Source organism: Motacilla alba, chromosome 6, assembly GCF_015832195.1.
Source record: "Motacilla alba alba isolate MOTALB_02 chromosome 6, Motacilla_alba_V1.0_pri, whole genome shotgun sequence".
Lineage (NCBI taxonomy): Eukaryota > Metazoa > Chordata > Aves > Passeriformes > Motacillidae > Motacilla > Motacilla alba.
The window spans coordinates 35,184,916-35,253,985 of record NC_052021.1 but is presented as its reverse complement, the minus strand read 5'-3'; the positions used below and the strand labels follow the sequence as shown (position 1 = coordinate 35,253,985).

Genomic DNA, 69,070 nt, shown 5'->3' with positions numbered 1-69,070 from the left:
ACAGGAACTGCCCCTCGGGGTGACACCTGAGAGACCTGGGGGCAATTACAGGAACTGCCCCTCCTGGTGACACCTGAGAGAGCTGGGGGCAATTACAGGAACTGCCCCTCGGGGTGACACCTGAGGGACCTGAGTGACAGGAACTGCCCTTCCTGGTGACACCTGAGAGAGCTGGGGGCAATTACAGGAACTGCCCCTCAGGGTGACACCTGAGGGACCTGAGTGACAGGAACTGCCCCTCCTGGTGACACCTGAGAGACCTGGGGACAATTACAGGAACTGCCCCTCCTGGTGACACCTGAGGGACCTGGGGGCAATTACAGGAACTGCCCCTCCTGTTGACACCTGAGGGACCTGAGTGACAGGAACTGCCCCTCATGGTGACACCTGAGAGAGCTGGGGAGTGACAGGAACTGCCCCTCCTGGTGACACCTGAGAGACCTGGGGGCAATTACAGGAACTGCCCCTCAGGGTGACACCTGAGGGACCTGGGGGCAATTACAGGAACTGCCCCTCCTGTTGACACCTGAGAGACCTGAGTGACAGGAACTGCCCCTCATGGTGACACCTGAGGGATCTGAGTGACAGGAACTGCCCCTCGGGGTGACACCTGAGGGACCTGAGTGACAGGAACTGCCCCTCGGGGTGACACCTGAGGGATCTGAGTGACAGGAACTGCCCCTCGGGGTGACACCTGAGGGATCTGAGTGACAGGAACTGCCCCTCAGGGTGACACCTGAGAGACCTGGGGACAATTACAGGAACTGCCCCTCCTGTTGACACCTGAAAGACCTGAGTGACAGGAACTGCCCCTCCTGGTGACACCTGAGGGACCTGAGTGACAGGAACTGCCCCTCATGGTGACACCTGAGGGATCTGAGTGACAGGAACTGCCCCTCCTGGTGACACCTGAGGGACCTGAGTGACAGGAACTGCCCCTCATGGTGACACCTGAGGGATCTGAGTGACAGGAACTGCCCCTCCTGGTGACACCTGAGGGACCTGAGTGACAGGAACTGCCCCTCTGGGTGACACCTGAGAGACCTGGGGGCAATTACAGGAACTGCCCCTCCTGGTGCCAATCCAGGGATTTGGGGAGCCAAACCCCGCTGTGGGTAAATGTTTGGGTATGTTTCACATGGAGTTTTCTCTGGAGAAGCCCATGAGAAACCTTCCAGAAACCAAGAAACCGCCCAAGGCAAAGCCCAAAAGAGCCCTCAAAGGCTGAGGTGCCTGAGGGACCTTCCCCCACTTTCCTGAGGGTCACGAGAAGAGCCCCAGAGCTTCATCACCAAGAATTCCCGTGGCAGATGGAATTGGCATCTGCCAGCAGGACCCTCTGGAGCTGATTCCCTTTTCCCTCCAGGACTTTGCTTGTCGATTGAGCTTTGCCTGCGTTGAAACACTTCTTTCTTCTTTCGATTTTCATCTGCTCAAAAATATCCTAAAAAGAAACCGAGCTGGTTTTTTTCCTCTCCAGTAGAACGGCACTGCCAGCAGCTGCTCAGGGTATTTTTAAATGAAACAGAGCAGAGGAATTTTCTAATAGGAAGGGAGGATTTCAGTCATTATTGGTCCTCCTTAAAGCCCGGAGCAGGCAGGTTCCCCATCCCCAGCTGCTCCATTTGCAGCGGGAAGGAACAAGTCAGGCAGCCAGGCGTGGAGCTGGTCTGGGCTTTGGTGTTTTGTTGTAAAGCTTCTGTCTCAAATTTGCAGTGTTCAGGTCCAGGGAATGCAATGCTTGAGGTCAATCACGAGTCCTTGCTGAGCAGTGATTGTCACTCTTTCAGGGGCTTTAAGGGCATTTCCAAAAAAAAAAAAAAAAAAAAAAAAAAAGCAGAACAAAGATTTTTGAATCACAGAATCAAGAGAATGGTTTGGGTTGGAATGGACCCTAAACATCATCACATTCCAGCCCCTCAAATGCCCCCCAGTGCCACCCCTGCCATGGCAGGGACACCTCCCACTGTCCCAGGTGCTCCAACCCCAGTGTCCAGCCTGGCCTGGGGCACTGCCAGGGATCCAGGGGCAGCCCCAGCTGCTCTGGGCACCCTGTGCCAGGGCTGCCCATCCTGCCAGGGAACAATTCCCAATTCCCAATCTCCCATCCAGCCCTGCCCTCTGGCACTGGCAGCCATTCCCTGTGTGCTGTCCCTCCATCCTTGTCCCCAGCCCCTCTGCAGCTCTCCAGGACAGTCCTCCCTGCAGAGGGTGATGGGCAGGGACGGGCAGCTCATCCTGGGCTGCTCCTGGGGGAACAGAGCAGAGCCCGTCTCAGCTGAGCGCTGGGCAGCCACTCTGCCTTTAGCTGGGAATGAGATGGGAAGGGCTCCAGATGGGATCATCGCTGCCTGGTGCCTCCTTCTGCATCCTGCCACTGCCACGCTGGCTCCTGCAGTGCCTCTGCTGGGTGACATGAGGCCCTGTGACGTCCTTGGTGTGTGACATGGGGCCCTGCGATGTCCTTGGTGTGTGACATGGGGCCCTGTGATGTCCTTGGGGCCCTGTGATGTCCTTGGTGTGTGACGTGGGGCCCTGTGATGTCCTTGGGGCCCTGTGATGTCCCTACTCTCCAGCCCTGAACCTGGAGCAATGGTGATCTTACTTAAGAGCAATAATCTGGGAAGGGAAATGATTAGGAAACAAAAGTGTATTAAAGTTACTGCAAAGAGGATAAAGCCCATAAAACTGTAATTGCTGGGCTGATAAAGTGAAGTTTAAAACTTGCAATCAGCTTTGACATAATTGCATTAATATGGGGAGGTAAAACCACCTAATTAAGGAGCCAAAGCCTTGTGTTTTGCCTTGGGATAACGAATGAAATGCAGGGCTGGGGATGATTTCCCCCGTGTGAGACAGCAGTGCCCAGAATCCTGCCCTGTGCTCATGGATTGCACTCCCGAGGCTGGGTTTGGGATCTGGAGGAGCTCTGGAGAGCCCTGGAGGGGCTGGAGCATGGCCAGGGCAGGGAATGGAGATGGGAAGGGGCTGGAGAGTTCCTGAGGGAGCTGGGAAGGGGCTGCAGAGTTCCTGAGGGAGCTGGGAAGGGGCTCAGCCTGGAGCAAAGGGGGCTCAGGGGGCCCTTGTGGCTCTGCACAGCTCCTGCCAGGAGGGGACAGCCGGGGGGTCGGGCTCTGCTCCAGGGAACAGGGACAGGAGCAGAGGGAACGGCCCCAGGCTGGGCCAGGGCAGCTCAGGGTGGGCACAGCAGGAATTCCCCCATGGAAAGGGGGCTCAGGCCTTGGCGCTGCCCAGGGAGGGTTGGAGTGCCCAGCCCTGCAGGTGTCCCCTGGAGGTGCCACTCAGGGCTCTGGGCTGGGGACAGCAGCCCCAGTGGTTCCAGAGCTGGGATAACATGACCATCCCTGAAGGACCTGCAGCCCTGTCCATGCTGGGAAGAGCAGGATGTCTGGAGCTCCTCACAGAAATGTTCTGCTGAAACTCATGAAAGAGTTAATTTCCAGACGAGTTATTTGGAGTGAACTCATTGATCTGGCTCCACTGAGAAGCTGCAATGCTCAGAATTTCTTCCTTAGCTCCCTGAGGTTCCTGGAATGCTTATGAGATGGGTGCTGGTGCAGAGGGCCAGTTCTCCAGGCTGGCGGGGACGGCTGAGGAATGGAAACGAGGGAAGCACCCCTGCAACCAGCCGGGGCCGAGGCAGCTGCAAACCCTCTCCTCCAAGCCTTGGTGCCACTCCCGTGCCTTGGAGGGCCAGAAGGAGCAAGTCTGGGAATGCTGTGGCTCTGCAGTGTCTCCTTGGAGATCCAGAGTCCTCCAGACAGCGTGCTGCCTCTGGGAAGGTGGGGGGAAGAGGAAATCTGTCTCCTTCTGCTGGGGTCAGCAGTGCCTGCCAGCAGAGACTCCCATGGACAGGAGGAGTGTTGGCCTGGGGCCCTTCTGGAGCAGCCCCAGGGCAGCAGATCCACGGGATGAGGGAGCCCCAGCCTGGCTTGGGCTGGGAGGGAGCTCAGAGCCCACCCAGAGCCACCCCTGCCATGGCAGGGACACCTCCCACTGTCCCAGGTGCTCCAGCCCCAGGGTCCAGCCTGGCCTTGGGCACTGCCAGGGATCCAGGGGCAGCCCCAGCTGCTCTGGGCAGCCTGTGCCAGGGCTGGCATCGGCAATGCCAGTGTCTGGGGCAGCCCCTGCCTCCCTGGCATCTCCCGTCTCCAGGTGTATTTTGTGAATTTGGAATTCCACGGAGGGTGGCCTGAGCCATGCTCCCCCTTCTCCCGGATGCAGAGGGGAGCCGAGTTGCTGCTGATTGCTCAGCCCACAGTTGAGCACAGAAACTTTTCTGGAGGCTTTTAAATGGATGCCTGGACCCAAGAGAGCTGTGCGTGCTCTCAGGAGAGCTCTGGCACAAAGGGGGGCAGAGGCAGATATCTTTATCCTGCTTTTCTTTTATCTCCCTGCTGCGGTGGAGTGGCACAGGGCTGGCTCCCCAGAAGGGTTAAATCCCTGCACTGGAGGTGGATTCCAAGGAGCTGGTACAAAGCAAACCCTCCCCGACTGACTGTGCTCTTTATTCTCCAATTCACAAAGAGAATGTTTCCAGCCTCTCCTCTCATGCACACACAAAAGATGCCTTTTTTTTTCCCCTTTTTTTGTATTTCTCTTGGTTTGAATGTTTTCTGTTTCTTCTGGAAGCTACCCAAAGTGATCTTTCTGTGTGCAAACCCTGCCGAGCCTCACCCTGCACCTGGGCTGGTGTCAAGGAAGAAAAGTGTCCTCAACTTCTGCATCCAGCGGGATTAGAGGAAACTGAGGATCTGAGTGAGGATTCAGATTTACCCAGAGCAGCTGGGGCTGCCCCTGGATCCCTGGAGTGCCCAAGGCCAGGCTGGACACTGGGGCTGGAGCACCTGGGACAGGGGAAGGTGTCCCTGGTGGGATTTAGGGTCTCTCCACCCCAAAGCCATCTGGGGTTCTCTTTTTGCCTGTGCCCTCTTGCCCTGCTTTCAGCTGCCCAGGAAGTGAAGGGCAGTGAGCCCTCGTTTGTTCTTCCTTCCTAAATTACCAGAGTTTGAAGTTTTGGTATCAATAACTCCGACGTTGGATAAAACCAGCTTGTGAATATTGTATAAATACCAGAAAACAAATTGATTGAGTCCAGTGGAAAGGAGACTGGTATTCTACAGAGGGAATTTTCCAGGAGGAATGCTGCTGTCTCCTTCTCCACCCAGCCTGCGGAGGTCACCTCCTGCCAGAGAGCTGGGAGAGCCTCCCGAGGAGCCCAAGGCGATTCCCAGCGTCCCGGAGAGCGAGGCAGGGCTCCTGGGGAGGCTGAGGTGCTGCACCACACAGGTACTCATTCCTGCCGTGGTTTTCATTGCACTGCAGCCGCGCTCCACTCGCCTCCTCTTCCTCTGGTATCTCTCAATGGGGCTGTGACAAGGCTCGTGGAAATCAACGGGATTGAGCAAAAATCACACCACAGACCGGGCACTGCACACGGCAGCGGCCCAAACAAGGGGCCATTTCTGTCAGTCTGTGATTTGATGCGTTTGCCTGGGGCTCTGCTCAGCGCACGCTGGACGTGTGCTCGGAGGAGCAGGGGGAGCTGCTGCAGCGCCCACCACGGACACTGCCCCGGCGTCCCACCACGGACACCCCCACGGATGTCCCACCACGGACACCGCCCCGGCGTCCCACCACGGACACTGCCCCGGCGTCCCACCACGGACACTGCCCCGGCGTCCCACCACGGACACCCCCACGGATGTCCCACCACGGACACCCTCCCGGCGTCCCACCACGGACACCCCTCCCGGCGTCCCACCACGGACACTGCCCCGGCGTCCCACCACGGACACTGCCCCGGCGTCCCACCACGGACACTGCCCCGGCGTCCCACCACGGACACCCCCGCGGCGTCCCAGCACGGACACCGCCACGGCATCCCACCACGGACACTGCCCCGGCGTCCCACCACGGACAGCCCCACGGCGTCCCACCACGGACACTGCCCCGGCGTCCCACCACGGACACCCCCACGGCGTCCCACCACGGACACCCTCATGGCGTCCCACCACGGACAGCCCCACGGCGTCCCACCACGGACACCCTCCCGGCGTCCCACCACGGACACCCTCCCGGCGTCCCACCACGGACACCCTCCCGGCGTCCCACCACAGACACCCCCACGGCGTCCCACCACGGACACCGCCCCGGCGTCCCACCACGGACACCCTTCACGGCGTCCCACCACGGACACCCTCAGCAGCCATGGAACCTCACTGGAGCCCCGCAATCCCCTGGGACCCCCGCAATCCCACGGGGACCCCTGCAATCCCACGGGGACCCCTGCAATCCCATGGGAACCCTGAAATCCCACGGGAGCCCCGAAATCCCCAGGGAGCCTCGAAATTCCATGGGAACCCTGAAATCCCATGAGAATCCCGAAATCCAGCCGGGTGCTGTGCCAGCTCTGCCCGGCAGGACCAGAGCTCCTCACACGGGTGGGAGGGATGGGATGGGATGGAATGGAATGGGATGGGATCGGGGGTGCCTCCGGGGGGAATCTGGATGTGCTCACCTTCCTCTCTCCCGCAGAATCGGCGGAGGAGATTCCCGATCCCTGCTGCTGCCCTGGGACTCTGAGCACGCAAAGAGGCCAGGATTTGTTCACTGGGAATCGGCAGGGATTTATTCACTGGGAATTGACCAGGATTTATTCACTGGGAGTCGGCTGGGATTTGCTCACTGGGAGTCGGCTGGGATTTGCTCACTGGTAATTGACCAGGATTTCCTCACTGGGAATCGGCAGGGATTTATTCACTGGGAATTGACCAGGATTTATTCACTGGGAGTCGGCCGGGATTTGCTCACTGGGAATCGGCAGGGATTTGTTCACTGGGAATCGGCAGGGATTTCTTCACTGGGAATCGGCTGAGCAGGGGTTGTGCCAGGATTCTGGGTGGCGTTGGCACCTCCAGGGGCTCGGGCAGGTGCCGCAGGTGCAGCTGCACCCAGGGTTCCCGGGATGCCTCCGAGTGTGCTGTGGGACCCGGCTGTCTGTGGCCAGCACTCCCAATGAAAGGGATCCCGGGATGCTGCTGATCCACAGCGCCCCTTCCTTGAGTCATCCGTGCCTCAGCGCCAGAGGGTTGGGTCATTACCCGATATCATCTCACCAGACAGCCCCGGCAGGAGGAAAAGTGGTGAAGAATGTCCTCAGGGAGAGAAATCCATAATGTAGATATTAACAAAAGGCATGTCTCTTTGGAGTGCTCAGACTCATTTTTCAGACTTAAAAATGAAGATGATGGGTCTAAACCTTTTATTTCAGTGCTGAATTGGCTTTCTGGCTGCCTGAAGTGCTCTTTGCAGTATTGAAGGGCCAAGGTGTGCAGCAGAGGTGACACTGATCAGCTGTCTCAGGTGCCTTTTCCCCCACGGCACCCAAGCCCAGCTCCTCGAGCACCGCTGCGTCTCACAGCAAACAGCCCTTCTTCTGTTTTTGCTGTTTTGCTGTTGATTTTGTCACTGTGTTTCCGTTCCTCTGCTCAGCCCCAATTACCAGGATGTGGTTTTGAGTTTTACAAACAGCCACACACTGGAACATTTAGCAGGGATCCTCTGTTCATCCGATTCCTGCCATTGTGTGCATTACTCCAATCTCCACCTCCCAGTGTCTCTCGGGGTAATTAGAAGCAATGCATTTCCCTGATCTCGTGTTTAGCCACAGACCATCATCATCTGATTCCAAAACTTCCAGGGTATTACCTTTATTGAGGTTATTTGCTGCCATGAGGATCACACTCCTCTGCAACAATTTTAAACCGTGAAGCTGAAACATTTGTGTGTTGTGTGAATTCAGGCTTGGCCCATTTTGCTGTTATTCATTCCTTTAATTTTTTGCTGGAGCTGCTGGAAGCTGTGATGCCGTCAGCAGAGGCTTGCTCAGCTCCTTCATTTCACAGCAGGGAGGAGACGGCAGGAGAAACAAACCCTCGGGTTGTGAGGGACAAACACAGAGGTTTGGGAGGGACAAACCCAGGGGCTGGAAGGGACAAAACAGAAAGGTTTGGAAGGGACAAACCCACAGGTTTGTGAGGGACAAATCCAGGTTTGTAAGGGACAAACCCACAGGTTTAAAAGGGAAAACCCGACAGGTTTGTACAGGACAAACCCACAGGTTGTAAGGGACAAACCCACAGGTTTGTCAGGGAACACTGATGGCCCTGGGGGGCTCAGCCTGGAATCACCTGGGCTGGGCTGGATAAGGGAGCTGCTCTCGGGCAGCAGCAGCGGCACCAGGCTCCTCTCTGCTTGTCTGCCAGGAAATTCATAGGATCCCAGACTGGTGTGGGTTGGGAGGGACCCCAAATCCCCCCCAGAGCCACCCCTGCCATGGCAGGGACACCTCCCACTGTCCCAGGTGCTCCAGCCCCAGTGTCCAGCCTGGCCTTGGGCACTGCCAGGGATCCAGGGGCAGCCACAGCTGCTCTGGGCACGCTGTCCCCCCGCTCCCAGGGAAGAATTTCCTCCCTGTATCCCACCTAACCCTGTCCTCCGGCAGTTTCAGTCCAGGCTATTCTCCCTGCCGACGGAAGGGTCTCGGCTGAGGGGCAGCCCTGGGACACCTGCGATGCCTGAGCTCGCTGATGCCGCGGCACTCGCACGGCCTGGGGGAGATCGGGGGTCTCGGGAAGGTTTGGGGGCTGAGGCTTCTGCGGACGGCGAGGAGCTTGAGAACCTCGGGGGGTCGGAGGTGTTGGGGGGTCTGTGGGGTTTTAATGGTGGGGGGGCTCCGGGAACTCGGGGGTGCCGGCGCAGCCCATCCTCCTCTGCCACCCCCGCGGGCAGCGGCCGCCTCCGCACCTGCGGCCGCCGGGGATGACCCGAAAATCCCGCTCGCTCCTGCACCGAACGCGGCAGAGCCGCGCTCCCCGCGGGGGCTGCACCGGGGCCGGCGCCCCCGCCGTCCGTCCGTCCGTCCGTGTGTCCGTCCCTCCCGCGTCCCACCCCCTCGCCGGGGCGGCCCCGCCGCGCCCCCGCCCCGCTCTCCCCGCGCCGGGCGGAGCCTGCCCGCGCTGCCGCGGGCTCGGAGTTGCGCCGGGCGGCGGAGGCGAGCGGAGCGCGGCGCTCCCGGCCCCGGAGCCGGCCCGGGCCATGCAGGATGCTCCCGGCCGCCGCCCCGCGCCCGCCGCCGCTGCTGTGGCCGCCGCCCGCCGAGCCCCCCGCTCCGCCCTGGGCCTGGGTGCTGCCCGCGGCCGCGGGGCTGCTCCGGGTGGGCGCTGCCGCCGCCGGGGCCCCCCATCCTCCCCCTCCTCCTCCGCCGCCGCCGCTGCTGCCGCCCCCCGCGCTGGTGCGGCCCGGGCCGGGCTGGCGCGGCCCCGCCGAGCCCCCGCTGCTGCCGCTGCTGCCCGCGGCCGCCGAGCCGCTCCTGCACGGCCAGGTAAGGGCGGAGCCGCCGTGCGGGGACACAACTTTGCCGGAGCCGCTGCCCGGCGCCAGCGCCGGCACCGAGACCTCCGCCCGCGGAGAGGGGGGAGGCGGCGGGACAGACCCCGCGGGGCGGCGGGGCTCCCCGGGCTCTGCATCCTCCGCTTCCCGAGCTCTGCATCTCCCCTTCCCCGGGCGCTGCATCCCTCTTTTCCCGGGCTCTGCATCCCCCTCTTCCCGGGGCTCTGCATCCCTCTTTCCTGTCTCTGCATCCCCCTTTTCGTGGGTTTTTCATCCCCCTCCCTCGGGGCGCTGCATCCCCCCCTTCTCAAGCTCTGCATCCCCCTTTCCCTGGGTTCTACATTCCCCCCTTCCCGATGCTCTGCATACCCCCTTCCCCGGGTTCTGCTCCCCCTTCCCCAGCTCTGCTCCCCTTTCCCAGCTCTGCTCCCCCTTCCCCGGATTCTGCTCCCCCTTCCCCGGGTTCTGCTCCCCCTTTCCCAGCTCTGCATCCCCTTCCCCGGGTTCTGCTCCCCCTTTCCCAGCTCTGCGCCCCGCGGGCTCGGTCTCGGGTGGCGGCCCCGCGTGTGCCGGATCGCGGCGCTTTCAGCGGCTCCGGGAACGTGCGGCGGGGATTTCTCCGGGAGCAGAGGGGCTGCCGGGGGGGCTGCGGGTCCCTCCGGCGGGGCTGCAGGATGCGCTCTCCGCCGATGCAGCCGGAACGGGAGCGATGCTCCGGGCGCGCTCCGGCAGCCGGGGCAGCATCGCCGCCGAGCGTTCTGTGAATATTTATAAAGACGAAAGTTTTGAGCCGTGTCACTGGAACCAGCGCGTCGCGCCAGTGCTCTCCCTGATGAATATTTCAATTATGAATCGCTGCCGTGGGGCTGCTCGCAGAAGCGGAGCCCTCAGCCGGCTGTTGGCCGCTCTCAGCGCAGGGCTCGCAGCCGTGCGCGCAGTTTTGCCTCGGCTCTATGTTTTTTGGTGGACAGAAGTAAAAATAAACGCGAGCCGCGAGCGCCGTGGCGTCCGCTGGGTTCCGTGTGATGATTTCCAGCCTTTTCGAGCTCGAGCGTCTCTTGCGGTTCGGGAGAAAACAGTCGGCGCTGCTCTAATGAAACGGGAGCATCAATTGCTCCCCAGCGGGAGGGAGACCGCTCGCCGGACCTGCAGAGGTGGTTTTGCTGTGGGAACCCTTTCGCCAGGCGAATTTAAGTTGAGAAAAAATACATTTGTGCCGTCTGCTTTGGCTGTCCCGCCGCATTCGCAGGCTCTCGCCGGTGCGGCTCGGTGAGAGCAGAGCAGCCCACGCTGCCGCTGTGCCCCGCTCCGGGCTGCGCTCTGCGCTTCCCGAGCCGCTCCGTGCTCTCACCGTGCCGAGCCCAGCGAAACCGAACCCCTGGCGGGCCCGAGGGACACTCCTGACATGTTCCGAGCTCACCCGTCGCGTCATTAGGAAATCGTGGAAAGCATCGGTTACTCGGGGAAAAATCCTTTTGCTAACTCCTCCTCTGGTGTTTGTTTGCTTTTTTTTATCCCCTCCGAAGTGGATATTTGGAGCTCATTCCCCGCTGGTGGGATTCTCCCCCTCCTCCAGCGTGGAGCTGGTGCCGGTGCTCCCGCCCGTGTACGCCGCCGCGGCGCCGCCGCACGCCGGGAAGGGCTGGATTGACAAAAGGCTGCCCAGCTGCAAAGTAAGTGCCAGCCTGGCGTGCCGAGGGGCTTCAGGGCTTCTTTTGGGAGTACATCGAGTGAGTGCAGTGGGCTCAGGGGTGTGAGGGGTCGGTGTTTGTCAGGAGAAGCCTGAGGAGGAGGAGGAATGCTGGAAGGGGCAGGTGATGGAGCAGCAGCTGCAGCTTCACTGTGCCCAAGTTTCAACAGGACTAAAATGTCGCTAATATTTATTCCTTTGAGTAGAATGGCCTCATTTTCCTGTGAGATGTGATTATGGGGGTTTTCCATCTTCCCTTTCTCGCTGGTTTTCCCACTGTTGGTCCCAAAGGGGTGCCACAGTCAGGTGCTGGCAGAGCGGTGTCACCGCGGGTGCTGCCACATCCCTGGTGCCAGGGTGGCCCTCGGGGTCCCGTGTCCCCACCCCAACCTCTGCTTCCCACATCTGCCCCTCTGCCAGCTCAGTGCTGAACACCTGGCTTTGTGCCCCTGTCCTTCAGCTGGTTTTGTGCTCTGTCCCCTGTCCCTCAGCTGGTTTTGTGCTCCATGTCCCCTGTCCCTCAGCTGGCTTTGTGCTCTGTCCCTGCTGTCCCTCAGCTGGTTTTGTGCTCCGTCCCCCGGTCCCTCACCTGGTTTTGTGTTCTGTCCCTCAGCTGGTTTTGTGCTCTGTCCCTGCTGTCCCTCAGCTGCTTTTGTGCTCTGTCCCCCGTTCCCCACCCCATGTCCCCAGGCTGGGGAGGTGGCCGCAGTCCCCGGTGCTGATGGGGTCACTCAGGGTGGCTGTGTCAGGGCCAGCAGTGGCTGTGTCAGGGCAGCTCTGCCTCCAGGGACTGCTGGCCTCCCGTGCAGCTGCAGCAGCTGATCTGCCATGTCAAAGCCAGTTAATTTTTAAATGGTCACTTCACTTCAGCCTCAGCACTGAGGGACCCTGGCTTGGGCAGTTTGTCTCCAGCTGAGGCTCTGCCTGTTGAAATACCGGGTTACAGACGCTTTGTTTTCACTTGTATTCCTGAGTTTGGGATCCCAAAGTGTAACATGAAATACCGGGTTACAGATGCTTTGTTCTCACTTGTATTCCTGAGTTTGGGATCCCAAAGTGTAACATGAAATACCGGGTTACAGATGCTTTGTTCTCGCTGTATTCCTGAGTTTGGGATCCCAAAGTGTAACATGAAATACCAGGTTACAGACGCTTTGTTCTTGCTGTATTCCTGAGTTTGGGATCTCAAAGTGTAACATGAAATACCAGGTTACAGACGCTTTGTTCTCGCTGTATTCCTGAGTTTGGGATCTCAAAGTGTAACGTGTTTCTTTCTTTCTGTTGGACAGATCTACCTGAACAATGCCTTTGCCCTGGACTCGGCCTGGGTGCAGCCTGAGGAGCCCCGGCTGTTCCAGGGGGCTGAGAAGCCTCTGCTGCTGAGCAATCAAGTAGCCATGGCTGTGGCCCGGCCAGCTGCTGCCTCCAGGCCCCTGCCCACGCTCGTCTTGGCCCCTCAGCTGATCCCAGGTCAGGAAATAAGCACGTCAATAATTAAGCATTGCCCGTTTCTCGGTGGTTTTCCCTTAATGCATCCCCCAGAGAGGAAAAGCTGCTCTCTAAAGCAAAGATTCATTTCCCCTCAGCTGCAAATCCCTTGCTTGAGCAGAGCCTTGATGGCCAGAGTGACTCTGAGAGGAGGAAAGGGCCGTGTGTAATTACAGCAGATTGTGCCAGGCTGCTCTGGAGCTGCTTGGGGGCCTCTGCCAGGAAGGGACCAACCTCTCCCCACCTACTGAGTTTCTTTTTCAAACGAGGGCTCGCTGCTGGCCCCGGTGAGTCTGGGGTTCTGTGGCACAGTCCGTGCAGGGTTCTGCTGGCTGCTCGTTTGCAGAGTTTGGTGGGGTGTGTGCAGACAGCCAGCAGGAGAGGAGCACTGGATCCATCATCTCATTAAGGCTCAGTCGTTTGTGAAATAAATTCCATTAATCTGCATAACTGAACAGAAGATCTGAAAGTTATAAATATTAACTGTGTAAACATTCTGGGATGCTTTAGGTATCTGAGATTTACACCTGGTAGAGAGCATTTATCCTTGGACAAGAGCAGACCATGCATTCCAGCAGGGCTGCATCTCTGTTTTGTGGCAGGAGTAAATTAAAATAGCAGTTCTGTACAGAAGGCTGAGGAGAAGAGTGCCGCTGATGTTTCAGCCCCTAAATGCACTCCTACACTGGGAATTGGAATTACTGGCTGGCTGCCAGTTGTTCCTGCCTTCCTCAGAGCCAAGGTGCTGTCCCTGGGGCTGAGAGCAGAGCTGCCCTTTCCGCAGGCTCTCCCCAAAAGCAGTTTGTATTTCAGAGCTGTGCAGCACCCAGGATCGTGTTTGCCATCGGTGCTGATGTTCAGAGCGTGCTGGAGGAGATCCTGGCTCCTGGCCTCGTTAGCAGCCTCGTTAATTAGCAGGGAGTGCCCTGGCACGTGTTGGCCCCTTGGCCTGGGTCTGTATTTTGGTGTTTGAGCAGGGCTGTGGCTCAGCCTCCTGTCCTGCAGCCAGCACTGCCCGGGGCTCAGCTGGAGGAGTCGCTGCTGTGGGGAAACCCTGGTATGAATTAACTTCTGTTTATTAGAGCATTTATTGGTATTTATTACACACAGGAGCAGCTGCACGCCCGGGCTGCCTGGGGAACCACAGGATGGGAGTGCTGCTGAGGGAGGGGTCTGGGCAGGGGAGCCACAGCCCCTCCTGTTTCTGCACCTTTTAAAGACTTCAGTGTTTCAAACCATTTCAGTATTTTAAACGTGCACAAATGTATTTTATCACATGCAGAATGGCGGCTATAAGGCAAGAGCTTTCCTGGGAGCAGCTCAGGGGCAGTGCCAGGCAGAACAGGGACACTGCCAGCCTGGTGCCAGCTCTGTGGGCTGCAGGGAGCCCCAGCAGGGGAAGGGTTTCCTCCCCCTGGACAGTGCACGTGCCATGGCTGTCTGCTCAGCAGCCCTGCAGCTGGACCCTGCTCCTCCTGCCGCAGCAGGCTCAGTGCTGGCTGCCAGCTGAGCTCCCTCGGGGTGGGAGAAGGGCAGGCAGGAGCTCAAACCCCCCCAGCCATCTCTGTAAATAATGGGATCACAGAATCCTGGGACAGTTTGGGTTGGGAGGGACCTCAAATCCCCCCCAGTGCCACCCCTGCCATGGCAGGGACACCTCCCACTGTCCCAGGTGCTCCAGCCCCAGTGTCCAGCCTGGCCTGGGGCACTGCCAGGGATCCAGGGGCAGCCACAGCTTCTGTGCCAGGGCCAGCCAGGAATTCCTTCCCGTCCTTGTTGAGCTGTTGCTGTGCTTGGTGCCAGTCCATCCCACCCCAGGCTGTTTGGGGCTCCAGAGCTCGTGAGGGACCTGTGGCCCCAAGCCTGTCCTGCAGGCAGAGCCAGCAGCTGCTTCCCCATGGCAGCACTGGCAGTGTTTGCTGTGCAGTATCTGCCCTTGATGTGAGCAGTGACGAAGATCCTGGGAGCAGGCTCTCAGTGGGATAAGGGGAGTGAATCAGGTTTCCGTGCAGGATTCATTCAGGAGCAGCTCCAGCAGCAGCTCTGCCTTCCCCAGGTCTCAGCAAGGATAAAATTGTTTTCTCAATGGAGCTGCAGCCTCCCTCAGCTCCAGGAGCGAGCAGGCAGCCTGGCAAGGGGAATGTGCATAATTTAACAGCTGCAGCCCCAGCTACTCCAAGGTGCCGTTTGCTGTCAGAAGCAGCAGTTATTGTTCTCTGCCGGAGTGCAAACCATGAATTATGTGCTCTGTGGTGTGTGTTTCTGAGGAGAAGGGTGGCCTTTGCCCCTGGCAATGACGCCTGGCTCACGTCTGCTCTGGGGAGGAAGGCAGCGTTTAATGTTTCTGCAAAGACAGCGCTGGTGTTTCTGGGAGGGAAGGATTCCTGTTCCTGTCTCCTGTGCTGTGTGGGTGAGGTCAGGGCTGGCCGGGTGCCCTGTGCCTGTGCCAGCCGGGTGTCCTGCACATCCCTGTGCGCTCGGTGGCTGCTGGACGGGGTGGACTGTGGTTGTGATATTTTATGAAAATCCCTTTGCTGGGATTTTCTTCTCCTGAGAAGCTGAAGGGCCTCAGCTCCAAGTGTGAACAATTTGTGATCTGCTGCTGTGGGATGCAGCAGGTGCTTCCTCCATTGCTCAGTGTGGGATGTTTTTATTTAGTGGCCAATCCAGGGGGCAGCAGCTCTTGGACTCTCTGGGAGTCACAGAACTTTGTTATTCATTCCTTTCTATTCCTGTCTCGCCTTCTAATAATTCTTTTCTCTCTGTTCTTTGTAGTATAGTCATAGTGTAGTTTTTTCTAATGTAATATCTATCATAATATAATAAACCAGCCTTCTGAAATGGAGTCAAGATCTCTCCTTCCCTTCACCAAGTCCTGACTGCCCAGAAGACCCACAGTAATAGTGGGGCAGCGCTGGCAGGACCCTGTGGTGGGTTCTGACATTCGTTAGGTGCAAGCTGGAGCCCTGTGGCACAGGACATTCACCGGTGTCACTGGGAGGTGTGCCGGGGTAGTTTGGCACTCCTGGTGACAGGACCGTGCCACCAGTGCTCCCTGCCCGAGGGGGTGCTCTTATGCCTGTATCTGGGGAGGTTTTCATGGAGTTGTGGAATGGTTGGGGCTGGAATGGACCTTAAAGCTCATCTGGTTCCACGTGTCTGCTGTGTGGAGAGGAGGATTTCGGCTGGGGCGTCCCAAGGAAATTACATTTTGAGGCTTCTGGTTCATGTCTTTCCTCTCTCCTGAGGGCAGTACCCTCTACAGAGCCAAGACAGTGTCAGCACTGACGTGCAGGTACACATCCCAACTCAGGCCCAGCTTGCTAGGTAATTCCATTTACAGATTCCGAATGAAATAGGGCTGCTCTCCGTTAAATCTGGGTTCTGTGTTCTCATGGAATACACCACCCAGGACCTCTGACCTCCCTCCCGTATTGCCTAAGCACAGCTCTGTGTTCCAAGCACATCTCCATTTACAAGCACTCAGGTTTTGGCTTCCCAAATTGGATTATCTTGTATTTAAGCGCGTGTGCTGGGGCTCCCTGTTTGGGGACAGAGAATAGCACAGCAGGACCCCGTTGGTGTCCCTGAAAAGCCATCAAACCTCTCTTTGTTTGTGGAGCATTCAAGCACTGCCAGCCAAGTGCTTTATTAGGTCTGGGAATGCTTGGCTTTAACCACAGCTTTCACAAAGTTTTTGTTTTGCTCATTAAGTTTATGGGGTTTTTTTGGTGCTTTTCCTGTTATCTCCCCAAATCAAGAGAAACTTAGAGTGAAGTTGGTTTTCCCACTTCAATGACAGAAATAACCCCGTGAGCAATGTGTTTATGGGCAAGGCTGCTGTTCTGACCTTTCCATACCATCATCCCTCCTGACCCCCAGAGCTCCGTGTGAATAAATCCAGCTCTGGTGCTTGCAGGGCAGGGCTGTCTGAGAGGAGCCAGGGATTTCTATTCCCTGCACATGAGCAGGGAAGTGAGCGGGGCTGTTCCTGGCAGTCACTGGGGTTACAGAGCCAGTGCCAGCTGCTGATTTCCCATTGGAGAGCAGGGACATCAGGAGAGCAGGGACATCAGGAGAGCAGGGACATCGCTGTGTTTGTTTGTTTCCTTTGCAGTGGGATATCCCTGTGTTTGTTTGTGTTTGCAGGGATATCCTTGTGTTTGCTCCCTTGGCAGTGGGATATCCCTGTGTTTGTTCCCTTTGCCGGGATATCCCTGTGTTTGTTCCCTTTGCAGGGATATGCCTGTGTTTGCTCCCTTTGCAGTGGGATATCCCTGTGTTTGCTCCCTTGGCAGTGGGATATCCCTGTGTTTGTTCCCTTTGCCGGGATATCCCTGTGTTTGTTCCCTTTGCCGGGATATCCCTGTGTTTCCCTTTGCAGGGATATGCCTGTGTTTGTTTCCTTGGCAGTGGGATATCCCTGTGTTTGTTCCCTTTGCAGGGATATCCCTGTGTTTGTGTTTGCAGTGGGATATCCCTGTGTTTGCTCCCTTTGCTGTGGGATATCCCTGTGTTTGTTCCCGTGGCAGTGGGATATCCCTGTGTTTGTTCCCTTTGCAGTGGGATATCCCTGTGTTTGTTCCCCTGGCAGTGGGATATCCCTGTGTTTGTTCCCCTGGCAGTGGGATATCCCTGTGTTTGTTACCTTGGCAGTGGGATATCCCTGTGTTTGCTCCCTTTGCAGTGGGATATCCCTGTGTTTGCTCCCTTTGCAGTGGGATATCCCTGTGTTTGTTCCCTTGGCAGTGGGATATCCCTGTGTTTGCTCCCTTTGCAGTGGGATATCCCTGTTTTTGTTCCCTTTGCAGGGATATCCCTGTGTTTGTTCCCTTTGCAGGGATATCCCTGTGTTTGTTCCCTTTGCCGGGATATCCCTGTGTTTGTTTCCTTGGCAGTGGGATATCCCTGTGTTTGTTTCCTTGGCAGTGGGATATCCCCGTGTTTGCTCCCCTGGCAGTGGGATATCCCTGTGTTTGCTCCCTTTGCAGTGGGATATCCCTGTGTTTGCTCCCTTGGCAGTGGGATATCCCTGTGTTTGTTTCCTTGGCAGTGGGATATCCCTGTGTTTGTTTCCTTGGCAGTGGGATATCCCTGTGTTTGTTTCCTTGGCAGTGGGATATCCCTGTGTTTGTTCCCTTTGCAGGGATATCCCTGTGTTTGCTCCCTTGGCAGTGGGATATCCCTGTGTTTGTTCCCTTGGCTGTGGGATATCCCTGTGTTTGTTTCCTTGGCAGTGGGATATCCCTGTGTTTGTTCCCTTGGCAGTGGGATATCCCTGTGTTTGCTCCCTTGGCAGTGGGATATCCCTGTGTTTGCTCCCTTGGCAGTGGGATATCCCTGTGTTTACTCCCTTTGCAGGGATATCCCTGTGTTTGTTTGTGTTTGCAGTGGGATATCCCTGTGTTTGCTCCCTTTGCTGTGGGATATCCCTGTGTTTGTTTCCTTGGCAGTGGGATATCCCTGTGTTTGCTCCCTTGGCAGGGATATCCCTGTGTTTGCTCCCTTTGCAGGGATATCCCTGTGTTTGCTCCCTTGGCAGTGGGATATCCCTGTGTTTCCCTTGCAGGGATATCCCTGTGTTTGCTCCCTTGGCAGGGATATCCCTGTGTTTGCTCCCTTTGCAGGGATATCCCTGTGTTTGCTCCCTTGGCAGTGGGATATCCCAGTGTTTCCCTTTGCAGGGATATCCCCGTGTTCAGAGTTTTTCAAGAACTCTAAACACAGGCACAGTGTCAGGTTGAGGAGGTGACTTTTGTTCCACCTGAGGTGAAAGTTTCCCGCAGATCCGAATTTATCCACCGGAGTGTGCACACCCCTCCTGTCTCACACACATTTTCACATCACCTCCCTGCTGCAGCGTCCTTCCACCTCACACGTGTCCCTGCGCCTGCCTGGGCTCTTTTGGGGTCCCTGGTGTCTGTGGGGAGGTGTCCCCCTGTCAGCCCCGGAGCTCAGGCTCCAGAAGCCCAGGGCAGTGCCGGGAGGAGGAGCCGCGTCCCCTCGGGCTGCCCAGCGGGCTGTGAAGCACCGAGGTGTCAGTGAACTGAGCAGCACCTGTCTGACACACCTGGGGACACCTGTCTGCACTCAGAGGGGGCTTGAGGGTGACAGTGGCACCATCGGGCTCCATCTGCAGCTGAGGGCAAAGGAAGGGACAGTGAATTCTGCCTCGAGTCCTGCAGCTTAAAAATGCAGAGAATCCGACTTAAAAATAGTGAAAATACTGCCTAAAGACTCAGAGCTTAAAGATGAAGAGAATCTGACTTAAAAATACTGAAAATTCAGCTTAAAGCCATCAGAGCTGAACGATGAAGAGAATCCAACTTAAAAATACTGAAAATTCAGCTTAAAGCCATCAGCTGGGCTGGGGGGCTGTGAGGGGTGAGGGGCTGGGCTGGGTGCAGGCACGGCACTGGGGGCTCCTGGTACAGCAGGGCTGGTGCTGAGGGTGGTGTTGGGATCAGGAGCACTGCAAGTGCCCAGGGAGGGTTGCAGTGCCCATCCCTGGAGGTGTCCTGGGAATTCCTGGAGGTGGCACTCAGAGCTCTGGGCTGGGGACAGGGTGGGGATGGGGCCCAGCTGGGGCTCTGGTCCTGGAGGGCTTTTCCAGCCCCAGTGACTCTGGGATTCAGAGGAGACGCTGGCACCTCACTGCCAGGGTGTGCCATGACCTGGCAAAACCAGACCTGGGGAAAACACCACTGCTGGAAAAAATCCTGCATTTCCCTCTCGTTGGAATATCCGTGATGGTGTTTGACTCCTCTTCCCATGGTGTGTGAGTTCCGAAATTCCCCCTGTGAGCGTGGGGTGATTAATGGTAACTCTAAAACCCTTCCAAGGCCTTTTTGAGAAGATCTCACAGCAAGGTCTGGTTTGTTCGTGAGGAGAGCTCCTCAGATGGCAGCCCCCAGCCCTGGGGGGGTCCTGGGCCAGCTGGCAGTGCCTTTGGCTGAGCTGGGCTGTGTCTGAGTGCCTGGAATGGGGAATGCTGTTGGGCTGAGGCACAGCAGGACCCCGCCGAGCCCTGCCCGTGCCCTCCCCAGCACTGAACCCTCAGGGATGGCCCTTCCTCCATGGAGTTATTCACCAGGAGAGAGAGAGAGAGCTTCATCAAAGGAGGGGAAACCACCCAAACCTCTCTTTGGGCTGAGCAATGAAACTTTGATGAGGGCATTGATGCAGGTTTAATGAGGCAGCCCAGCTCAGCACAGGCTGTGCCTGCCCGGCTCTCATCACTCTCCTGTTCTCCTGCCCTCTTTGGGGAAATCACATCCTCCTCTCCAGAAGAAAAGAATCAAATGAGAAGTAAACAACCTTCCTGCTCATGTGCCCTGCAGGAAGGCACAGCAGAGTCGTGTTTGCAGCCAGCATTAGCTTTCACAGGAGCTGCAGGAGATGTTGTGTGGGTTTCTCCAGCAGCAGACAGCTGGAATTGGGAATGAGCACAGGCTCTGGGAGGGCAGGTGTTTGACCTCACTGAAGGATTGTTCCACTTCCCAGGTGAATGAACAATGAGCTTCTATTTAACACTTGGATTGGTTGATTGGTTGAATCTGGTTTATTTCTCCATTGCTAAATGATCAAAACTTAAATGTTTGTGGGGTTTGTTTGGCCTGTGTGCCTGTTGCTTAGTGCATCTGAAGGTGCTCCTTGGCAGGGAGGAATAATGACTGTGGAAATAATGGACTTTTTTTGGTGACACTGAAAACACTGAACTTCTGTTTTGTTAATGCAGGGTTTATTTTGTTGGGAAGTAATTGTTTGTAAAGGGCTGGGACAAAGCTGGGATGCCTGGGGTGCTCACCTGGAGAGGAGCAGCTCCAGGGAGAGCTCAGAGCCTGCCAGGGCCTGAAGGGGCTCCAGGAGAACTGCAGAGGGGCTGGGGACAAGGATGGAGGGACAGCACACAGGGAATGGCTCCCAGTGCCAGAAGGCAGGGCTGGATGGGAGATTGGGAATTGGGAATTGTTCCCTGGCAGGGTGGGCAGCCCTGGCACAGGGTGCCCAGAGCAGCTGGGGCTGCCCCTGGATCCCTGGCAGTGCCCCAGGCCAGGCTGGACACTGGGGCTGGAGCAGCTGGGACAGTGGGAGGTGTCCCTGCCATGGCAGGGGTGGCTCTGGGTGATTGTCCAGGTCCCTTCCCAACCCTGAGATCTCACCCCAGGTCCCTGCTGGGATTCCCCTGCCTGGAGTTGTCCAGGGGGCTGCATCCCCACACCCATTCCCTGTTTTCCTGGGACACACAGGGAAAGGGAGCCTCAGAGTGAGGGAAGGCCTGCAGTGGGATCAGCTGGGCATCTGTGGAGCCTCGGCTGTCTCCCAGTGCCTGCAGGTTTGCACCCGGGCTCAGCTTTGCTGGGTGCCACAGGAAGCTGATGATTGCTTAATTTCTGATTCCCGAGCTGGGGTGGAGGGAGGAACAGCTGCTGCTTGTCAGATTTGCTCTGCTCCTCAAGAGTTTTATGGCTCCTGTTCTTGTTTATTTAACATAATTAGCCAGGATTGAGCTCTGAAGGTCTGCCCTGCTGCTGTCAGGCTGGGGAGTGAGTGGTGCAGGGGCTAAAGGGTGTCTGAGCTTTGATTTGGGGCATTCCTGGGTTGCATTGGCAGGGGCTGCCCAGGGAGGGTTGCAGCGCCCAGCCCTGCAGGTGTCCCCTGGAGGTGGCACTCAGAGCTCTGGGCTGGGACAAGGTGGGGATAGGGCACAGCTGGGACTCCATGGGCTGGGAGGGCTTTTCCAGCCTCAGGGATTCCATGAAGTGTCCTGCTGAGTTTTTGGGATGAAGGAGATGAGATGTAGAGCTGGTCAAACTGATGGATTTGTGTGCAGGACACAGCAGAGCAGCCACGCAGGCGAGGGAGCAGTGGGTGCCTAATACAGCAAGGAATAAATTCAGATTTGGCATCAGGCAGTTACAGTTTGGGAAGCTGAGAATGATTGTGTTCCCTGTGTTCAAATATTTGACTTTTTTATTAAGTTTTTTCATTTAAATGTAATAACTCTGCACAGTTTGTGTGAGTCACTGCTGCCTGGTCCCCGTGGGTTATGGTGATGTGCTCACATCTGTGGGGCTCCATGGCAGGAAATGCTCCAGCCACGAGCTGGGCTTTGGAATCACCATCACCAGAGGGGCTCTGGGTGCCTCAGAAATGGCTCAGGCACAGAGCAGCTGGGCTGGGGGGCATCTCTGCGACCACCCAGCCCAGCCCCTGCCCGGGCAGGGCCCCCTGCAGCAGGGACGCAGGAACGTGGCCAGCAGCGTTCGCAGTGGCTCTGCAGAGGGAGACCCCAGCCCCTCCCTGGGCAGCTGCTCCAGGCTCTGCCCCTCCAGGGAAAGAAGCTCTTCCCCGTGCTGGCTGGAACTTGCTGTGGTTCAGGTCCTGGCCAGTGCTGCTTGTCCTGGCTCTGGCACCGGCCTCTGGCAGCCCCTGGGGACATTTGTGCGGCTCGGTGGGGTCCCCTGTCAGCCCTCCCTTCTCCAGCCTGAGCAGGCCCAGCTCCTGCAGCCTCTCCTCATCTCAGAGATGCTCCAGTCCCAAAACGACCTCTGTGGCTCCGCTGGACCCTCTCCATTAGCTCCTTGGCTTTCCTCCTTTGTCTCTGCTCCACGGAACAGGGACAGGAGCAGAGGGAACGGCCCCAGGCTGGGCCAGGGCAGCTCAGGGGGGGCACAGCAGGAATTCCCCCATGGAAAGGGGGCTCAGGAATTGCCCAGGGAGGGTTGGAGTGCCCAGCCCTGCAGGTGTCCCCTGGAGGTGCCACTCAGGGCTGGGGACAGGGTGGGCATGGGCACAGGGTGGACTCGCTGATCCTGGAGGGCTTTTCCAACCCCAGGGATTCCAGGATTCTGGGGAAAAAAAAAAAAAAAAAAAAAGCCTTTGTAGCTTCAAAAGGTGCTGAGATGGGGCAGCAGCACCACGTCCAGCACGGTGTGCTCACAACCTGAAATCTGGGGGGGTTTTAGGAAGACTGGAAACCACAGCCAGTAATAAGGAAAAGCTGCAGGAAGGCTTTGACTCAGCAGGAATTCCCCCATGGAAAGGGGGCTCAGGCCTTGGCGCTGCCCAGGGAGGGTTGGAGTGCCCAGCCCTGCAGGTGTCCCCTGGAGGTGGCACTCAGGGCTGGGGACAGGGTGGGGGTTGGTCATGATTTAGACTTGATGACCCTGCAGGTGTTCTCCACTGTCAGTAATTCTGTGGTTCTGTGATTCCTGAGCTCTGCAGCCCAGAGCTGAACACAACAAACGGATTTATTCCACGTCCCACCCGCTCAGGTCTCCCTGAGGGGGCCGCAGGGCCGGGTGGGGCGTGCTGCATCTTGTACCGTGCCGAGCCCAAATTCAGAGTGCGGAGCCCAGCAGCGTCCCCAGCCCCGCTGCTGTCCCCTCCAGCTCCCTGTCACGTCTCTCTCTCCCCCACAGGTGGTTGCCAGAACAGCCTTAAAGCCGTGGGCGGCGCCCCGAGCCTGGCGCTGCTGGCCCTGGAGCCCGAGGCCCCGCAGGCCGCGCCGGGCCTGCCGCCCTGCCAGCTCCTCGCCTTGTCCCCCGTCAAAGTCCCGCTCCTGGCCTCGCCCTTTCCAGGTAAGGTCCCACTGCGGGCCCCGAGGACAGCTCTGGGCAGCACGGGGGGGGTGTTGGTGAGGGGCACGGGTGCACTGCCGGGGTTGTGGTCACAGCTGGGCTGAAACGTTGCTGGAACCGACCCTCACGAGGTGTCCACAGCATGGGACAACAAGTGATGAAGTCCCCAGCAGCTTCTCTGGGGGTTTCTGGAGCGGTTTGGGGGGTTCTGGAGCAGTTTGGGGGTTCTGGAGCAGTTTGGGGGTTCTGGAGCAGTTTGGGGGTGTCCTCTGGACTGTGTGTCAGGAGGAGGTTCAGAGCTTGTTTGTCATGACGTGTCCCTGGGACATTGAGGGCCAGGGCTGGTTCCTCCCTCATCTCGGGGGGTTCTGTGGGCAAACCTCTCAGCCCGCCAGCCCACGCTGGTTATGGTGGTGTGGTCACAGCTGGGCTGAAATGTTCATCTTCTGAGCTGGAACAGACCCTCAGAGGTGTCTGCACAGCGTGGTGATGAAGTCCCCAGCAGCTTCTCTGGGGCTTTCTGGAGCAGTTTGGGGCTTTCTGGGGTTTGGGGGGTTCAGAGCAGTTTGGGGCTTTCTGGAGCAGTTTGGGGGTTCTGGAGCACTTTGGGGGTTCTGGAGCAGTTTGGGGGTGTCCTCTGGACTGTGTGTCAGGAGAGGATTCAGAGCTCCAGGGATGTTTGTCATGGACGTGTCCCTGGGACATTGAGGGCCAGCTGAGCTGGTTCCTCCCTCATCTCGGGGGGTTCTGTGGGCAAACCTCTGAGCCTGCCACGCTCAGGTTATGGTGGTGTGGTCACAGCTGGGCTGAAATGTTCACCTTCTGAGCTGGAACAGACCCTCACGAGGTGTGGGACAACACTTGATGAAGTCCCCAGCAGATTCTCTGCGTGGTTTTAGTTACAAACGTGCTGGGATGTCGCCCTGATTTTTTAAGATTTTCTAAGCCTTCTCATGTTTACATTCTTGTAACAAACTTTCTCACACACTTTATGTAAATAACTCCTTGTTTTGCATTCTTTTATAAAACAAGAGAAATTGAATAGACTGTTGGTTTGTGCAGTGTCATTGGAGAGGTGGCACTGTCACCCTCCAATCCACTGTCACTTTTAAAAATCTATAAATGTTAAGAGTCAGAAATTAAAAAGTCCCTTTTTACCTTAGAAAGGCAGCGTGTCCACGTCGTGTCCTGCAGTGACACTGGGAGAGCTCAGCCTGGGTCCTTTCCCAGAGCTGAGGTGTGGTTGGTGCCTGCAGAAATGGCTCTTTCTGGGTGCTGAGCAAAACCTTTCTGAAGGTGGCAGCTGAGGGGGCATCCCTGCCTGGCTGGGCAGGGCTGGGCAATGTTTGTGACTGCTCCTGGGACACGTTTGTGACTGCTCCTGGGATGCTGGGGCTGTTTTCAGAACAGTCATCTGCCAATTAGGTGAAAAATGTAAACGAGGGTGCGTTTTCCATCTTTTTGGTCATGGAGGGGTAGCGCAGCGAGGCACAGGGAGACTGAATTCTGCAGAAGGTGCAGCTCTGGTTTGCTGTTTGTGGGAGAGCTTTAATGAGGGATGGACCCCAGGGATCCTCCTTCCTGCCGACAGCAGGGCTGGGAGCAGCAAACAGGCCTGGAGGAGGGAAGGTGCAGGAAAAGGAGGCTCAGGGGGCCCTTGTGGCTCTGCACAGCTCCTGCCAGGAGGGGACAGCCGGGGGGTCGGGCTGTGCTCCAGGGAACAGGGACAGGAGCAGAGGGAACGGCCCCAGGCTGGCCCAGGGCAGCTCAGGGTGGGCACAGCAGGAATTCCCCCATGGAAAGGGGGCTCAGGCCTTGGCACTGCCCAGGGAGGGTTGCAGTGCCCAGCCCTGCAGGTGTCCCCTGGAGGTGGCACTCAGGGCTGGGGACAGGGTGGGGATGGGGCACAGGGTGGATTCACTGATCCTGGAGGGCTTTTCCAACCCCAGGGGCTCTGTGGAATGGCTGAAAATGGTTTGTACTCAGTCCAAAAAGGGCTGGTGCTGGACTTGGAGCAGAAAGCAGAACTAATGCTGCTGTGGGGCAGGGAGCTGGTGCTGCTTCCCATGGAATGTCCTGTTTGACTCCTGGGAAATGTTTTGCCTGATTAGGAATATTTTAAAGGAAGAAAAAAACAAAAACCCTGTTTACCTGGAAAGTAGGATGACATTTGAGACGTGTTCTCGGTGGAGCATGGGGAGGAGCTGGGCATAGCTGGGTGTTGTCATTCCAGGAATCTCTGTCCCCCCCCCCAGAACTTCCTAGGATCAGTGACAACAACCCTGCCAGGCCAGGAAAACTGTCCCCAGATTGTCATGGGCCATCAAACAGCTCACTGAGTGCCTCAGCAATCATTCCCACCCCTACCCATCCCTCATGGCCAGCCCACGCTGGGGCACTCTCTGCTGCTGACTGAGAGCAGCTTTTTGGGAATGCCTGAGCCCTGAGCAGCGAGCCTGAGACCCAGCTCTGCTGCTCTCTGTTATCCCAGCTCTGGGGGGAGCCTGGGGCCTTTGCCTTCAAACAGTTTTACAGGATCATTTCACAGGGCTGGAGGAGGATGGAAGGGCTTGGGGCTGGATTTTGTCACCACCAGCCTGAGGCACAGCTGTCCTGACGGGGTGGGAAGGAGCCTTGGGGTGGCAGGGACCCCTCTGTGGTGTCCTCTGTGGCCTGGGCAGGTCAGACCTGGCAGAAAGGGCTGAGGAAGGGACTGGAAATGGAAAAAGCAGGAGCAGAAACCTTAAATGCAGCGTGGGCTGCCCCCACACCCAGTGTTTGCTGTGGCCAGCTGTGATGGGACCAGGGGATGCTTTGAACTACGTCCACTCAATGGGAGATGGGAAGGAGTTCCTGCATTTGTGCTGAGCTGTGACCCTGGGGTTAATGAGCTGTGACCCTGGGGTTAATGAGCTGTGACCCTGGGGTAATGACCTTCCCACATTCCCCTTGTCTAAAGCTTGTGAAAGGCCATGGGCATGCAGGGGCAATGACCTCAAAACCCCAAAATTACATTATTTCCAACTTCAATCTCCATGTTTGTTGGTGCCTGGAAGGCCGAACATCGTGTGTGTGGTTAGCCCAGTTAATTGATTATCTCCTGTTAATTGATTCTATTAGAGAGCAGGGTCCTGCTCCTGCCTTGTGTGGTCCTGTGTCCCCAATCACAGGGATTTGCACAATTTGATCAATAGTCTTAGGAGTGAATATTTATTTTTTAGACCTTTGATTGTGGTTAGTTTTGCAGCCTTACAGCTAATTCCTGGCAGCCCAATTAATAGCTTTGTGAATTAATAGCAGGGTGTTGACACAAGGTGGGAGGTGTGGGAAGGGCACAGGGCAGGTGGGGATCCAGGCTCTGCTGCTTTTCTGTCCTCACAGAGGAAATTCCTTGGAATTTCCTTGAAGCAAATCACCAGGAATTTAGGGGAACTGCGAGTGCACACAATGCAGTGTGGTCATTTTAAAAAAATTCACTTTTAATACAATTTATTTTACATTTTGGGAAAGAAAATCAGAAGCAAAGCTATGAGAGAGCAGAGGATATTTGGGGAATTTAAAGGCATGTGCAGGAGGCTGTGAAGGATCCCAGCTGGACCCCTGGAAATGGGGCTGAGCACACAGGGCTGGGAGGTGCTGGCTGCTGCAGGTTGCTGTGCCTTGGCTCTGCAGCCAGTGGTGCTCTTGGGGATTGTTTTGTCACTGTGCTGAGCCTAGAAAAACTTGTAATGATGAAATAAACGTGTGGGAGAGAGGCAGCATAAAACTCCTGGGTTTAATAGCAACATAAAATGCTGTTCTATATGGAATAAAATATTGGAGCCTGAGGAACCTGTCCATGGAGTGATCTGTGGCTGGAGAGGCTCCAGCTCAGGCTCGGTGCAGTGAGAGGGGCCTTGGCCCCACATTGCTGTGCTCTCTGCTCCCACTCCAGTGAGGTGAACAGAGAAGGTTCCAGCAATGCAATTGCAGCCCCATTTTGGGTTACTGTTGCTTTTATTTCCTTTCTTCATTTTGCATCTACTGGTGGTGCTGCTCGTGCATCTCCCAGGCAAATGTTCCCTTAAATATTTCATGGCAGCCTGGCTGTGAGTGTGGATTTTGTGCCAGGTTTAACATAAAGACTAAACAGGAGCTTGTGGAGATGCAGCTCCTCACTGTGCTGCATCTTCCCGGGCCCTGCTGGGGGAGGAAACTGCATTTCCCAGCACTGCCACGCCAAGGCTCTGAAATCTGCCTCGAAGAAACCCCAAATGCATGACATTTGCAAGCACCAGCACTTACCTGCAGTAATTAAGGAATGGGGTGTCTGGTAATCTCTAATACCCCTCTGCAGCTCCTGCATAAAGAAGTGGGTGTTTATTTTCCTCACATGCAGGTTTTTAATGGTAGCAGTGAAGAAGGTAAGAGATGAGTCTGTGCTTATGGACTCTGTAAATTAGCAGCGAGCACAAATATTAAAAAAGGCACCATCTGCCATGGAATCCATTTGCCACCTGTTCCCTGGCTCTCAGCATTATTTAAGGGTTTAAATGTGGTGGTTTAGGCTGCCACGGAGCAGCTGGGAAGTGACTGAGCCTTTTCCTCCCAGCACCTTAATGCTGTGTGCCACGGGCAGCTCTCGGTGCCAGGTCTGTGGCCCAGCTCTGTCCGTGTCTGTCAGTCCCTCCTCAGCAGGGCTGCCGACTGAGCCAGGCTCAGAGCACACCTAGAGCTGGCTCATGGGCTGGGGAGGGACCTGCTGCTGCTCCCAGCAGAGGCACAGCCTGTCCCAGCGTGGCCACAGGGCCTGGGAAGGGCCCTGGGGTTGGTCCCACTGAACCCTTGAGCTCAGCCTAGGGTCCCCAGGGCATCACAGAAGCCCAGGATGGATTGGTTTGGAGGGACCTCAGAGCCCCCAGTGCCACCCCTGCCGTGGGAGGGACACCTTCCCCTGTCCCAGGTGCCCCCAGCCCCAGTGTCCAGCCTGGCCTTGATGTTCCAGCATTTTCCCAGATATTTCCTGGCCAGCCTCCTCCCTCCCAGTTCCTTGCTGGGAGGGCTGGGCTGAGCCATGTGTCCAACGTCTGTGCACACTCCAAACTCCTTCCTTCCTTGTGTTAAAGAGACCATTACCAGCTGCAATCCAGGGAGCCAGAGCTTGGGAGCCCCCGCAGCTCTGGCCCTGCAGGAGGGTCTCTGCTGGGCTCACTCCCACCCTTTAGGATCCACTCCTTGTGTTAATGAGTTAATTACCAGCTGCAATCCAGGGAGCCAGAGCCTGGGGAGCCCCCGCAGCTCTGGCCCTGCAGGAGGGTCTCTGCTGGGCTCACTCCCACCCCTTGGGATCCACTCCGTGGGAATTCTCCTTGTGCACTTCGCACTTCCCATTGGCCCAGCCTCCCCTGCACAGGAATTCCAGGGCATTAGGTGAGCACGAATGAAGGGTTTTGGGAGAACAGCCAATATTCCAGGCAGGAAGGTGGTGCTCCCCTCCTGGGGAGGCCTGCCCTGGCCTTGCCAGGTGTGCCCCGTGTCTGGCCCTGGCATGGGCTGGCCTGGCAGTGCTGGGTGGCTCTAAGGAGCTCTCTGGAAACGCTATGCCCAGCTCTAATGCTGCCTAACGAAGCAAGTAAATGAATGTTAATAGTTGTTGAAGTGATAACTTCCTGCCTGGCTAATATTCAGCACAAAATCACGTTTTGGTTCCCCGTCTGTGTTGGCACACCCGGGGGAAGGTGAGCTGGTTCAGGGGCTCAGATCGTGCCCAGAACCCAGTGAAAGGGGACCAGTTCCCTCCTCCCTGCACTGTGAGTCCCTGCTGGGAGCTGGAGCTGCCCAGTCAGGACCCTGTAGGAAATGGGGTGATGGCTCTCCGTGTGGAAATTCAGCTGCTCTGGGTTTCCAAAGCACAGTGCAGGAGGAGGGTGGGCAGGGTGAGGTCAGGCACAGCTCTGGGTGTGGTATTGCACATTTTTGCACCATCCAAAGCCAGTCGTGGGGAGTTTCTTGCTGCAGATCCATGGTTGGCCTGACTGGGTTGATGGATCACGGTGCACTTTGTACCAACAGGGATTCCAAGGCTTTGGGATGTCAGGGGAGCAGGGGCAGGACCTGAGGGTCAGGCTGGACATCAGGACAAGGCCACACCTCTGTCCTGCTTAGGCCAGGCTCATGGTTAAGCAGCTGCTCCCATGGTGTGCTCCAGGAGAGGCTCTCAGTGCCTGGGATGTAAGAGCAAGGTATTGACAAAAGGAAAAATATCAATACTCCAGTGGCAGTTACAAAGGACAAACAACCCAAATCCTCTCAGTCGTGCCCAGCTCTTGGTAAATGTCATGAAAGTCAGAGTTAATTTACTGTGTCTGTAAGTGCTTGTTAAAGCACCGAGCTGGGTTTTGCTGTGGGAAGTGCAGTGCTGGGCAGTGTTTCAATCAGGTTGCACTCCCAGGAGCAGCAGTTGCTCTGCTCAGAGCCCTGCCAGGGGTGAGGCTGGGGCTGGCAGCACTGCTGGGGCTCGGGGGTCACACACTGACACAGGAGTTTGTCCTTTTCCCTGCGTCCCTCTCAGGAGCTTGGGCTGCACGGGGCAGGCTGGGCTCTTTTTCCTTCTGTTGGAGGCTCAAATTAACTGAGATTTGTGTGGCTTAAAAAGCCCTCACTAAACTGGGTATATTTCTTGTAAATGGAGCTGAAGTCTTAGAAGGAAAACCCAAACTGAGTGAAAGAAAGGAATAAGCCTTGGAAGGACAACGGGATTGTTCCACAAGGAGCCCTTGCTTGTCCCTCTCCAGAAGAAGATGAATGGGTGGGAATTCCTGTGAGAATCCCTTCAGTTTTGAATCAGAGCTGAGGGAACGCCTTGTTTTGGTGGCTGCTGCTGCTGTGTCCTGAAATTTATTTATGCAGTTAAAGCATTAGGAGCTCTGCAGGTGTGGCCAGGGCTTGGTGGAATGGTGCTGGGATGCAGAACAGTTCCCGGGGGATGTTCAGGCCCAGCTTTTGTGCTGCTTGGGGGTGCCCAGCAGGAATACTGGGTGACATGGAGAGGGGAACAAGGCAGCAAGTCCTGCTGAGGCCCCTGGAAAAGATGGGAGTGATGTTGCTTTGTGTGCTTTTGTCTTGCTTATTAGTGAGGGAAAAAAAAACCCATTTTTCAAACATTATTTTTTATGTGTTCAGCTTTATTATTCAGCTCTTTGGGACCTGTTTTTGATGCTGTAAAATGAAGCCACAGAGTGGATTTAAAGTAATATATTCCCAGTGGTTGGCCTGAATGAGGGCTGGATGTGGGGTAAACTCAGTGCAAAGCTAAACCTGATGGAGGAGGAAATTCCACGATCCCAGTGGATTAATCTCCACTGTTAGGATTTGCATCTGCAGGGTCTTGTACCTCCTGGTGCAATTCTCAGCGTGGTGTGTTAGGCAAGGGGATAATCTCAGCAATCCCTGGAAGAGGAGGGGCCCTGGAATGCTCCAGACGTTCTGTCCAGTGGGATTGAGAGCTGAGCAAAGCTGTGCCACAAACCATCCTGTGAATGACCTCAAATTGCTGCTGCACTTCATCCTGGAAACTAAAATTAATATAGAAATACCTGACTGGGAGTTTATGATGAGGGAATAGAAATTCCAGCTCAGGGACTGTATTATTATTATTATTATTATTATTATTATTATTATTATTATTATTATTATTATTATTATTATTATTATTATTATTCCTCCAATCAAAGAGCCATTCCTGTTCAGCCCCCTGGATGGCGGGAACCAAATCCCCAGGGATTCTCCTGGTGGTTGTTCCCAGTTTTGCTTTGGAGCTGTGGATGTTCCCTGGGTGACTCCCCCGTTCCTCAGTCAGGCCCCACTGAAGTGTAAAGAAATGTAACGAGGTAAAAGGAATCTTCCTTCTTGGCCAGAATATAAATAAGGGAACTTAATTACATTTCCCAATTTTAAGTGTGCCACGGGAGCTTCCCCAGGGTACTAAATGGAGTTTCATGGATTTTATTGCACTTGCAGCTCTGCTGGCACTTGCAGGACGTGGGGATGGTGGAAGGGGAAAAGGAGAAGGACGTGGGGGCAGTGGGAGGTGTCCCTGCCCTTGGCAGGGGGTGGCATGGCATGGGCTTTAGGTCCTTCCAACACAAACCAGGCTGGGATTCTGTCATCCCCAGAAAATCCCTCCTGGCAGCCCCTGTTCCACACTGAGTTCCCTCTGTGGTGTCAAGAACCTGGGACCTTAAACCTGACTCAGAAACCACCAAAAAATGGAGCACGAGAGTCACATTCACGGTTTCTGCCCGGCTGGGTTCAAAACTCCAAACCTAATTTCTGACTCAAAGCCTCCCAGAAATGAGTGCTTGAAGATTTCACTCCAAAACACAAAGGATTGGTGCATGCAGAAATAATTACTGCGCCATGACAGGAGCAAGGGGAGCTTCTGGGGGACTGATGCTGCATAATTCAGTGTATTCTCTCACAATTGCGTCCTGTCTGGAGAGGAGAAGGAAATTTGCTGCTGGAGTTTGTGTGAGGCTGGAGAAGAATCATAAAAGTTTGGGAAATGGGACTTGCAGAGCAGTGAGAAGGGCTGTGGGGTGATCATCACCATCCTCATCACCCCCTTTTCTCCTGCTGAGGGCAGAGGCTTCCTTGGCTGCAGGGTGGTCCCACCTCCCCTGCCTGGGCTTGGAGAAGCTCAGGAGAGTCCCAGTCCCTGCAGCCACGCTCAGCACAAATCCCTGCTGTGCCTCTGGGCCCCTCCAGCCTTATTTTCCAATTTTCAGGGATGGCTCCATGAATAATTCAAGAGGAGTCTTTGATCCGGGCTGGCTGCCACCTGCCCTGCTGGGAGGGCAGGGGAGGTCACCCGGGTCAGGAGCTGCTGCTCTCAGAAACTGCCCAAAAATCCAATCAAGCTTTTTTTTTTTTTCCCCAGTTTGGAGGCTCCATGAAGGTGTGTAATGCAGCAGGAGGCAGCGGGCTGGGCAGATCTCAGAGCAGTTTTACACTTTGGAACCAGGCTGGAACAGCTCTGCAGTCCCTGCTGGGCGTGGGCTGTGCTGGCTGGGGTGACCTGGGAGGCAATCCCACAACTGTGCCTGGGATAACAGGAATTGGGATCCCCTGAGCAAGGTGCCAGAAAAATCCAGATTGTTGTGGCTTTCATGCCAGTGTTAATAATGATTTACATTGCTCTGCTCCCCAGGACAGGGATGGGACCCAGGGAGTGGCTGGAGTTGTGCCGGGGGTTTGGATGGATTTTAGGGAAAGGTTCACCTGAGGGTGCTGGCACTGCCCAGGCTCCCCAGGGAATGGGCACAGCCCCGAGGCTGCCAGAGCTCCAGGAGCCTTTGGACAGCCCTGCCTGGGGTGCTCGGGTGGGATTTTGGGGTGTCTGTGCAGGCTGGGAGCTGGGCTGGGTGATCCCTGTGGGTCCCAGCTCAGGACACTGCATGATCCCACAGGATTTAAAACAAAGCCCAGGAGAGGATCAGAGTCCTGAGGCAGCAGGAAAAACAATCCTGGGATTTTTCCCTCAGTGAGCAGCAGAGCTTGGCTTGGCTTCGCCCAGTGCTCGTGGGCTGGCAAATCCAGGGGATGGTGGAACTCCACGGGCTCTGCAAGCCCCACAGCCAGGGCAGCCTGGAGCACGCCCCGGGCTGGAGGGAGGCTCTCCCTGCCCGTGCACCATCCCAGATCCAGCTCCTGGTGCCCATGCCTGGCAGGAGCACTCGTTTGCAGAGGCAGGGAGTGGAGAACAGCAGGTTTGGGTTTCTGGTCTCTGAATTCCCTCAGGGTTTGGGTTCTGGTCTCTGAATTCCCTCAGGGTTTGGGTTCTTGTCTCTGAATTCCCTCAGGGTTTGGGTTCTTGTCTCTGAATTCCCTCAGTGTTTGGGTTCTGGTCTCAATTCCCTCAGGGTTTGGGTTCTTGTCTCTGGATTCCCTCAGGGTTTGGGTTCTGGTCTCTGAATTCCCTCAAGGTTTGGGTTCTTGTCTCAATTCTCTCAGGGTTTGGGTTCTTGTCTCTGAATTCTCTCAGGGTTTGGGTTCTGATCTCTGAATTCCCTCAGGGTTTGGGTTCTGGTCTCTGAATTCCCTCAGGGCTTGGGTTCTGGTCTCAATTCCCTCAGGGTTTGGGTTCCTGTCTCTGGACTCCCTCAGGGTTTCCTGTCCAGAGAAGCATTCCTGGGGCTGCTGGGCTTTGGGAGGTGCAGAGGCTTGGCAAGGACAGAGCTCACTGACCTGTGGCTGGGGGAGCCACAGCCGTGTTGAATGTTTCCTCTGCAGGGTTCCCAGGGAATTAATTAATTGTTTAATCAGTTATTGCCTGGTGGTGATCTGGTGTGTGGGGGATAACCCAGGGAGGGAGGCAGGGACCCTGGTCTGACCCCTGGTGCCAGCCTGCAGACCCAGGGATGTCCAGGCTGTCCCCACTCCTGGTGGCACCTCGGGGACCTGATGGGCTCTGTCCTGCTGAGGAGGATTCTCTGGACACTTTTCATCATTTCCCCTCTTCCTTTCTGTCTTTTCTCTCCAGCCCAGTTCAGCTGGGGAAGATTCAGTGGTTTTTGTTTCAGTACTGGTTCACAGTGTGTAAAATGTCGTTGTCACTTGGGAACGGAGTCTCTCAGGTGGAGAGAAGAGATTTGTCTCGATTTTGGGCACAGTTCTGCCAAGATTTCTTTTTAATGAGTCAAGCCAGCTCGATGCCTCAATCTCAGTGCAGAATTTTGAAAATCAGGGGCAATGTTCACTGGAGAGGCGTTGATGCAAGAGGAGCAGCAGCTCTGAGACAGGGGCTGTGATGATGATAAATGGTGATAACTGCTTTGTCCTGGGAAGTGATGGATCCCTTTGCAGGAGTGCCATTCCCACCTTGCCAGAGCAGCTCAGTAACTCAGAGCACCTTGTCATAATTCCAGATAATGCCAGAAGTGTCCCTAAAGGAATGGTTTGTGCTCTCAGTATAAATTCTGCTGCCTTTTGCTCTCCAGTCCCTCTTGGCACAAAGCAAGCTCAAGGAGAAGCCATCCCTGGGCTGTGCTTTCCCTGGGCACCCGGAGCAGGAGGGGTCTCACACTTCAGCTCCATACCAGGGCAGGTAGAAATAAGTGAGAAAAGTGAGTTTTACCCTGGGACCACAGCACATCCTGAGCTGGAGGGGACCCTCAAGGGTCCAGCCCAGCTCCTGGCCTGGCACAGGCACCCAGCAGTGCCCCCACGCCTGAGAGCCTTGTGCAAGCACTCCCTGACTGTTCCTCTTCCAGAACAGGAGCAGGCAGAGAAAGCTTCCAGCAGGAGTTGTATTTGCAGCCTGAAGCTGAGGATCTGAGCCCAGCAGGGTGTGGAGCAGGGCTCAGCTCAGCAGTCACCCAGGGACACGAGCTGAGCCTGCGAGGATTTGCATCATTTGCTTTTCTAAGCAAGGCTTGAATGGGGTTTAATAATCCTGCTCTTTTTGTTATTAAATGTGTCGGGTTCAATTCCGTCACGGCGAGTCCTGCTCTTACAGCTCCTGTGATGAGAAATCTCATTAAAAGTTGGGAAATGCTTTCTGTTAGCTTCTGCTGCTCACAGACTTCTTGTTTCAGTTTGAACTTCTTGTTTTCCAGGTAGAGCCAATGTTGGGATTTGGCACAAAGGGGGGAATTCCTGCCTGGGCAGCACCAGAGGAGGTCAGGGTGGACAAGGGCTCTGTTGGGATGGGCACAGGGCCTTGTGCAACCATTCCCCCAAAAGAGAAGAAGTGGGGATGAAAAATGCTGTCTGAAACGATCCTCTGAGGGATTTTTAAACTGGGACTCCCCAGGTGTCCCGAGTGCTGCAGCAGGGCTTCGGAGGGTGATCAGAGCCAGGGATTTTCCCTGGCAGGGAGGAGCAGGACACTTCACAGGGCTTCGGGGGATATTTCATGCCCCTGAACCCAGCAGGTTTGGGGTGTGGGCTCTGCCGGTGCTGTCACTCTCATGGAATCATGGAATAATTTGTTTTTGAGGGGCCCTTCAAAGGTCACCCTGTCCCACCCCCTGGCCTGTCCCTGTCCCTCAGGGAGGAGCGTTTCCCTGGCTGGTTTTTGCAGGGGATGTTTCAAGCACCAATAGCACAGGACAGGACTGTAAGAAATGGCTGAATGTGACACTCCAGCTTCTGGGGGGTTGATTTGTTTGGATTGCACTTTGCTTTTGAAGCCGCCGTGCCTCCCCTCGTTTCGCTGCTCATTTGGTGGAAATTGCAAAAAACCAGGTTGTTGAAGGAGGAGAAATTGGAGAGGGAAATGTTCCCCTGCACAGCTCGCTGCAGAAGGTGCTCATTGCCACTTAGGCCTGACTCTGCAGATTTTCAGGAATTCTTGCTGACTTCCCTTCCCGCTCCAATAAGCAATTTACTCCAGCATTCACCAGTTCCTGAAGCGGTTATGGCAATGCATATTGAAATGAAAGCTCCAAACGATCCTGCAGAAACAAAAGTGCAGCTCCTGCTCTGCTGGGGAGGGGCTGGGGTCGGGCTGGGAGCCAGCAGGAGCTGGCAGCTGCTGGAGATCCACAGTCACGGAATAGGTTGGGATGGCCCTAAATCCCACCCAGTGCCATGGCAGGGACACCTCCCCCTGTCCCAGGCTGCTCCAGCCCTGCCCAGCCTGGCCTCGGGCACTGCCGGGGTGGGAAGTGTTCCATGGAACAGACTGGGGAAGTCTTTCCCTATTTTTGTTCTGCTGAACACTGGTTTATCTGCGCATAAATCTCTCTCCAGCTGTAGTTCTGTGCCTCATGCTTTTATTTTTCATTTCACCAAAGACAGAAAACCCTTCACTAATTTCCTGACCTCCTTCCCGGGCAATTTATTCATCTGATGGAATCCAGTGGGGTGACTTGGCTTCTACTCCATCAATTTTAAACAAAAAAAACCAAAAAAACCCAAAGCATTTCTGTGCCAAAATCCTGCTTCTCCCAGTCCCTGTGATGGCCTGGAGTCCCCTGTGCCAGTGCCAGGCTGTGCCATCCCTGCTGCTGCCACCCCTCACCTTCCAGCTCCTTGTCATTCTCACCACAGGCCATGAGCGGGTTCTTTTTGTCACTTTCCAATGCAGCAGAGAAGGAGCTCTTCAGCAGAAACTTCCTTTTTTTTCTGTTTGAAAATGGGAAAACCCAAACAAACACAAAGCCCAGGACAGATGGATGAAGGAGAGCAGAGCAGTGGGGTCATTCTGCCACAACCAGCCGTGCTGCTTTCGAGGGCTGCTTCTCATTGGGTAGGAGGGCAGAAAAGTCTGATTTACAAAATTCTCTTCCTTTTTGCTCCCTGCTGATGGAAGTGTCCCTGTATGGGCTGTATGGGCACTCCCCAGGCCAGGTTGGACACTGGGGCTGGGAGGACACTGGGAGGTGTCCCTGGGATACTGGGAGGTGGCACTGGGAGGTGTCCCTGGGATACTGGGAGGTGGCACTGGGAGGTGTCCCTGGGTGTCCCTGGGAGGTGTCCCTGGGAGGTGTCCCTGGGACGCTGGGAGGTGTCCCTGGGTGTCCCTGGGTGTCCCTGGGTGGCATTAGGGTCCCTCCAGCCCACAGCAGCCTGGCGCTCCGGGGTCTGTGGTGGAAGTGCCGTGTGTGCCTGCTCCGTCCCTGCTCCCTCCCGGCCCTGCGTGCCCCTCGCTGCTGGCTTTGCTGTTCCTGTCCCCAGCTGGGACTGAGGGGTCAGAGCTGTGCCCCTCCATCCCCAGTGCCCTGTGCCCCCCGGGCTGGGTCCCAGCACAAAGGGGGCCACTCCCAGCCCCGTTTGGGTGGGTTTGGGCTCCCAAAGCCCTGCGCGGGGCTGGGGGCTCTCTCCATCACCCAGGGAGCACCAGCTGAGCTCCTGCTCGCCCTGGGGCTGAGCTTGGGGTGGCAGTGGGGCCGGGCAGCTGTGCTGAGCCCTGTGCCAGCTGTGCCAGCTGTGCCAGCTGTGCTGGCATGTTCTCCCCAGCAGCCCTGTGCCTGTGCAGGCGGCCGAGGGCAGCTGCTGCTCAGGAAGCACCACACGTTCCCAGGTCTGAGGCACAGGGAAGGGCATAATCAGATTCAGAAAGTGCTGAATGCTTTTAATGAACGTGTCTGGGCCTTACAAAGGAACAGAGGAAGGAAGGGAAATGTCTCAGAGGTGGCTCCCGGGCAGCCTCGTGTTTACCCAACAGGAGCTGCCTTGGGGAGGAGCGTGGTGTGTCCTTGAGGGGAAGGGGGAGCAGAGCTGAGGGGGCATGGAGCTGAAGGATGCTGCCTGCTTGGGAAAAAGTCGATTTTTCTTTTAATTACTGCTCAATTTTTCCTTTTTTTCAAGCAGAGAGTATTCTCTTGTCCTTTGCAGATAGGCAGGACTGCCCCAGATTATCTCATCAGGATGGACTGTGCTTCTAAATGAAGCAAGTCCCTGGGCCCCGATCTCCAGCACCTTCTGGGGTCAGGAGGTGACAGCAGCACTAATAAAAATGACTGGGTGCATTTCTGGGCCTGCCTGTCACACACAGCGGCTGCAGCTACTGATTTCACTGCTCCTTCCCATTAGAGTGCCTGCTGGTGTCCCAGGATGTCACAAACTCCTCCTCCCTGAGCCTGGGGACAGTGGGTGACACCAGGAGGAGCGCTGGGGCTCCTCTCAAGGGCAGGCCAGCCGCAGCAGGGGAGCTTAGATCAGAAATGAGGGGAGGTTTTTTCACGGAAAGGTTGTAAAGCACTGGAACTGGGAATGGTGGAGCCCGCATCTCTGGAGGGGTTTCAGAGTGCACGTGGCACCTGGGGACGTGGTTTGATGGTGGCCATGGTGGTGGTGCTGGCTGGACTCGATGGTCTTGAAGGTCCTTTCCAGCGGCAGTGACTGTGGGATTTCCTGATCCCCCGCCGTGGGGCTGGGAACGGGCCGATTCCTCCCCTGCCATGTCCCAGCAGTGCCGGAACGGGCTGAGCTGTGGATTTATCCCCATTCCCCTCCCCACAGCCCGCTCTCCTCCGCTCCCCTGTGCCGGGAAGGTCCCTCAGCACACCAGGCTGGGCTGCTCTGAGGGCCGGGCTCCCTCGGGCAGGGGCTGTGTGCCCTGCCTCCCCCTCCTCACACCGTGCTCAAGGCTGCTCTCCCCTCTGGCAGCAGCTCTGCACTCTGCCCCGGTTCTTCCTCTCAGTCCGAGCCCACCCAGCTCCCGCGGGGCCGTGGGGAGGCAGCAGGAGGGGTCAGTGGGAACGCTGGCAGCGCTGGCTGTGAGGGGCTGTGCTTTCCCTGCGGCACCGGGCAGGGCACGCTGGCTGCTGGAGACCCCACACTGAGCTGGGGCTCCCAGGCACTGCTCACATCCCTCGGGCTGGGGCAGTGCCCAGCACTGAATCTCAGCCATGTTACTGCCTGGAGCTCAGTGCCAGCCATGGCCAGGGGCAGTGCCCAGCACTGAATCTCAGCCACGTTACTGCCTGGAGCTCAGTGCCAGCCATGGCCAGGGGCAGTGCCCAGCACTGAATCTCAGACATGTTACTGCCTGGAGCTTGGTGCCAGGGAGGGGCTGGGGCAGTGCCCAGCACCCAGTCTCAGCCACGTTACTGCCTGGAGTTCAGTGCCAGAGAGGGGCTGGGGCAGTGCCCAGCACCCAGTCTCAGACATGTTACTGCCTGGAGCTTGGTGCCAGCCATGGCCAGGGAGGGGCTGGCAAACAGGGCAGGCACTGGAGAGGCCGGGGGATAAATCTGTGTCAGGCACAGAGCAGCCTCCCCTCCTGTCCCTGCTCCTTCTGTCCCTGCTTACCTTGTCCATGTCACCCCTCCTGTCCCTGCTCACCTTATCCCTCCCATCACCTCCTGTCCCTGCTCACCTTGAACCTGTCACCTCCTCCTGTCCCTGCTCACCTTGTCTGTGTCACCTCCTCCTGTCCCTGTCACCTCCTCCTGTCCCTCCTCACCTTATCCGTGTCACTTCCTCCTGTCCCTGCTCACCTTGAACCTGTCACCTCCTCCTGTCCCTGCTCACCTTATCTGTCACCCCTCCTGTCCCTGCTCACCTTGTCCCTGTCACCTCCTCCTGTCCCTGCTCACCTTATCCGTGTCACCTTCTCCTGTCCCTGCTCACCTTATCCGTGTCACCTCCTCCTGTCCCTGTCACCCCTCCTGTCCCTGCTCACCTTGTCCCTGTCACCTCCTCCTGTCCCTGCTCACCTTGAACCTGTCACCTCCTCCTGTCCCTGCTCACCTTATCTGTCACCCCTCCTGTCCCTGCTTACCTTGTCCTTGTCACCTCCTCCTGTCCCTGCTCACCTTATCCGTGTCACCTCCTCCTGTCCCTGTCACCCCTCCTGTCCCTGCCAGCTCCTTCCCCTCTGCCCTGGCCCCCGTGTCCCTGCTGCAGCCCGCGGAGGAGGGCTGGCTGTGTGTGAGGTGCTGGCGAGTGGCTGAAGGGATCCCAGGAACGGGCAGATGTTCTCCAGAGGTGCTGCTGCTCATCAGCCTGCCCTGGCTCTGCAAGCCCCCAGAACTTCACAGGGAGCAGCACCTTCCTCCTCCCTGGCCCTCCTCAGGATTGTTTCAGAGTAAAATTGGCCTGAATTTAATCATAAAGCCCCGGAGTGTGGGTTCACACTCAGGTGTAATTCCAGCCCAGGTTACGCTCAGTTCAGAGCAGAGGCTGATATTGCATCGTGACATTCAACTCCATCCAGGCTGAGTTTGTATTCCAAAGCCATCCATTGCAAAGACTGCTCTTCATGAGCACAAAGAGCTCCAAAGCATAAATATTTATTCCTTAAAGGTTAAGATTGCCTTAAATCATTCCAGCTTATTTGGTGAGCAGCAGTTATAATTAAAATAAGCAGTTGAACTCCATCTGCATGTATGAAATGCATATATATGTGTATATAAATATATATTTATATATACTTGACTCTGGTGCGGATGGAAGCCGTGGGATAATTGCTTCCATCACATCAAAAGATGCACTGATATTGTTCCTGGATTGGGTGATAAATCAACATAAAGAAGCAGCTGAAATGATATAATGGCACGTCACGTTTGAGCAGGCGGCAGAAGCCGAGGTGGGGAATGAGCAGAGCTCTCTCCAGTGCTGGCTGGAATTGCAGGGGATAATTATGCAAGTTATGGAAATCATTCCAGTTCTGGGTCCAGAGAATTCACAGAACCCAAGGACGGGGCTGGGAGCAGCCTGGGACAGGGGAAGGTGTCCCTGCCATGGCGGGGGTGGCACTGGGCTTTGAGCTCCCTTCCAGCCCACACCAGGCTGGGATTCCGTGCTCTGTGTTGGAATATTGTGCTGTGGCACTTGGAATTGTGGGGACATGGACCCAGGAGGGCGTTCAGAGTGTGTGAGTGGGCTTTTGTAACAGACTGAAGGTTCCAGAATGGCAGCTGTCTGGTGGCCCGTGAGTCGCTGGTGAAAAGGAGCTGCAGGAAATCCTGCAGCTTGGGCTGTGCTGGGGATGGTGACATTGTGACATTCCCAGTCTGCCTTAAAGCAGGGATGGGATGTACAGCCATGAACATCCAACAAACGGCAGTGCTGGCTGGCAAATGGCACCTGGGGACTGCTGCTGGGCCAGCTGGCTGTCCCCTGCCAGGAAACGGGGTTGGGTGGCTCTGGTGTGGCTCAGCTCCTGAAAAGCTTCCCAGTTCATTGGGAATGAATGCTCCAGGCTGGACTCGGATGCGGCAGCAGGCAGGAATTGCTCTGCAGGCCTGGGGAGCCTGGTTTCACTGGCCTGCCTCTAGCAGCAGCCCTGGGTTACTGATGGCTTGTGAATAATGCACACGAGGCAGGCAGAGTCTCTGCTTTGGGCCTTGTCCCAGCAGACTCTGAAGCCCTGGATAAAGCTGCGCTTTTAAAGTATTGGCAAAATAATTTCCCACGGATAGAGTGGGACACCAAGACGTTGTGATGAGTAACAGTGGAATCCAGAGGGGTGTTATTTAAAATGAGAACAGTGGTCTTGCTGTGACCTGCTGGGAGGGCATCGATCTATCCTGGCAAATTCTTACTTTGAGGGCCACGCTTTCATTAATTTTGAATTTCTGGCGCTGTTTATTGGCTGAACATCCGTGGGCATCGTGGCCAGGGATCGAGCTGAACACAAACCTTGTTTTAACCCTGCAGAGGGGGCAGGAGATGTGCTCAGCAGCTGAATTCCCTGAATCACTGAGGTTGGAAAAGCTCCCTGAGATCCCCAGGAGCAGCTGCCAGTGCAGCACCGTGCTCAGCGGCCTCGAGTGCCAAGGGCTGGGCAGAAAGCTGAGGGTTTTGAAGGGAATTGTTATTTACCAGGGAGAATTCCACTCTTCCCTTGTGGTCCGCTCACAGGTTCTGCCTCCAGGCTGGACACTGCCGCCGTGGGGCCCCTGGTGCCAGCACAGGTCACCCGTGTCACCGCCGTGGCCGCGCCCGCCGTCACCCTCATGGCCACCAACCTGCTGGAGCAGGCACGAGCAGGTGGGTGCTGTCCCCAGGGCTGGCAGGGCACGGATCCCGTGCTCTGTGTCCTCGCAGCCAGGCTGAGCCCCCATCCTGCAGGGGGGGCACCCCCAGATCTGCTGGGGTTGTGCTGGGCTGCTGCTTCCCCTGCCTGACCCGGGGCCAGGCAGCCAAGGAGCGGCTGCCACTGTCACCTTGGAGGCACCACGGGGCCCCGAGGGCTCCTTCCCAGAGCTGTTCTGGGGAAAAAAAGGTGCTTATCAGGAGTTTCCAGGGTTCAGTTCAGACAGAACCCACCTGACCCTCCTCCCCAGGGAAGCTGTGGCTGCCCCAGCCCTGCAAGTGCCCAGGGCCAGGCTGGACAGGACTTGGAGCAGCCTGGAACAGTGGAAAGGTGGGACTGGATGGGCTTCAAGGTCCCTCCCAACCCAAACCAGGCTGTGGTTCTGTGATTTCCAGGGCAGTGGCAAGGAGCAGCTCGTGGGCTGGGCAGGCTGTGTGCCTGGGAAGTCCAGCCATGGAATGAGTTTGTCCCTGGACTCCACACCAGCACGGGGTTAGTCTGGGATCTTCTCCTGCTCCCGCTCCAAATCCCCTGAACAATGACAGGGAGCGTGGGCATCGTTTGCTGCAGGAAGGAGAAAAGCTCAGCTCAAGGAGATTTGTTCTGAGAGGGGAAAGGAGCACTTGGAGGGCACAGCAGGAGTGCTCAGAGCAGCAAAGAAAGAGTTAAAGGGAAACCAGTGTGGGCAGCAGGAGCTGTGTCCCTGGATGGGAGCAGGACCTGCCTGGTGGGACCAGAGCTGGGAGCCCAGGACCTGCCTGGTGGGACCAGAGCTGGGATCCCACCCATGGATTGAGTAAGAGCCAGCAGAAGAGGGGCTGGGGATCAGCCAGGGAAGGTTTTGGGCTGATCTCAACACCAGAGCCATGGGGTTTTGGGGACAGACAGAGCTGGCCTGTGGAGATTCTGGAGGAGGATAAACCCCTCAGTGTGGGATGTGTGTAGTTAATAAATCCAGTTCTTGAGAGCATTTAAGAGTCAAAATGTTAAACTTTTTTGAGAATAATGGAGGTCTGGCCTCTTACAAAACAAATTTTGACTATACCTTGTCCACAGCTCCTCTTGGTTTGAATCCATCTTCCCTCTTCCCCTTCCTCTCTAATTCTGCATTTGAGGAGTTGTTTGTGATCACACCCAACATCCTCTGTGCTATACCCAAGGCAGTTTTGCTGCTTCACCTTTGCTTGCCTTGCTGTGAATTATTCATGTCCCTGTGCTGCCTGGAGCCCGGGAGAAGGCTCTTTCATCAGGAGCCTTTATCTCCATCCCCCCTCATCCTCCAGCAGGAGCAGAGCTCACCAGCGCTGCCTGTGCTGCTGACTTTGGGGTGGAAGAGGAGCTGGGAATGAGTGGTGCTGGCTTCACTGTCACCTGCAGCTCAGTCTGAGCCCTGAGGATGGGGGGAGAGGGTAATTAATGAGCGGGGGAGAGGGTAATTAATGAGCAGACAGTAACTCTGAGTGAAGGTGTGCCCGGTCAACACCTGGTGCCGGTCCCTCCCAGCGTGGGCACAGGAGGGGGGGTCTCCAGGGATGGGGGAGGCACTGGCAGTGCCCTTTGGGGAGCAGGGGGGCCCTGGGGCTCCTCCCTGGCACAGCCAGCCCCACTGCTGCCCCAGCCCCACCGGGATCCCTGAGCCTGGAGTAAAGCTCGGATTCTTTTCCTCTTTCCCTTGCACTGAGGCAAACACTCAGTGTTCAACTGCAGGTGTAAAACTGAATGGCTCCTGCTGTGCACAGCCTTCAGGGCTTCCCTTTGTTATTTTAGTTTATTGGTTGTTTGCTTTTTCTTCTTCTTCTTTTTTTTTTTTTTTATTCCCATCTTCTTTTCTACGTGCTGACTGCCCAGAGTGCTGTGGCAGCGTGTTCCACGGGGGAATGCCCGAGGAGCTGCCTGCTGCAGAGATCACCATGGCTGCAGCACCCAGGGGTGCCCCTGGGGCCTTGCCTGTGCTGGGAGGGAGCTCTTCCAGGAGGGGAGGGACAGGGACATCCCCAGGAGGGAAAGGAGGGAGATCCCCAGGAGGGAAAGAGAGGGAGGTGTCCCAGGAGGGAAAGGAGAGGGAGATTCTCAGGAGGGAAAGGAGAGGGAGATCCCCAGGAAGGAAAGGAGAGGGAGCTGTCCCAGGAGGGAAAGGAGGGAGATCCCCAGGAGGGAAAGGAGAGGGAGATTCTCAGGAGGGAAAGGAGAGGGAGATGTCCCGGGAGGGGAAGGACAGGGAGATGTCCCGGGAGGGAAAGGAGAGGGAACTGACCCAGGAGGGAAAGGAGAGGGAACTGACCCAGGAGGGGAAGGAGAGGGAGATCCCCAGGAGGGAAAGGAGAGGGAGATTCTCAGGAGGGAAATGAGAGGGAGATGTTCCAGGAGGGAAAGGAGAGGGAGATTTTCAGGAGGGAAAGGAGGGAGATGTCCCAGGAGGGAGCAGAGGCTGCTGGGTGCTGCAGCAGTGTCTCCTCAGGAGCAGAGGGGCCCTGTGCCCACAGCAGCCCCTCCCTGCTCTGAGCCTCATCCTCATCCTCACTGATCAGTGACCAAGGCGATTGCTCTGGGTTGGATTTGCCTTTGCACAAGCAGAGCTCCCGGAGCTCTGTGCTTTGGGTCTGCTCCTGTTGCAGTTTCAGTCTGCAGCTGACATCTGTGTATTCCTGCATGGCAGGGTGAGCAGCTGGGGCTGCCCCTGGATCCCTGGCAGTGCCCCAGGCCAGGCTGGACACTGGGGCTGGAGCACCTGGGGCAGTGGGAGGTGTCCCTGCCGTGGGATGGGATGAGCTTTAGTGTCCCTTCCAGCCCAAACCACCCCATGATTTGTCTCAGAGCTTCCAAAGGCAGGGAACGTTCCCTGTCTCTCATGCTTGTGGGATAAAATTCACCCTGTATTTCACAGGGATGAAATGCATGGCTGCTTCTCAAGTCAATGGTGAGTGTAAAAGTACCAGCATCACCCCTGGCCATTGCTTGTGCCCTCTCAGGGCTCCCTGGGGCACTGCTGGTCCCCTGGCAGTGGCCCTGTGCCACCCTCTGTGCCAGGCCTTGCTCAGGGCTGTCCTTCCCCTCCCAGCAGCCAGGCAGGAGGAGGCACTGACACCGAGTGTCACCTCCTGTGTCCGGAGCACCAGAGCACAGGGAAGGCTTTGATTCCCAATTACCAGATATCCAGGGCAGGGAGATGAATTCCGAGCCCCTTTTGATGTGCATCAGCAGCTCCCTGCTCCTGGCTCCTTTAATGTGGAAATTATTGGCTCTGGTTTGTAAATCTTCTTTTTTGCTCCCATAAAGCCATCTTCTGAGCAAAACGCCGTGGCTGTAATGCTGAATTACTCTGAGATGTTCCAGTGGAAGCAGGCTCAAATGGGGGCCTGTTCTGTACCTGGAGGAATTTTGAAATAATTGGAGTAGCATTTTGAGGGGCATCTGCCCCATGGAATCCAGAGTGGTTTGGGCTGGAATCCCATCCCCATCCCATCCCCATCCCATCCCATCCCATCCCATCCCATTCTCATCCCATCTCCATCCCCATCCCATCCCATTCCCATCCCATGGATCCCATCCCCATCCCCATCTCCATCCCATCTCCATCCCATCTCCATCCCATCCCATCCCATCTCCATCCCATCCCATCTCCATCCCATCCCATCTCCATCCCATCTCCATCCCATCCCATCCCATCCCATTATCCCATCCCCCCTGCCATGGCAGGGACACCTTGGCTGCTCCCAGCCCCAGTGTCCAGCCTGGCCTGGGACACTTCAGGGATCCAGGGGCAGCCAGGGACACGTGGGAGGGGGCTGGGGACACCCCCAGGGCTGGGCGCTGTGCAGAGGGGTCACACACACCTTGTCCCCGCTGCTGCAGGAGGGATGGGCCAGCTCGCCTCGGCTCAGACCCCAAATACGTGTTTGAAGAGGACAAGCAAACACAAAACCCCAAATGAAGACAATCCCATGTTTCTTACTGTCTTCCTGTGCACCCTGCTGTGTGGGGATGCTGGGTCTGTCCCACCCCTGCTGCCTCCCCGCCTTTCCCTCTGTCTCCTGAGGCCCCTCTGCCGTCACACACAGGTTTTGGAGGCAGCAGACAGTTCAGGGTGTGGCATTTTAGGATGGAGCCAGCCCTCCGTGAAGGGGAGGAAATGTTATTTATTCCCGTGGGAATCCGTGCAGCACTCCCTGGGGATTCCCACAGAGGTTACCAAGCGCTGCAGGACCTGCGGCTGGGAACGAGGGGTGCCCAGGGGGAGCAGAACATCAGGGGAGGCTTCAGCTTGGAAACCCCTGGGAGCTCCTGGAGGTCAGCCATGACCCAGCCCTGCCCAGCTGGGTGGGGACATGTCCCTGAGGAGGACGTGTCCCTGAGGAGGATGTCCCTAAGGAGGACGTGTCCCTGAGGAGGATGTCCATGAGGAGGATGTGTCCCTGAGGACGTGTCCATGAGGAGGATGTCCCCGAGGAGGATGTGTCCCCGAGGAGGACGTGTCCCAGAGGAGGACGTGTCCCTGAGGAGGATGTCCCTGAGGAGGATGTGTCCATGAGGACGTGTCCCTGAGGAGGACGTGTCCCTGAGGAGGATGTTCCTGAGGATGTGTCCCTGAGGAGGACGTGTCCATGAGGAGGACATGTGCCCGAGGAGGACGTGTCCCTGAGGAGGATGTTCCTGAGGAGGATGTGTCTGTGAGGAGGATGTCCCTGAGGAGGACGTGTCCCTGAGGAGGATGTTCCTGAGGAGGATGTGTCTGTGAGGAGGATGTCCCTGAGGAGGACGTGTCCCTGAGGAGGATGTGTCCCTGAGAAGGATGTCCCTGAGGAGGATGTCCCTGAGGAGGACATGTCCCTGAGGAGGATGTGTCCATGAGGATGTGTCCCTGAGGAGGACGTGTCCCTTAGGAGGATATGTCCATGAGGAGGACGTGTCCCTGAGGACGTGTCCCTGAGGAGGACGTGTCCCTGAGGACGTGTCCCTGAGGAGGATGTGTCTCTGAGGACGTGTCCCTGAGGAGGATGTGTCCCTGAGGAGGATGTGTCCCTGAGGAGGATGGCCCTGAGGAGGATGGCCCTGAGCAGGATGTGTCCCTGAGCAGGACGTGTCCCTGAGGAGGACGTGTCCCTGAGGAGGATGTCCCTGAGGAGGACGTGTCCATGAGGATGTGTCCCTGAGGAGGATGGCCCTGAGGAGGATGTGTCCCTGAGGAGGACGTGTCCCTGAGGACGTGTCCCCGAGGAGGATGTCCCTGAGGAGGATGTGTCCATGAGGAGGACGTGTCCCTGAGGATGTCCCTGAGGCTCAGGACAGCAGCCAGGGCAGTGCAGGGCTCGGGGGATGTGTCCCAGGGAACAGGGGTGTCTGGAGAGGAGATGCACCCTGGGCCCAGGGGCTGTGAGTAAAGGGGGAGGAGTGGCAGGAGGGGGCTCAGAGCCACGGGCAGCAGTCTGGGGTTTGTTCAGCAGTTTTGGCTGGTTGTCAGTTTATTTATTTGTTTTTTGGCTGGTTGTCAGTTAATTTATTTGTTTTTTGGCTGGTTGTCAGTTCATTTATTTGTTCCACATTAACAGAGCTCCTCTCCCTCACAGAGCGTGGCAAGGACCCGAGCAGAGCCGCCTGCCCCCCGACGCTGATCCTGCACACGGAGAGGAAGAGCGTCCCCACGGGCAGTGACAGTGACAAGGTCTGTCCTGGAGCCCCTCGCAGAGCCCTGGGAGCCCTGAGCTGCACAAATCCCGGTCAGGGCTGGGCTGGGCTGGAGCCGTGCTGGACACTCGGGATCCTTCCCTGCTGTGGAATTCAGAGCCCTGGATTTAACTCACCCTGGAGCTGTGCAGGAGCTCTGGCACTGTCAGGGCATCGGGGCTGGCTTGGTCCCCATGGAGTCCCAGAGCACTTTGGGTGGGAAGGGACCTCAAATCCCCCCCAGTGCCACCCCTGCCATGGCAGGGACACCTCCCACTGCCCCAGGTGCTCCAGCCCCAGTGTCCAGCCTGGCCTGGGGCACTGCCAGAGATCCAGGGGCAGCCCCAGCTGCTCTGGCAATTCCATCCCAGCCCCTCCCACCCTGCCAGGGAACAATTCCCAATTCCCAATCTCCCATCCATCCCTGCCCCTGGCAGTGGGAGCCATTCCCTGTGTGCTGTCCCTCCATCCTCGTCCCCAGTCCCTCTGCAGCTCTCCTGGAGCCCCTCCAGGCCCTGGCAGGCTCTGAGCTCTCCCTGGAGCTGCTCCTCTCCAGGTGAGCCCCCCAGGTGCCCCAGAGGGGCTCCAGCCCTGGGATCATTTGGTGCCTCCTTCAGACTCTCTCCAGCAGCTCCAGACATGTTTTTGCTGTGTGATGGGGACAGAGGAGCAGCTGGGGACAGTCAGTCACTCCTGCAGTGGTGATGTCCCTGAGCAGTCCCAGAGGAGCTGCTGGAAGGAGCAGGGCTGGCACAGCCCCCCCTGGTCCCGGGGACACCCCCTGCTCCTGGGCTGCTCCCTGGCCTCATGGGTGCCACGCCCGGGGTTCTCCCTGTGCCGTGGGAGCTGCTGGCATGGACAGAGCTGCTTGGCTGCTTTTCCATGCGTGCTGCTCTTTGGGAGGCGTTTTTGTGATCCCCGTTCATCTGGGCTGCTCCAGAGGCAGCTGTGTCCCTAAAGCCTCTCCTGCAGTTCTGGCACAGGGTGACCCCCTGCAGGCTAAGGGGGCTTTGTGCCCCAGGAGCAGCTCTGTGCCCTGCTCTGTTTGCTGACTCGTCCCTCTGTGTCCCCAGGATCACTCCTTCAAGCTCCTGAGCGAGGCTGACGGCGCTTCCAGCGGGAACAAGCCCGTGGCATCGGCCCCAGTGCCGGGATCGCCGTGGTGAGCAGCTGCCAGGGCCCTTCCCCTGTGCCAGCCCTTCCCCAGGAGCCTTCCTGGGCTGCCCCGGGGGGAGAGCACTGCCAGGGGCTCCAGCAGCCTGGCTGGGGGCTCCTGGCAGAGCTCTTCCATCCTGCCTGGCCTGAGGGAGGGCGAGGGAGGGAGCCCAGCCAAGCCCCGGGGCTGCAGCGGGGGCTGCACAGCTCGGGCACCTTTGGTACATCCCAAACAGAGCCCTAATTCCATCCTAGATGTTTGGGACAGGCTGCTGGGCTGGGGGCACCGGCCAGAGGAGAGGGCTGGCATGGGCATGGCACAGGGATGGCATGGGGATGGCATAGGGATGGCACAGGGATGGCATTGGAATGGCACAGGGATGGCACAGGGATGGCATTGGGATGCCATGGGCATGGCATTGGGATGGCATTGGGATGGCATTGGGATGGCATTGGGATGCCATGGGCATGGCACAGGGATGGCATTGGGATGGCACAGGGACGGCACAGGGAGGTCATGGGGATGCCATGGGATGGCACAGGGATGTCATTGGGATGCCATGGGATGGCACACAGTTGCCATGGTTCTGTCGTGGTGATGCCATGGCATGGCACAGGGATGCCAGGGGATTGGCACACAGTTGCCATGGTACTGTCATGGTGATGCCATGGGATGGCACAGGGGTGCCATGGGGATGCCATGGGATGGCACACAGTTGCCATGGTACTGTCGTGGGGATGCCATGGCATGGCACAGGGGTGCCATGGGGATGCCATGGGATGGCACACAGTTGCCATGGTACTGTCGTGGGGATGCCATGGGGTGGCACAGGGGTGCTGTGTTGCCCCTTTCCCCAGCAGCACAGCCTGTTGAGGCTCTCGTGGCCACGTGCCAGCCCGTGGCACACAGGCAGGGGTCACACAGTGCCACAGCTCCTGCCCCTGCCTGCTCCCAGCCACAGAACCTGGGATGCCTTTTCCTGTGGGGGCTCCTCATGGAGCACCATGGCCCCCCGGTCCCTCTGTCCTTCCCTGACAGGGAATATGTCACCTGCTGCTTTCCGGGCCGGGCCAGCCCTTCCTGTGCCCGTGAGGCTGAGGACAGACTTCCCTGCCCGGGCTGCTGGGGAGGGCTGGCAGGGCAGGGCCAGGCCAGGCTGTGCCCGGGTGTCCCCTGAGTGTCTCTGGGGTGTCCCTGAAGTGTCCCCTGGGGTGTGCCTGGGGTGTCCCCAGAGTGTCCCCTGGGGTGTGCCCAGGGTGCCCCAGGGGTATCCCTGGGGTGTCTCTGAGGTGTTCCTGGAGTGTCCCCAGAGTGTCTCTGGGGTGTCCCAGGGGTGTGCCCGGGGTGTCCCTGGAGTCCCCTGGCGTGTGCCCGAGGTGTGCCCAGGGTGTCCCAGGGATGTCGCAGTGATGTCCCCGGGCGTCCCCGGGCTGCGGTGCCCCTGCTATGGGCACATTCCTGGTCTGTGGCCAGGCCCTGAGGCTGGTTTGTCCTTGGAGCAGGTGCGTGGTCTGGACCGGAGATGACCGGGTGTTCTTCTTCAACCCCAGCATGCAGCTGTCCGTGTGGGAGCGGCCGCTGGACCTGAGGCACCGCGGGGACATCAAGCGTCTGCTCGAGGACCCCCCGCACAAGCGCAAGCTGGAGGCTGCAGCAAGTAACCCAAGCTGGCCTTGTTTCCCTGCCCCTGAGCCCAGGAGCCCCGGGAGCCGGGGCTGGGCGTGCTCCTGGAGGTGGGAGGCCCCGGGCTGGAGAGGGGGGCCTGGGGGCGTTCCTGAAGGAGGGAAAATCGATGTTCCTTGTAAAATCCTTGTTCTCCCTGGAAGGCTGGGCTGGGGGACTGGGCCTCCTCTTGAAGCAGGTGGCCTCGTGTGGTGGCATTCACGGGGGTCCCAGGACAAGGGAAGAGATGAGAATCTTGACTCCATGTTCCAGAAGGCTGATTTGTTATATTATATATATATTATATGAAAATGCTTTATTAAAACTACACTAAAAGAACAGAGAGAGAGGATCCATCAGAAGGCTGGGCAGGAACAGAAAGGAATGAATAACAAAGGCTGTGGCTGAGCAGAGCCTGAGCCAGCTGCATCCTTGATTGGCCATTAATTAGAAACACCTCCATGGACCAACCAAGGCAGCAGCTGCTGCATCCCACAGCAGCAGAGAGTTCTTGGTTACATTTCTGTCCTGAGGCTGCTCAGCTCCTCAGGAGAAGGAAATCCTGGCAAAAGGATTTTCATGGAAGCTGTCTGTGACAGCCTGGTGCCGAGGTGGCTCTGTGCTGGCTGCAGTCCCTCTGTGCCTCCCTGCCCGAGCTCAGGGTGTGCCTTAGCAGCACATCCCATCCCAAAGCCCTCCGTGGTGAGGATCCCCCAGCCGGGCTGCGCAGGAGGAAATCCCAGCAGGGAGGTTTGGGGGAAAGGTCCCCTGCTCCTGGGAGCTGCTGTGGCCGTGTCAGTGCTCCTGAGGCTCCACGCTGCCCGTGCTGGAGGGGTGTCCCTTGCTGGGGACATCAGCCGTGGCAGTCCTTGGAACTGCTCCCGGTCTTGGCTGGCTGCTGGGGGTTCTTGAATATTCTGGTGGTGGTGGTGGAAGAACAGCCACGTGCTCCAGCTGCTGCTTGCTCCCTAGTGGGGAGGGGGAAAAGCAGGACTTGTGAGGTTGTTTCCAAGCGCTGTGTTTTGTGACTGAATGGGGGTGGTGGCACTGCCAGGCTGCTGCAGGACCTGCCCTGTCCCCCCGGGCAGCAGGGATGGGCACTGGCTTTGATCCAGGGGGATAGCTGCCAGTGAACACCTGCAAACCCCAAATAACCACTGCAAACCCCAAATAACCACTGTAACCACAAAGAACCACTGCAAACCCCAAATAACCACTGCAAACCCCAAATAACCACTGCAACCCACACAAAGAACCCCTGCAAACATCAAAGAACCACTGCAAACCCCAAGTAACCACTGCCAACCCCAAAGAACCACTGCAAACCCCCAAAAGAAACCCCTGCAAGCCCCAAATAACCCCTGCAAACCCCAAATAACCACTGCCAACCCCAAAGAACCACTGCAAACCCCCAAAGAACCCCTGCAACTCCCCAAAGAACCCCCGCAAACCCCAAAGAACCCCTGCAAACCCCAAATAACCAGTGAAAGTCCCACAGAACCACCAGCCCCATGCCTGCAGGGAGATAAAAGTGAGCCGTTTTCAGCTTCTCTGGCAGCAGAAAAGCAGCTCCAAGGAGGGCTCTCTCTCTGTGTCCTCCTGTTGACACAGCCTGTAATTCCATTTTTCTCTCTGAATTGCCATAGCAGGTGCTTGTGTATGCATTTCTGTATAATTTTTGTGTATGGCTTGAAGAGCTTTAGCAGTGGATGAAATTCCTCCAAAGCCTCTCTGCTGAAATTCATTCTTCAGGAGCAGAGCAGAGCTTTTGATTGCAGGATCTGCTGCAGGCTCAGTGAATTCCTGCCAAGGGATGGCCAGAGACAAAGCTGAGGGTCATTGTTCATGCTCTCTATCATTGTTCCTGCTCTGTAATTAATTAACAGAAGAGTCTTAAGCCAGGGCTGATAGGTGCCACTTCAAAAATCTATTTTTTGCTGTGCTCCATCCTTTCCATTTATTATCTCTACCACAAAGATTCGATTCATGCTCCTGGTTTTTTATGGCCATGGCTTCCATTGCTGTTAAATATCTTAATCCTCCCTGCTATAATTGGGCCCTGTGGTTGCTCAGGGTTGGAGCAGTTCATAATTAGTGTAGATTAGCTCTGAGGTGAGGGGGATTATTTGTTACCTCTTCTCTTAGCTTGTAATCTCCAGTAAATAAATAACACAAACGAGCTGAGCGTTCCCTACAATGCTTCCCACATTTATTTAGCTGAGTGGCTGCTGCTGAGATTTAATTAGAATTTTCAAATCAAACAACTTTTAAAAAAATAAAAAAATATGTCAAGCAAAGTTATCCATGGATGTTCAGGGTTGTCTCTGCTGAAGGATCACTTTTTAAATTTGGGCATAAATGAGAAATTGCACATTTCTCAATTACTCCTCCTGCACCAAGTGTTTGTTCCAGGAGACTGATGTGGCTCCTCCCTGATGGGGTCCCATCAGGCCACCCCATGGGGCTGGGGACGAGGAGCAGCTCCTCCAGGGCCCAGAGAGTTGCTCTGCTCTGCTCTGCTCTCTCCCTCAGCTGCTCAAGCTCTGCCTGGCTGCTCGGGCTGAGGAGGATTTTCCAGCTAATTAATAGAAATTAATTCATAATAATTAATGGACATTATGGAGCCACCAGATCATGGAATGGTTGGGTTGGGAAGGACCTCAGAGCCCACCCAGTGCCACCCCTGCCGTGGCAGGGACACCTTCCCCTGTCCCGGGTGCTCCAGCCCCAGTGTCCAGCCTGGCCCTGGGCACAGCTGGCAGAACTCCTGCTGAAACAGTGCTGCTGTCCCTTGCTGGCATCTTGGCCCCGCTGGCACTCGGACGAGAGGCTGCAGCCCAGCCCTGCATCCAGCACGGGAGTGTTTGCAGCCCGTGCTGGGGGCCCTCCAGGGCAGGCACTGCAGGGCTCTGGCTGCTGCCACTGTCCTTTGGGGCTTGGCTGAGGGCTGCAGCTGCTGGAGGTGAACAGGAAAGGCTTTGGAATTCGGATTTGTTCTCCTTGTCTGTGACTGAAAAAGCTCTGAGTCCCTCAGGGACCCGTGCCCAGGCCTGAGCAGGGGGTGACCCTGCCTTGGAGCTGCTCTGCAGCCTCAGGAGCGTGGGGGTTGTGGGATCCCCCAGCCCTGCCAGGTGCTGCTGGAATTCCCGGGAAAGCAGCCTGAGTCTGGCTGATCCCAGGAGGTGAGGTGGGACAGGAGAATTACCTCCAGGGGATCCTTCAGGCCCTCAGCACGGAAATGACTTTGCAGGAATGGCTTCAGTTGCATTTTGAAGGGAAGGGAGGAGGGAGGATCAGGTGAAACAATAAAAAGATTTAAAGCAATCATGTCATGAATGAAAAATGAGGAATTTTTCTGCCTGGAAATGGTCACTTTATTGCTGTGGCTTCCATTTGGATGAAGGCAATTCCGAGGATTTTATAAAATACTTGTTATTTCTAAAACCCTCTGTGGGAGCTGAAAGCCAGGAAATACCTGAGCAGCAGAGACAGGGAAGAGAAGTCAATCAGAGGAATTTGTATCCCCATTTATCTCGTTCAAATCTGATAATGACTTATTTCTTTTCAGCAGACAAGTGTGTTAGCTCTTGTCCAGGGGATGAAAATGATGATCTGAGCATCAAAACCAAGAGAAATAAGTGAGTCCTAAAGTTTCCTTGTCTCTGTCTGAGGGTGGGGAGGGCTGGTAAAAGGAGGGCAAGTTAAAGCAGGCTTGGTTCTGTGTGGGTGAATGATGGCAGCATTCTCCAGGGGTCCAGTCCTCTCCAGGGCCAGGATTCTCTGCAGCCTCTGTTTCCCCTGGACATCACCTGGTTTTGCCTGGGGGCCTCTTCCTTTATCCGATGGTCACAGACAAGGCTGGGGGTTATTCCAAAGGCACTGGGAAAAGGCTGCCCTCCCTCAAGGGCAGCAGTTCTTCCCTGCTCAGGCTCAGAAGCAGCCCCAGGTGCTGCTGCTAGTGGCCTTCACTCCCACGTGTGCCCCACTCTCCTGAAGCACGAGTGAGAAGGCAGCTCTGGGGTGTGCAGACTGCCCAGCCCCTGCCAGGTGCCCTTCTGAGAGGGCAGGCACAGGCTTTGTGCTGGTGAGGCCTTGAGAGGCTGCCCAGAGCAGAGGCTGGGCAGAGGCACAGAGTAAAGCAGGGATTTATTCAAGGATCTCCTCCATGGATCCACCTGGGGCAGCACAAGAGCCCAGCCAGGGCTGCCCCCAAGATGAACCCAAATGGTCCCAAAATGAACCCAAGATGAACCCAAATGGTCCCAAAATGAACCCAAGATGAACCCAAATGGTCCCAAAATGCACCCAAGAGGAACCCAAATGGTCCCAAAATGCACGAGCGCTGCCGGGGTCTCTCCCTTGGCTCAGCTCTGCTCCATTTGCACCTTGCAGTTCATTGTCCCGTTCCAGCTTTAGCCCAGGCACTCCCACCCTGCTTGTTTTCCTCTCTCCAGCCCACGCTGTTTGTGCTCCTGGGCTGAGCTTTGGCTCATTTGTCCTTGGTGCCCAGCTGGAGCAGGAATTGTTTTGTGTCCCTGCTCTGTGCAGAGCTCAGCATCCCCTGCTGTGAGCCCAGCCCCACACACTGAAGCAGCTCAGAATGGGAAACATGGAAAAGCCAGACCTGAGGCAGCACTGGATTGTTACAGCTGTGCTGAATTGGATCCTTTATTGTGATTTTTAGCATGAAAAAATGCCCCCTTTAAGGTGCCCCCTCCTTGGCAAGGGCTGTATGAAGCTGTCGCTTTGCTGCACTTTGAGTTTGGGTGTCAGATCCCTCTGGTGGCCCCGAGTGACCCTCCTGCCCCAGCAGGAGCTGCTGCAGCCCCTCCAGCCCCCTCCAGCCCCAGGTCTGGTGCCCAGCTGTGAGCGTGGGAGGCTCTGGGATGTCCCAAGGATGAAATGCCTGTGCAGGTGAGCGTGGCTGACCCCTGTCTGTGTTGCCCTGTCCAGAACAGAGGAGTGCCAGGCTGCGGGCCCGGCTGGCGCTGAGGAGGAGCAGGCAGGGGAGGAAGGCTCGGCCCCGCGGCTCTCACCGCCCCTGGAGGAGAGGATCACCCACTTCAGGGACATGCTGCTGGAGAGGGGGGTAAGGAGCAGCCCTTCCTGGGACACAGCACCCCCCTGGAGCCGTGCCCTGGCGCAGCAGCCTCAGGAGGAATCAGAGCTGGGGTCCTGTCCCTGAGCCCTGGGGCTGGGTGACGCTGTGGGTGTCCCCGCTGCCAGCCCTGGGACCCTTTCCAGGCAAATCCCCAGAGACACCCCGGGGATGTGCAGAGCAGCAGCTCTGCCACAGCTCAGGGCTCAGGGGACGTGGGGCTGTGGGCACTGAGCTGTCCTGCTCAGCTCTGGGGTGTCCATCACCACCAGCTCCAGGGACTCCAGCGCCGGGGAGCCAGTTTCACTGACTGGCCATCCAAAATCCTGGGATCGTGAGTGGTTTGGGTTGGAAAGGACCTCACACCTCAGAGTGCCACCCTTGCTGTGGCAGAGACACCTCCCACTGTCCCAGCTGCTCCAGCCCCAGTGTCCAGCCTGGCCTGGGGCACTGCCAGGGATCCAGGGGCAGCCCCAGCTGCTCTGGGCACCCTGTGCCAGGGCTGCCCACCCTGCCAGGGAACAATTCCCAAAATCCCATGTAACCCCACCCTCTAGCAGCATAGAGCCATTAATGCTCACCCAGATCCTTGGGGAAGGATGTTCTGGAGATGGTTCCAGCTGTGCTGAGCTGCAGGAGCAGGGAATGCTCTGGGTTTGGGCTCAGGGGGGGACAGGGAGGTGGAAATGAGCAGTGGGTGCAGACTCTCTGCCTCCCTCCCCCACACTGCCACGTGTATCCCATCAAGGGAATGTCACTCCTGTAGGAAGTGCAGTCCAAGGTGGCTCGTGTCAGGCACTAAAGGCTGTAAAATTTATCCCAGCAATCAGCAGGCTTTAAAGGGGGATAATTAGAGCTTCAGCAGCTCAGCGATGCATTATCCCCACGCCAGAGCTGCTTCATTAATACAGCTTGTTATTTATGCTGCAGAAATGCAGAAGGGCCACGAAGGAGCCCCGGGTGAAGACTCTGCTGGCAGATTGGAACTTGGGGGCAATAAGTCAGGATTTGGAAGGATTAGGGGTGTTCTAGAACAGGATTCTCAGGTGTTTCTTTGTAAGATCTGCTCCTAAAATGAAGAGATTTGGGAAATCCACTGTTTGGATCCGCTGATGTTTAAAAATGGGGAGAGAAGAGGTTACTTTGCTTTTACTCTGAACGTTTTCCAACTGTCCAGCTCAGCAGCAGCTGCTTGGCGTGGCTGAAGCACGGGGAGACCATCAGTGCCATTTAAATCTGATTATTTAATGACCACCCCCTGGCCTTTCCTCCGGAAGGAGCTGCTGGATGGAATCACAAAGAGCTCGAAGCAGATGGAGTTTGCCAGTGGAGTTCTGCAGCTTCCCACAGAAATTATGTCAAGAGAAGAATATTTATTGTAGCATTTTAAAAATAGAGGGGGTTTGGGGGAGCTCCAAGACACAGGCACTCTTTATTCTGAAGTCTGGGGTGAGTTTTCCTCTGTCAAAATGTAATCTGGATATTCTTCTGGAAGTTTCAAAGTTTCCACAAAATTCTGAGAGGAAGAGGAAATTTTGAGGTTCCTCCTGGCTCCCTCTCCCACCCAGCATCAAAACATCCACGTTCTAAGGCAGCATTTCCAGGAAAGTCTTCTCCCTCTGGGTGCTCTCAGGGCTTCTGAAAGGATTCCAGGGGGTGGTTTTTGTCCAGGTTCTCCCTTCTTGATCCCGGGGAAAGAGGGGGCTTTGTGTGTGAAGGGTACCTGGAGTGAAATCTGAAACACCAGGTTATTCTAGGCGATGTTTGCCAAATGTGCAGTGCAATAATTGCTAAGCACAAAATCATCAGCTGCAATGATTATGTGATGAACTAGTCTGAGCTTAATTAGCCTTAGCTCAGAGGGGGATTTGTGCTGGGAACAAAGCTGATGTCCAGGAGAGTGTGAAAGACACCAGGAAAAGAGAATTCTTGGTGCTGGAAACCCCAGAGCTCAGGGGGCACAGGGAGGGGAGCTCGGGCTGTGGGAAGGGGGTGCTGGGGGACCTGGCCCCAGATCCAAAGACTGCCTGGGCTTTGGGGATCCCAATGGCCCCAGATCCCAAAGGCAGCCTGGGCTTTGGGGATCCCAATGGCCCCAGATCCCAAAGGCAGCCTGGGCTTTGGGGATCCCAATGGCCCCAGACCCCAAAGGCAGCCTGGGCTTTGGGGATCCCCAAGGCAGTCTGGGCTTTGGGGATCCCAAAGGCAGCCTGGGCTTTGGGGATCCCAAAGGCAGCCTGGGCTTTGGGGATCCCAAAGGCCCCAGATCCCAAAGGCAGCCTGGGCTTTGGATTTTCCACTCTCAAGCCACTCTGAGAGGAAAACGAGTCCACTTAAAGCCACTTTGCTTCATCAGAGCTTTCCTGCTGGAGTGTTAATTACTGTTTAATTATACTTCACATCCTTTTTTTTTTTTTTTTTAGTGAATTCATTCTTTTGTAATTAGTTGGAGTGATTAGAATATTTTATTTCCTTCTGATTTTTCTGTCGCCAGTGAATTAGCAGGGATGTTGTAGGAGCTCTGAACTGGTGGGAATTGTCCCTGCCCAGGAGGGGATGGATCTGGGTGGTCCCTGAGGTCCCTTCCAGCCCAAAGTGCTCCGTGCTTCCATGACTCCACGAGGCTGGAAGCAGCCTGCAGGATGGGACATTCCCATCCCAGTGCCTGTGGTGCTTTGAGGCTGCTCACTGCCAGCCTTCCCTGTGTGCCTCAGCTGGGTCCCAGTTCCAGCTCTGGAGTTAGAATTGTCCTTTTCACAGGCATTGGTGCCTCTGCTGCTCCAACAGCAGCACAGAATGGCCTTTCCTGCCTGCTGCAGGTTATATCCAGCACAGAATGGCCTTTCCTGCCTGCTGCAGGTCCATTCCAGCACAGAATGGCCTTTCCTGCCTGCTGCAGATCCCTTCCAGCACAGAATGGCCTTTCCTGCCTGCTGCAGGTCCCTTCCAGCACAGAATGGCCTTTCCTGCCTGCTGCAGGTCCCTTCCAGCACAGAATGGCCTTTCCTGCCTGCTGCAGGTTATATCCAGCACAGAATGGCCTTTCCTGCCTGCTGCAGGTCCCTTCCAGCACAGAATGGCCTTTCCTGCCTGCTGCAGGTTATTTCCAGCACAGAATGGCCTTTCCTGCCTGCTGCAGATCCCTTCCAGCACAGAATGGCCTTTCCTGCCTGCTGCAGGTCCCTTCCAGCACAGAATGGCCTTTCCTGCCTGCTGCAGGTCCCTTCCAGCACAGAATGGCCTTTCCTGCCTGCTGCAGGTCCATTCCAGCACAGAATGGCCTTTCCTGCCTGCTGCAGGTCCCTTCCAGCACAGAATGGCCTTTCCTGCCTGCTGCAGGTCCCTTCCAGCACAGAATGGCCTTTCCTGCCTGCTGCAGGTTATATCCAGCACAGAATGGCCTTTCCTGCCTGCTGCAGGTTATATCCAGCACAGAATGGCCTTTCCTGCCTGCTGCAGGGTATTTCCAGCACAGAATGGCCTTTCCTGCCTGCTGCAGGTTATATCCAGCACAGAATGGCCTTTTCTGCCTGCTGCAGGTGCATTCCAGCACAGAATGGCCTTTCCTGCCTGCTGCAGGTCCATTCCAGCACAGAATGGCCTTTCCTGCCTGCTGCAGGTTATATCCAGCACAGAATGGCCTTTCCTGCCTGCTGCAGGTCCATTCCAGCACAGAATGGCCTTTCCTGCCTGCTGCAGGTCCATTCCAGCACAGAATGGCCTTTCCTGCCTGCTGCAGGCTCCTTCCAGCACAGAATGGCCTTTCCTGCCTGCTGCAGGTCCCTTCCAGCACAGAATGGCCTTTCCTGCCTGCTGCAGGTCCCTTCCAGCACAGAATGGCCTTTCCTGCCTGCTGCAGGTCCATTCCAGCACAGAATGGCCTTTCCTGCCTGCTGCAGGTCCCTTCCAGCACAGAATGGCCTTTCCTGCCTGCTGCAGGTCCCTTCCAGCACAGAATGGCCTTTCCTGCCTGCTGCAGGTTATATCCAGCACAGAATGGCCTTTCCTGCCTGCTGCAGGTTATATCCAGCACAGAATGGCCTTTCCTGCCTGCTGCAGGGTATTTCCAGCACAGAATGGCCTTTCCTGCCTGCTGCAGGTTATATCCAGCACAGAATGGCCTTTTCTGCCTGCTGCAGGTGCATTCCAGCACAGAATGGCCTTTCCTGCCTGCTGCAGGTCCATTCCAGCACAGAATGGCCTTTCCTGCCTGCTGCAGGTTATATCCAGCACAGAATGGCCTTTCCTGCCTGCTGCAGGTCCATTCCAGCACAGAATGGCCTTTCCTGCCTGCTGCAGGTCCATTCCAGCACAGAATGGCCTTTCCTGCCTGCTGCAGGCTCCTTCCAGCACAGAATGGCCTTTCCTGCCTGCTGCAGGTTATATCCAGCACAGAATGGCCTTTCCTGCCTGCTGCAGGTTATATCCAGCACAGAATGGCCTTTCCTGCCTGCTGCAGGTTATTTCCAGCACAGAATGGCCTTTCCTGCCTGCTGCAGGCTCCTTCCAGCACAGAATGGCCTTTCCTGCCTGCTGCAGGTCCCTTCCAGCACGGGTGGGGAGGGAGCATCTCCAGAGCCTCGCTGAGGAGCAAATCCTCCTGGCCCTGAGGGGCCACCAGAGCTGTGCCAGATTCAAACCCACCTTCAGCCACGCCAGGAGCCCTGCCCAGGGCTGCTCAGCTGGGGAGCAGCTCCTCCCTGCCCATCCTCACCAGGTGCTGCTGTCTGTGCCCCAGGTGTCGGCGTTCTCCACGTGGGAGAAGGAGCTGCACAAGATCGTGTTTGACCCACGCTACCTGCTGCTCAACCCCGAGGAGAGGAAGCAGGTGAGTGAGCTGCGCCCCAGCCCGGCCCTGGCTGCAGCAAACGCCTCCCAGAGCAGCCAGGAGCCTGCAGCAGGTGTCCTGGGAGGGAAAAAGAGTTCCAGAAAATCAGAATTTCCCTGGGGACACTCAGCAGCTTGGCTCTGCCCATGGGGGGATCTCACCAGGCACAGTGTGGGGTTTTAGGGGTCTGGGAGCTGGACTCTGTGTGGTTTGGGGGTCAGGGAGCTGGACTCCATGGGGTTTGGGAGTCTGGGAGTTGGACTCTGTGGGGTTTGGGGGTCTGGGAGCTGGATTCCATGGGGTTTGGGGGTCTGGGAGCTGGACTCTGTGTTGTTTGGGGGTCTGGGAGCTGGACTCTGTGGGGTTTTTGGGGTTTGGGAGTTGTGGGTCCCTTCCCACTCAGGATATTTGTGGTTCCCAGTGCTGTCTCCTTGGACAAGCAGGTGCTCCAAGGTTTGATCACAGCGACCCTTGGGGTGCAGGAACAGCTCCTGGGCCTGGGAAAGCTGGGAATGGGACCTGGGAATAGGAACCTGGGAATGGAACCTGAGAATAGGGAAAGCTGGGAATGGGGAACCTGGCTCCAGGAGGGAAATGGCCCCAAAGGAATGGTTCTACCCCGAATCATTGGGCTAGTGCAGAGGCACTGCTGGATTTCCACTGTTCAGGACCTTTCCCAGGCGTCTGGCAGGGTTTGGTGCTGACCCCTCTGGACACAGCACTGGGGCCTGGCTCTCTGCAAGGGCTGGGTTTTTCTGGGGAGCTCCAAACGATTGTGGGGTTTTGCTGCCTCGGTAATTTGGGCATTAATTATCACTAGGGGTCCCAAAGCCTGCAGATGAGTCTACAGAATTCAGGAGAGATGCAGGGATTTGCAGAGAAGGCGAACGTGCTGTTCCGTGGTTATTTCTCTCCCTTTAAAGTCTTTTGTCATCCTGCAGAAGGAATAATTTTGAATATGGGATCATCCATTTTTTAAATAAACAGGATGAAAAATGAACTTATTCCATATTGTCCCGTGGTTCTCCAGAGAGTTTCCTGTAGGTATTTACCACAGGACTGGGCACATACATCTTCATCTGCTCCCTTTCCAATATCTCCTTTCCTAAGGAAAAAAAAAAAAGTGAAACAAAATAATAAGGAAATACAGGAATGAAAATGTATGAGGAGCTGCCAGGATGGAAAGTGCTGCTAAAGAGCCTGAGCAGGGAGTTTGGGATTCATTTCAGGGAACGGGCAAGGACAGCACCTGGGCATGATGAGTCAATCAAGAGACATTCCTTGGGACCATGGAATCGTTTTATCAGCCTCGCAGCAGCCTGGGCCCGTGGCCGTGGCAGGGCTGGCACTGGCTGGGCTTTGAGGTCCTTCCCACCCAAACCAGCCTGGGGTTCTGGGGTCAGCACCAACACTGCCACCCTTTCATTAAATGCCCAGTTGCAGAGGGCCAGTCCTTGGAGGTGATGGAATAAAAACTCCTGGACACGTGGGGAGGCAGATGAGGACTGCAGGCCCTGGGCTTGCCAAAACCCCCAAAGGCTTTGGCCATAACTCCTTGTCCTGGGCCCCTTCCCTGGCCAGATTTTCGAGCAGTTTGTCAAGACCCGGGTCAGGGAGGAGTACAAAGAGAAGAAGAACAAGCTGCTGTTGGCCAAGGAAGAATTCAAGAAGCTTCTGGAAGAATCCAAGTTATCCCCAAGGTGGGTGTTGCCTTAGGAAGGGTTGGGAAGCTCTGAGTTTTTCAGCCCAGGATTCTTCCTAGCAAGTGGAAGATGCCAGTTCCAACGCTGGGGTGGCATCTCTTCCCTGATATTTTCCAGTCTTCTGTTGTGTTCCTGGGAGAGGAAATATTCCATCTGTCTCTCCCCCTCTCTGTCCCTTCCCCTCTCCCTCCCTCAGGATGTGCAACGCTCTGCACAGCGCATTTATTTTATATTCCTGTATATGCAGTGATTATAGCACACACATTACTTATGGAAAATCAGTACCACAGTGTTCAGTCTCATCCGTATTACACACGCAGGTGTAATTACTCAGAAATTGCCTTTAGTCTTGGGGTTTGGTGGAAGAGAAATATGATTTCTCAAAGTTCCTGGTAATGCCACGCCGTTAAATTCATGGAATGTGTCCGTGCCCGTGGCAGGGGGGTGGAGCAGGATGATCTGTGAGGTCTCTCCCAACCCAAACCCTTCTGTGACTCCACAATTCTGTGATTAAATTAAAATACAGCGTGCAAGGCACAATTTATGTTTTACTTTGTTTCTCTAGTGATGGATCCAGACTCACACAGTGGCAGTGGCAGTGCTTCCTCATTTGTAAATTACATGAAAATAAAGGGGTTTATATTATAAATATTGCTAAATTGCAATAATTAGAACAAAGAAACGACTGTTTTCCCTGATAAAACATGCAGATAATTATTCAGCACAACCTGCGTGGGCACACGGATCCAAACAGCACGTGGGGCTATAGTAATTGTAATTCCAAGAAACATTTTACAACAAAATTAGGGATATTCTGGGCTGATGTCCCAGCCAAACTCTGCTTCCAGCACTGATATTCCCAGTGCCCAGGGGAAAAGCTGTGCTGGCCCAGAGGCCAGCAGCATTTCACCCCCGAAGGGTTTTGGGAGCTGACTGTGACAACAAAGCACTGAGGAAGCTCCTTTCTCTGCCTTGATTTAGGCACACAATGAGAGGAATAAATCCCAAATATTTCCAATAAAAAGCAAAGAGTCACCTTGGGGAAAGGAGCTGGGCATGCAGCCTGAAAGGCAATGAAGGCAGAAAACCCTGCTAGGAGAGAGCTTGCCTTGGAAATACAAAACATGCAGGAGCTGAAATAAAACCTCCTTGTCAGTGCTCTGTGAGCGTGGCATTAATGGCTCAGCAGCCTCCTGCCTACCATGAACCCACCTGACATCCCACCTGAGATCCCATTTGAAATCCCACCTGAAATCCCACCTGAAATCCCATTTGATATTCCATCTGAAATCCCACCTGAGATCCCATCTGAAATCCCCCCTGAAATCCCATTTGATATCCCATCTGAAATCCCCCCTGAAATCCCATTTGATATCCCATCTGAAATCCCATTTGAAATCCCACCTGAAATCCCATCACCTGCAGTCCCACCTGAAATCCCACCTAAAGTCCCATCTGAAATCCCATCTGAAATCCCACCTGAAATCCCATTTGGAATCCCACCTGAAATCCCATCACCTGAGATCCCACCTGAAATCCCATCTGAAATCCCATCACCTGAAATCCCACCTGAAATCCCACCTGAGATCCCTCCTGGAACCCCACCTGAGATCCCACCTGAAATCCCATTTCAATCCCCTTTCAATCCCATTCCAATCCCATTCCAATCCCATTCCAATCCCATTCCATCCCTTGCTCACTGCTCCAGCGCCCAGAGCCCCGCTGCGGGCTCACCTTCCTCCATGCCGGGAGGAAGAGGAGGATTCTGCCCCGGCTGCCGTCCCACGCTCCCGTGCCTGGTTCCTGGCGTGGGGCAGGAGCCCGGCGGTGGCGGGCACAGCCCCAGCTGCCCAGTGCCACCCTGATTTCCTAAGACCTTGCTAAGCCTTCTGATGTTTGCATTCTTGTAACGAACTTCCTCACACACAGTTCTGTAAACAGCTTATGTTTTGCATTCTTTCATGGAGGAGGAGAGAACTGATGGACTCTTGGTCTGTCCAGTGTCACTGCAGAGGTGGCACTGTCACCCTCCAGTCCACTGTCACTTTCCAGTTGTCGTAATACGACACGAAAAGACGACACGGACACTGCTGCTCTCCAGGTGAACAAAAAAGAGAGACCTTTATTTTCTGACTCCAACATTTATAGTTTTCCAAAAGTGACAGTGGATTGGAGGGTGACAGTGCCACCTCTGCAATGACACTGGACAGACCAAGAGTCCATCAGTTCTCTCCTCCTCCATGAAAGAATGTAAAACATAAGTTGTTTACAGAGCTGTGTGTGAGAAAATTTGTTACAAGAATGCAAACATCAGAAGGCTTAGCAAGGTCTTAGAAAATCAGGGTGACAGCCCAGCTCCCTTTTCCACAGGACAACCTTCAAGGAGTTCGCCGAGAAGCACGGCCGGGACCAGCGCTTCCGCCTCGTCCAGAAGAAGAAGGACCAGGAGCATTTCTTCAACCAGTTCATCCTCATCCTCAAAAAGCGGGACAAGGAAAACAGGATACGGCTACGGAAAATGAGATAAGAGCAGCTGAAGCTGGCAATAACGCCGCGTGCCCGGGCTGGGCTGCAGGAAGGGATTCCAAGAAGGAGGAAACGCCCGGGGTCCCGGAGCACCGCCAGGAGTGGGAGATCCCAGGGAAAACTGCCTCGGGACGGAGCTTGGGGAGCAGCCGCTGCCGCGGGAAGGCTGTTCTGCAGGAATGGGAAGGATATTCTGTTCTCGAAGAATTAATGTTTCATATTGAAGCTCTCTTTTGTACAACATCCAGAGTTTGATGCATTTCTAATTGCCATGATATGTCGATCCCTTAATTGTTTTAATTATGCAAATTACTTGTAATATACACAAGTTATGACTCCGATGCAGATTTATAATTAAGCAGAAGCAGATGCCATCCAGAGCAATCTCAAGGCATTTCCATCATTTAGGGGAATTATCTCAAGCAATCTTTTGGCTACTCTGCATTTCCACCAAGCGTGTGGGGTCTGGTGGTCTGCAGGACCCGCTCCCGCTGCTCATCGTCTCTGTCCAGTCCTCTGAGTAGTAGTAATCAGCTATTAATTGTTAACCTTGGTGAAGAGTGTGGAAATCTTGGCACATGTTCCATGGGAGAACTCCCCGACCCAGGACTTGCCGTGGGCAGGGTTCCCCTCAGCCTTCCAACCCCAGTTCTGTGGTGAAGCCATCCCAGTTGGATTTGGGTTCTGTTCCTGTGTGTGAAGAGTCTGCATGAGATTTTTCTCATCATATTTGTATAAATAAATATTTAACTTTTGTAATTAAGAAGCATTTCAAGCCTGTTTTCAGGGGCGAAACTTTTTGAAGAGTTTGTTTTTGTTTTGTTTTTTTTTTCCACAACTCAAGTGGAAAATGCTGTCAGGGATGGGGGTTTTGGGGTGTCTGTGCAGGGCCAGGGCTTGGACTGGATCCTTGTGGGTCCCTTCCAGCTCTGGGATTCCAAGAAATAATGAGGAAAATGACACAGGGCTGGTGATTTTTACTGGAGAGACACAAACCCAGAGGGGGCTCCTGCCCATCAAGATCTGTGTGCAAATTCCAGTGAGATCCATCGGAAATCTGAGGATATTGGGAACAAAGGAGTCACTCTGGCTGCACAGGTAGGATGTGGCTGGAGGGACATCAGGACATCTCTGCCTTTGAGCTGCTCCAAAGATGCTCTGATTATGATTTTTTTTCCCCCCAGGAAACCTAAATTTTAAGTTATTGCTCCTTAAATCCATAGACTTCTGTTTGCTTGGGGTGAGTGGGATATTCTCTCCACCTCACAGTAATTTTTATTTAGGTGCGTGCTGGACATTTTTATAATCAAGGCAATAAAGGAACTTTCTGCTGCCTTGGGAAAATGAGCTTGGAATACTTCAGAGTGCCAGGACAAGGGGGACTGGCCTCCCAGAGCCAGAGGGCAGGGTTGGTGGGATCCTGGGAGGGGATTCCTGGCTGTGGGGCGGGCAGGGACAGGGAAAGGGCTGGCCCAGGCTGGCCACAGGCCAGTCCAGGTGCTGCGTGCCTCCCTCCCTGCTGCAGCCTCCAGCTGCTCCGTGGTTCACGTCCCTGAGGGATCTCCTGAAGTGCTCCTGCTCCGGCCACTGCCCTGAGCTTTTGGATGTCTGCCTTTTGTTCCGTTGTAAAGGTGGAACAACATGCCAAGGAGTGGAATGGATTTAATCATTTTGAGTGGTTTTTAATGTTTTTTTAGTGGTTTTTAATGGTTTTCAGTTCAACCAAGAGCACTGAGAGACAGCCCTGAGACCTCCCCAGACAGCCAGGCCAGGACACGGAGAGGAGCAGCTCCATTTGGAGTTGGTTGGACCACTGGGGAGGAGAGTGAAGCCAGGGTAGCTCCAGAAGGAGCTCAGGTTTGCCTCCCCAAGGACGAGGCACTGAGAATTGGGAAATTGTCATGAAAAGCGAGATGAAGGTGGAGTGGGCTGCCCGGGGCTCGAGCTGGCTCCTCGTGGCTTCTCGTGCCAATGAAATGCTAATAATGGCTTTGCTTGGATAAGGTCAGCAGCAGTTTGTGTGCTGCCATCCTTGGCTGCCTGGTATTGGGCTGAGCCCGAGATAAATAGGAGGAAAAATCAAAGGTGATAATGGTAAGTGGCTTTTCTTCGTTTAGGTACAATGCAAAACCCTGAGGGAACAAACTGTGCACGATGCGGGCAATGTGAAGATGTGCAAAAGTGGATTTTGGGAGGTTTTGGTCAGTTTGGGATGGTTTTTTTTTCTCTGCTTTTCAGCCTTCCAGCAAAGGCTACAGATGTTTTAGTGGTGGAGCAAGAGTTAAAGCCATTTTGGTTCTCTTTTTGAAGTACTTTGTGATTTTTTTTTTCAACTTAGTTCTTCATATTTTGATGTCTCGGCTTGGGTTTATTTGGTAAATATTGCTTCCATGCCAGTCCCCTGGGAGCAGGTTTCCCCATGCTGTGATCATTGCTGGGAGAGCTAATCCCGAGCAGAAATGAAGAGAAGTCAGAGCAATGAGAACAAATGATGGCAGAGCTCCCGGGGGACTCCGGATTTGCTCCTCTGGATTCACAGCGAGGGGCTCTGGCTTTGCTTCTGAGAGCAATTCTGGCTGATTTCTGCTCAGGTGCCCCTGGAGTGTCCCTGCTTTGTGTTTCCCTGGCACTGCTGCCTTTCCCACTGAACTCTCCCTCTTTCCTCTCCTTTCTCCTGGATCCAGGCACTTTTCCATGGGTTCCCTCCACCTGAGGTTGTTGTGTTTGAAGTCTCCACACTGGGCAGGGAAATGGGAGAAACTGGGAATGCAGAAATGCAGAAATGATGTTTCTCCTTGGAAAGGGAAAGCTCTGTCCCCTTTCCAAGGAAAAACATCATTTCTGCATTCCCAGCATTCCCAGTTTCCCTTCCCAGAGAGAGACCTGGAGCTGGCTTGGAGCTTTAGGAGTTTGTGAGAGGTTCCTCTCAGACAGGGAACTGGGTCCAGCCCTGCCTGGATGCTTCACATTTGTAAAAATTGCTCTAAATGAAACTTTTTCAGCCTACAGCTGCTTTTTGATCCCTTGTGTTTCCTTACCCAGGTGCTCAGCAGGGCTTGGCTTTGGGACAGAAGCAGGGATTTATTTTTGGGGTTTTTTTTATTTTTTTACAGTCAGAGAGCTGATCCTGTGCTCTCATCTCCACTGCAGACCCCAAGCCCATCCCTTTTCCTTCTCCTTCTTTAACATGAGTGAATAATTTGCCAGTATTTAATTCTGAGGGTAATTTTCAAGGTGAATCATTGAATGGTCGGGCTTGGAAGGGACCTTAAAGATCATCTCCTTCCCCCAGTGCCTTGTGCAGCTGATCATTTTGGAGTTAGCTGCTGATAAAATGAAGGGTTTGATTTAAAAAAAGGGCAAAGAAATCTTTGCCAATTCACTGAGCATTCTCTGAACACTCCTCTTCTTTCTCAGCTTGTTATTTATTTAGAGAGAAAAGCCCTGGCTTTGTAAATTCTCCTGCTTGCTTGAGCTGCACAATCCAGGCAGGACACAGAGTCTCCAGCCCTGCTGGGACATTTTGGAGCTGGAAGGACTCACTGAAATCTCTCCAAATGAACTTTTCCTCGTTTACCTGTTGGAATCAACGTGGCCATCGCTGGTTTTGAGCCAGTGACACCCGGTGGGGATCAACCATCCAAATTCCCAGAGCAGCTGGGGCTGCCCCTGGATCCCTGGCAGTGCCCCAGGCCAGGCTGGACACTGGGGCTGGAGCACCTGGGACAGGGGAAGGTGTCCCTGCCACGGCAGGGGTGGCACTGGGGGGGCTTTGAGGTCCCTCCAACCCAAACCAGTCAGTTCTTAGACCAGGCTTTACCCCATGAAACAAAATATCTTTTTTTTTTATATATATTTCTCCTTTTTCTCCTTTGAAGAGAAAAGCCTTTCCCTGGCATCACAGCAAAGCTGTGCTTCTGCTTGGAACAGGCACTGCCTGCAAAACAAGAATTCATTTAACTTTAAAGAGCATTTTTAATAAAGAGCTTCTCCATCTGAGGGGGCTGCGAGTGTAGGCACGGTAGGCTGAGACTTTCAAGGCCCGTGTTTTGTTTGTATTAAAAATAATTTTCCCCTCAGATGTGATGTTTTTCCTCCTAAAAGAATAAAATATTGATTTAATAATTCAGACACAGTCAGCTGGAGGTTGATGTGTCTGGATCTTCTGCACAGATCTCCTTACAAATTGCAGTGTGTGTTTTTATGGCTTTATTGTGAAACAAACGCTGCTCCTGTATCCTCCAGAATATCTCAATGCAGCTGAGACCTTCCCGAGGCAGGGAAAATCCTCTTCCTGCAGAGCTGATGGTGATCCCCTGAGAGGGGCACAGGGAGGGGAGGGGGCAGAGCCAACCCTGCCCAGAGCTGGGGGAAACAGCTCGGGGGGTTCTGGGGAGTGCCCATCCCTGGCGGGGACAGCCCCGTGGAGGTGGCACTTGGGGACACCTGGGCAGGGGTGCTGAGAGCTGCCTGGGGCAGAGCTGGGCACAGGGAGAGAACAAAGCAGGGATTTATTCCAGGGAAATCATTCCCTCCCAGGACACACCTTGGGCAGTGGTGCTGAGAGCTCCCTGGGGCAGAGCTGGGCACAGGGAGAGAACAAAGCAGGGATTTATTCCAGGGAAATCATTCCCTCCCAGGACACACCTTGGGCAGTGGTGCTGAGAGCTGCCTGGGGCAGAGCTGGGCACAGGCAAAGAACAAAGCAGGGATTTATTCCAAGGCCTCCCAGGACACACCTTGGGCAGTGGCTCCAGCCCAGCTGGGCCCCGGCTCAGGAGTTCTCCCGCTT

General features: G+C 55.7%; 1 protein-coding gene across 1 annotated transcript; it reads left to right on the top strand.

Moving 5' to 3' along the window:
• The first annotated feature begins 9,076 nt into the window (after window positions 1-9,076).
• TCERG1L (transcription elongation regulator 1 like) lies at window positions 9,077-65,044 on the top strand. The gene is made up of 13 exons (XM_038141487.1): window positions 9,077-9,406; window positions 10,941-11,087; window positions 12,394-12,574; window positions 23,017-23,175; window positions 41,470-41,598; window positions 47,209-47,303; window positions 48,379-48,467; window positions 49,964-50,118; window positions 53,692-53,761; window positions 55,077-55,212; window positions 59,960-60,049; window positions 61,631-61,749; window positions 64,123-65,044. The coding sequence occupies exons 1-13, from the start codon at window positions 9,128-9,130 to the stop codon at window positions 64,277-64,279; spliced, it is 1,806 nt and encodes a 601-aa protein (XP_037997415.1). The 5' UTR covers window positions 9,077-9,127; the 3' UTR covers window positions 64,280-65,044.
• The last annotated feature ends 4,026 nt before the right edge of the window (window positions 65,045-69,070 follow it).

Excerpts from the sequence above, each read along its gene's own strand:
- TCERG1L (XM_038141487.1), top strand. The coding sequence starts at position 9,128 with ATGCTCCCGGCCGCCGCCCCGCGCCCGCCGCCGCTGCTGTGGCCGCCG. Across the intron at positions 9,407-10,940 it reads AGCCGCTCCTGCACGGCCAG|TGGATATTTGGAGCTCATTC; the intron begins GTAAGGGCGGAG and ends TCCCCTCCGAAG. Across the intron at positions 48,468-49,963 it reads CCAGTGCCGGGATCGCCGTG|GTGCGTGGTCTGGACCGGAG; the intron begins GTGAGCAGCTGC and ends TCCTTGGAGCAG.